This window comes from Phocoena phocoena, chromosome 10 (genome assembly GCF_963924675.1).
Source record: "Phocoena phocoena chromosome 10, mPhoPho1.1, whole genome shotgun sequence".
Taxonomy (NCBI): domain Eukaryota; kingdom Metazoa; phylum Chordata; class Mammalia; order Artiodactyla; family Phocoenidae; genus Phocoena; species Phocoena phocoena.
Genome location: NC_089228.1, coordinates 99,679,795 through 99,751,883, shown reverse-complemented (window position 1 = coordinate 99,751,883; position 72,089 = coordinate 99,679,795). Strand labels below are relative to the sequence as shown.

The 72,089-nt window shown below is 41.2% G+C and overlaps 1 protein-coding gene across 1 annotated transcript; it reads right to left on the bottom strand.

The window, feature by feature from the left end:
• Positions 1–27,167: 27,167 nt before the first annotated feature.
• On the bottom strand, positions 27,168–64,949 carry BLOC1S5 (biogenesis of lysosomal organelles complex 1 subunit 5). The gene is made up of 5 exons (XM_065886017.1): positions 64,814–64,949; positions 60,345–60,427; positions 43,668–43,797; positions 37,437–37,495; positions 27,168–27,362 (listed from the first exon to the last, which is right to left on the bottom strand). Exons 1-5 carry the CDS (start codon positions 64,947–64,949, stop codon positions 27,168–27,170), a joined length of 603 nt encoding a protein of 200 aa, XP_065742089.1.
• Positions 64,950–72,089: the final 7,140 nt, after the last annotated feature.

Genomic DNA, 72,089 nt, shown 5'->3' with positions numbered 1-72,089 from the left:
GGAACAGGCAGAGGTCCCTAAGGAAAAAATGGGCCCAAATGCTCATTTCTCTGTAATTTTCTTTTCCCTGATGTTGGCACTATAATTATTCACTAACTTGTTTGCACTCCATATATTCAACCAACTAAAAACATATGTTTTTGTTCTCTGAGGGGGGCTGGTCTGAATTGACTAGTTTGCCCTTAACCGAAGCAAATCTCTGTCATAAAATGTTTTATCACCGCCACATGTTACATACCTACCCATCCATGGTACTATTGTGAGAGTATAGCAGTGTACATGATACATTCCACGTAAATGAAGTGTGCAATTATTTCTAATTCATTACGGAATATATTTGCAGCATCACTTGTTAGAGAGCGTGTCATCACTGTGGGATTTGACAGGATGGAAGGGAGCAGACAGGGTACCTTAATCCCACAGACTTTACAGTATGGAGGGATCATTCTTTCTCCCCATATTACAGAGGTAGTAAATGACCCCAGGCAAGGTGAGTAATTCATCCAAGACCATACAACCAGCTAGTGCACAAGTAGATTTTTTAGATCCGTTATCACACTTCCTAGAGCTCTGAGTTCTTCCTTCCATAACAAGCTGGTTTGCTGTTTGAAAGCATCTACTTCTGAGTTGGAATTTCAAGTATGTTGATATTAGGAAGGAAATGAGGTTAGAGCACTTGACCTGATAGGACATTCCAATCATTAGGTACAACTTGAAAAAAAAAAAAAAAAGGCTTAAAGGCAGAAATAGGTTGATCAGGTGAAGAAACTGATGGATTTGTTTTGATGAGAACAATGAAGAAAGCAGACAGGCTGCCCAGCTCTTAAAAAACATGCAGACGGTGAACGCTGTTAAGGAAGCATCTTAGAAGAGAAACGTGAGGCTCTTGTTTTGCCATCTGCAAAAGGAACTACCCTGTGCTTTAGTTTACAAAGCAATTTTTTTTTCTTCTTCTGGCCTAGCGGCCGAGCATCGAGCAGCATGTGTGATCTCAGTATGTGGGATCTTAGTTCCCCGACCAGGGATGGAACCCGCACCCCCTGCGGTGGAAGCGCAGAGTCTTAACCACTGGACCACCAGGGAAGCCCCTACAAAGCAGTTTCATGCAACTGACCATAATAATGGTGAAACTGAGCAGGAATCACCGGCGGGAGGCAGTGGGTCACATGATGTCCATCAGTCAGTGCCATGGTAAAAAGCAGGTCAAGATGAAAAGGAATGGCCAGGAAGGGAGGAGGGAGGAGGGGCCATCTTACAAAACACATTCAAAGAGAAACAAAAGTTTTGTGGAAAATGGAACTTTTTTTCTGGACTCATAGATTTTATAAATGTAGGTTACCATTTAACTGTACGGTACTCAAAGTAGTCACAGAGGAGCTTGCAGTGGTTTTGTATCAGTTGCTGCAAAAGTCCAAAACATTATTAGTTACATTGTGTGTTTCCATAACATCTCTGCTAGTAAAGATACCTGCTAGGGTGCTGGGGACTTTAATGAGAGACTCCTGGGAAGTTATGTTACTAGCATCCCTTTTGAGCCATATTCATTTGTTCATTCACATACTATGTCACTCATTGGAGAAGCAGTTATTAAAATTTATGTTAGGAATGAAGGAAACAGATAAAAGACATGGTTCCTGCTGCCAAGAAGTTGCCTGCCTTACTGATGGAATTTCCCAGTACCCCATGTTGCTCTTGGCTATGCAAACATTAGAGTCTTAGATTTCTACTCAAGGTTATTCCACTTAGAAAACGAGGCCTCACTACTGTTCGCTGAGGTTGTCATTCAGGTATAAGGTGGGATCACAGGTCCTGTTACAGCACCTGAGTCACAACGGCAGCCTCTGCACGGTGACAAGACTGCACCCCTTTCCCTAAAACTGTGTGAAAACAGAGAAACAGTATCTTAACATTGCTTTTAAATCTTCATGGCAAAAAAAAGAGAGCCAGTGCTCTGCCCAGGAAGGAAGAAAATAGCTGTATCACTTCTGTATATTTGCTAGGATGCTAATGTCAAAATGGGCTCAGACGTTAAGGGACACTGAAGCTGGGGTGGCATCGTTGTTTCCAAGTCAATGAAAAGCAGATCAGATCAGACACCCAGTTCCTTGGTTACACTAGCCACACTCTGAGTGCTCAGTCCTCACATGGGGCTGGTGGCTGCCATATTGGACAGCTCAGATACATAACACTTCCTTCACCACAGAAAGTTCTATTGGACAATGTTGGAAATGGACTGAGTCTCCTAAAACGGTGGGAAGTTGGGATTGCACATGGTGCCAGTGGGTTTGGCTAGCAAAAAAGGAATTCTAATTAAATATAATGAGAGATCTTCTTTTAAAAATTCAGCTGGAACTTTCTAGCATGTAATTAAGCCAAAGAATAATGACCGAAACAAGTTTGTCCTGGCTTTGGGTGTTTGGATACCGACTGCTTTGAATCTTGTCTGTAGGACATACAAGACGCCGTGCCCCTGTGTTCGGCCACCAGGTGGGCCCGGGATCACTAATTGTGTAGACACCATCCAGCTACTGGCTGACAGCAAAGGCCCTGCGATGCAAAGCCCTGAAAAAGGCAAGCGGGGAATTCCCTGGCGGTCCAGGGGTTAGGAATCCGCGCTTCCACTGCAGGGGACCCAGGTTCGAGCCCTGGCTGGGGAATTAAGATCCCGCAAGGCATGCGGCACAGCCAAAAAAGAAAGAAAGAAAGGAAAAGGGAAACGCATTCATCCTGCACACTGAACAAATGCTCTGTCTGCCTGCAACTGTATTCCACAATGGGGGAGAAATGCCTTTAACAAGAGGGTCCTCTTATTCATGTGATTGGACACCTGAAGGTTTGCCCTTGACGTGATCGCATGGGAGGGACAGAATGGAGCCTTCGGCAGTGGGTTTTGTTAAGTGCAACTATCTTGCTCACCTTGACATGATATTCTATTTTACACCCCATTTACCTGCTCAAATCCAGGTCAACCTGATACACATTACTCTCAATCTTAAAACATAAGACAGAGGTACATGGGTGTAGTATTTCTCGAGTCATGTGGGTAAACGAGACCTGTAACAATGTCAAATAGGTAACCGGGGCTTAATGAGATTGGTCAGCACTAGTTTATGTCTTCTGTCTACCCTCTGGTGGAGGGATTCATTACTAGTTGGAGCCAAAGAAGGAAAGAGAAAGAGAAAAAAGCATGAATTATTTCCTGAATATCTATTCAGTCCCTCCCTCAATCATCTGGGGTTTGTTGTTTATACGAGATTGCCAGCTCCACAGGAGGGGAGCTGAAATCCATTCCTTCCCTTTGAGCCTGTGCTTTCCTGGAAAAAGAAGGAGCAGGACAGCAGCAGGAGGGCTCTGCCGAAACTCTTCATTCTGAGCTGAAGGGCCCATCACTCTGGGTGCAAAAAAAGAAAAAAGAGAATGATGAGCTTTGCTGCCCTGGCAGGTCTGGAATCCTTCCTTTGGCTGTGGATGATATCTAATGATTCAGAGGAAGTACTGTCCATTCTTCAAAGCAGACCTAGCCAATTGTGTAATGTTTATTCTGAGGCACTGGAAGAAGCCAAAAAAGAAGGGAGGTTGGGGAGAAATTCCTTCCTTTGCAATGATCAGCTTACACCCTGCACCACCAGGTCTGATTACCCTTATCTTTTCTTGCGTAACGACAATGTTATGACTGCACAGAAGTGACCAGACTTCCAAAAAAAAAAAAAAACTCCAGCCACAATATTTGACTCTATGCCTCTGGCGGTAAATCCCTTACACTGGCCACACGCTGCGTGAGAAGCTATTTCCTTTGATTTACTCGTTTACCAGTTCTCACCTCCATCAGGTGTCCCCTGTTCTTACATTAGCGAACGAGGCAAAAAGAAAAGTCTGTTCGACTCACAGACATGGAGAACAGACATGTGGTTACCAAGGGGGAGGGATGGATTGGGAGTTTGGGATTAACAGATGCAAACTAGTATACACAGGATGGATAAACAACCAGGTCTTACTGTATAGCGCAGGGCACTATAGTCAGTATCCTGGGATAAACCATAATGGAAAAGAGTGTATACACATGTATAAATGAATCACTTTGCTGTATAGCAGAAATTAATGCAACACTGTAAATCAATTCTACTTCAATAAAATTTTTAAAAAAGAAACGTCTGGGGCTTCCCTGGTGGCGCAGTGGTTGAGAGTCCGCCTGCCGATGCAGGGGGCGCGGGTTCATGCCCCGGTCCGGGAAGATCCCACATGCCGTGGAGCGGCTGGGCCCCTGAGCCATGGCCGCTGAGCCTGCGCGTCCGGAGCCTGTGCTCCGCAACGGGAGAGGCCACAGCAGTGAGAGGCCCGCGTACCACAAAAAAAAAAAAAAAAAAAAGAAAAGTCTGTTGGTGTTGCATCATCCCTTTCATTGAGGCAGATTTCATCTAATGTAAATACCCTTTCATCTCTTTTTCTCATATTGCATACTGATTTTAAAAATTTGTTCTTTTTAAAAACTAGCTTTTTAGGGGCTTCCCTGGTGGCACGGTGGTTGAGAATCTGCCTGCCAATGCAGGGGACACGGGTTCGAGCCCTGGTCTGGGAAGACCCCACATGCCACGGAGCAACTAGGTCCGTGAGCCACAACTACTGACCCTGTGCGTCTGGAGCTTGTGCTCCGCAAGAAGAGGGGCCACGACAGTGAGAGGCCCGTGCACCGCGATGAAGAGTGGCCCCTGCTTGCTACAACTAGAGAAGGCCCTCGCACAGAAACGAAGACCCAACACAGCCAAAAAATTAATTAATTAATTAAATAATTTAAAAACAAAAAAACTAGTTTTTTAAAAAATACCAGGACCCAGTTAAAATTATTCAGGCACCACAATATATAGAAAAAGTAAGTATCTCTCCCACTGCAGACCCTTGTCTCCCCAGGCCTCACCTCCAAGCCAGTCATTATTACCAGCTGCTGTGTAAACTCCAGAAACAGCCAAACCCATGTGTGTGTGCATTTCCTCCTTTTAAAATGCATTTTCACATAACAATATATTTTGGAGGTCATTCCATTTTATCATCAGTAGTGCTGCTTCATCCTTTTTCATGGCTGCATCGTATTCTAGTTTGAATACATAATTTATATAACCAGTCTCATACCGATGGATATGTATGTTTCCAGTTGTTTACTCATATATGAAAACCTCCAACAAAGACCTTTGTATACATGTCTTCAAATACAAGTACGTGCACTTTAAATGCTGATAGATATTTCCAGATTGCCCTCCAAAGAAATTACATCAACTTATACCATCACGACTGTATATAAGAACCCTTGCTCCCCACTTCCTTGCCAAAACCATCTAATAATATTTACAATCTTCCATCAAATGACAGCTCTACCTGAAAAACCACACGAGATATAGGGACCTCCAAATAAACACTGGGTCCTGACACTGAGCCTTCTACCCCATCTCTTTTTTTATATCAATTTATATATAAATTGATTTTTTTTATTTTTGGGTCTTCATTGCTGCACACGGGCTTTCTTTAGTTGCAGCAAGCAGGGGCTACTCTTCATTGCAGTGCGTGGGCTTCTCATTGTGGTAGCTTCTCTTGTTGTGGAGCACGGGCTCTAGGCACGCGGGCTTCAGTAGTTGTGGCTCGCGGGCTCAGCAGTTATGGCGCACGGGCTTAGTTACTCTGGAGCCTGTGGGATCTTCCTGGACCAGGGCTTGAACCCGTGTCCCCTGCCTTGGCAGGTGGATTCTTAACCACTGTGCCACCAGGGAAGCCCTACCCTGTCTCTTGTGAAACCAACGTCCCCTGTATAAGCCCTAATACCTAACAGAGCAAAACAAACAAGATAAAAAAACAGAACGGGATATATGATCAAACAGACTAGCGCCGCCTAGAGGCTCCTTATTTTCAGTACTGCCAAGTTTGCAAACTACTTTGTACTGGTAATTGTGCGTGTGCTTTTTGAGGGTGGGGTAGGGAGAGGAATCCATAGTTTTCATCAGATTCTCAAAGTGGTCTGTGACTGCTGCCAAAAAAGCTAAGAATCACTGACTTAGACAATAAAAAAGAAAGAGAAAATTAAATGTGTATAAAAATTCAAGTGCCTGATTTTATGGCTTAATGTAGATAACTAAATAACACTGTAAACGTACACTCTTAAGACATAAAATAATGCAATCACGCTAGAGCACTGATTGTCAAATTCTGGACTCAAAAAATTTCTAAAACAAAGTTTGTCAACCAATATGGTTTTGCCAAAGTTCTATTACATCAAGTAGAGATGTTAACGACAACAACAGCAAATTACTATGTTCTGTCATCATTTTATAAGGCTATTTTAACACCCAAAAGTAGGAAAGATGTAACCCTAGAGTAAAAGGCAGTCCTTTAAATTGAATAAGTTTAACTCTTTCAAGCTCCCTGCTCTGCCCCACATTTTCTCACTTCACCATCAGCCCTCAAGTCTGAATGACACAGACAGGAAAGTGCTGTCATGCATCATCAGTCTGTGGGCCGGCCCTCAGAAACTCCTGCTATCAGGGACCTGTTTTTTCTTTTTTTTAACATCTTTATTGGCGTATAATTGCCTTACAATGGTGTGTTAGTTTATAAGAAAGTGAATCAGTTATACGTATACATATGTTCCCGTATCTCTTCCCTCTTGCGTCTCCCTCCCTCCCACCCTCCCTATCAGTTATATGCATACGTATATCCCCATATCCCCCCACCATGCGTCTCCCTCCCTCCCACCCCCCCATCCCACCCCTCTAGCTGGTCACAAAGCACCGAGCCGATCTCCCTGTGCTGTGCGGCTGCTTCCCAACAGCCATCTATTTCACGTTTGGTAGTGTGTATGTGTCCACGCCGCTGTCTCACTTTGAGGCACCTGCTCTTACATTCAGGAACGCGGGGCTCCTTCACTGTCTTGTTTTTGGTCTGCGCAGCTGAACGATGTAGAGGAAAAAGCACCAGATCTTGAGTCTTGGATTTGCCATTAATTAACTTCAGTTAAGTCACTTAGTGCCTCTTTGAACTTCAGTTCTTACGTCGGATGAGAATACTAACCCCTTTCCTGCCTACCTCCCAGAACTGACCGGTTCAGATAAATAAACATGTGAGCAAGGTTTTTTGTGAACTATGATTTACGATACAACATGCAAAGTTTATTCAGCTAAAGAGGAGTGAGGTCAGGACTCAACCCCATGACTCTCTGGGGATCCCATATTCTTTTTTTTTTTTTTTTTTGCGGTACACGGGCCTCTCACTGTTGTGGCCTCTCCCGTTGCAGAGCACAGGCTCTGGACGTGCTCAGAGGCCACGGCTCATAGGCCCAGCCGCTCCACGGCATGTGGGATCTTCCCGGACCGGGGCACGAACCCGTGTCCCCTGCATCGGCAGGCGGACTCTCAACCACTGCGCCACCAGGGAAGCCCGGGATCCCATATTCTTAACCATTAGGATATACTCTTTCCTAACATGATATAATTATTACTGCTATTACTACAATTCTTATACGTTTTCATTCCACCCACTGGCTGAACATACAATAGTTATTAATTTGCAAGACTTGGGCTCCTTTGATATGTTAGCAATACCTGTGCCTACAGATGCCAGCTTTTAGTCTAATTAACAAAGGATTTGCTCAGGAAACATTCAGTTTGATTTCTTTTTATCTTCAGATATTAACCTTTGTAGATAACCATAAGACCTATTAGGTAGAACCACTCGGCTATACTAAGAAAAGGCTGAGCATTATTGTACTCAGACTGAACTTATCTGGTGAAAAATGTAAAAAATGGGATGTAAAATTAGAAATGTCAGGTCTTTTGAGCAGTGTAGTCACTTTACTAAATCTTCCATAAATTATAGGTAGGCATTAAAACAGTAATGTGAGGCTTAAAACAAAACAAACAAAACAGTCCGTGAGCTTGCTGAAGGCAGAAGATTGTCCTCTAAGGGACTCTCTGGCATACTATATTTTTCTCATTCATTCAATTTTGTGATTATCTAGAATAAAACACTGTTGACTTTTTCTCTTAAGAAAAAATCATCTCTAGTTAAAGCTGACTGTAGCGTTGGTAGGTCAGAGAGGTCAGGTAGGTGAAGAAGGTCAGGGAGGTCATCAGGGAGGTCAGGTCCACAGCAGGGAAGCCAGGGCCAGGGCACTGGCAGCGGGATGGGGTCTCCCAGCAGGGAGGGCGGCACTGAGGGGCCCCCATTTGTGCTGCCAGCTGTGCGAGGTGGTGACACCCGGGCCAGCATCCTCCCACGTGGCCCTTCTTCCTGTTCTTTATTCCCCCAGCACGGGGCCATGTGACCTCACGCCTTCCTTGGTGGCGTCACGAGCGGAGTCCCAGAACTGCCCCCCTTGCCACCCACACTGCTGAGCGCCACACCCTCAGCCCCATCCACCAGCTCGCTGGCCTTCGGGGTCTCTGTGGCCTCCAGCCTCAACCCTCTGCCCAGCTTCTGAGGTCCTACAGAATCAGCGTCCACCCGATTTATCCCATCGCTGTGCCATTACTTCACCAACCCGACCTTACGTCAGGCATGAAGAGGACTTCACCTTTCTTTAGCAGACACATTGCTTGTACTTCTTCTTCTCTCTGGAACTTTCTACCTGCTCCCTCTGCAGGGTCATATAATACAGGGTATATAGGCTTTGGAGTCAGACAAGAGTAGGTATGAATCTCACTCACATTCTTTCTATATATATTTTTAAAACATTTATTGAGCAGGTACAGTATGTCAGAAACCGCCAAGTTCTTCGTCTCATTAGTTTTTTCATCACACTGAATCTATGAGGCAGCTGTTGTTATTGTCCCCAGTTTACAGGTGAAAAAAATCTGCAGTTCAGACATTAAGCATAGCCAGTCGGTAGATGGGATGGGATACAAATTCAAAAATTCCTGGAATTCAGAGCCAATAACCTTAACCGCTACTCATTAGCAACCCTCTAGTTATATGAGCTTAAGCAAGCTATGTAACCCCTCTAATCCTTAATATTCTCATGTATAAACAGGGATATAAATGTCTACTCAGCAGGATTAATGAGATCACGTATACGACGCTACTATCAAAGAGCCTGGCGTCCAAAAGAGGCTCCTAAATGTTTCTCTCTCTCTTCTTTTCTGTCCAATGACATTCCCCTCATCTTTTACATCCTGCCTCTTCCATGAAGGGTCCTCGAAAGATGGAATGAACTGCGTCAGCCCACCGTGGTCTCTTCCTCCTGTACAACCCAAGAGGTCTAAAATTTAGTTTCAAATTGTTTTCCAACCATTTCACGTAAGTTAGTTTTTTCACCTGAAGTCTTTCATAAGTAGCAGCCACATATACTTCAGTTACATCCCCTGTTCTCTGCAAAGTACATCGCAAGAACGAGATAAATGTGGACTGGATTAGCGATGCAGCCCCTGGATACAGTCTAAGACAGATTTTGCTTTAGAAAAATGTCATTCTATATTTCAAAGTGCTTATAAAAACGGTATCATGGTAAATGCAGATTCATAATCTATTGTTTATCCAGCACGGGTAAAAATGAATTGAAAATGAGGAACAAACTGGAACTTAACTGATACATCTTACTGGACTGCTATATTACCAAGGAAATCGTGTTGATACTAGAAAACATTAATAGCATCCATCCTTAGATATATACCGCAGCCATTAGGATTTAAGTGTTCCATCCATGTGTTGATTATTCACAGCTGGTGATTTCCCTCTGCGGTCGTTAGAAAGACGATGAAGGTAACTGGGATTTATAGAACTGGCTAACCATTGTGTTAAGCCAGTCCTGGGAGCGAGCCAAGATAAGAAGCCAGAAATGACTCCACTGATACAAACTAGAGCCAAACAGCCAAGGCAACTGACTTAAGGCTCCAGACACGGTCTATTCTCCGTAAGCTCCTGAACTATGCCTAAGACCACTGAAATCTGGCCCAGCGGACGCCACAGAAGGAAGAGGGTGCCAAGACCTCGCCTGGCCCTTTTCCACCCGCAGGGCCTACCTTAACCACGTCCCAGAACTACACGTGGCTGCTTCCCGTCCATCACCACGTGAGGGCCCAAGTCCTCCTGTCAGACTTAGCTTCATCCTGGACCCTTCGCTAGACCTTGAGTTTTACCTGTTACCTTTTTACCAAAACAATCTGACCCATTTCCACCTACAGTTTCTCAATTTGAGTCTCTTGACTCGAACAGAGCTGGTGGGAGTCAAAAGGAGACAAGTCCACAGTGTGGACATGTGGACTTCAGGAGCCGGATGGAGGGTGCTAACTACACTGTCAAGTAAGGGCCGGGCTAAAGGGAAAGACGTCTTAAAGGAAGAAAGTCTCAGGTTAGCTATTTCCACTATTTCTGAAGAACTGGCCAATTTCTGATACAATCAGAAAGAAACAATTTTAAATGCCAATTTCATACTACGTTTTAAAAAGTTATCTAATTCCTTAGAGAAATATGTCAAACACTTTGACTTGATGTATCTGAATGAAAAGACACTAAATCATTACCTAAGCTTCCAGGCAGGGAGAAGATTTATGAAACCCAAACAAGCGGCCTGAAGACAGTCTACGTTTCTGTGACAAACCTCCGGAGCTTCTATAACCTCCGTGGGTAGTTACAGTGTCTCAGGTTTCTCTTCATTCTGCTGACTGTCCCTCCCAGTGACACCTGCACACAATATATTATGCCTTTTATTTAGTAGGGAGGGTATGTCAACACAAAGTCAAATATTCAGATGAAATTCAAAGCAGGCAATCTCCTGGAAGTTTTCAAAGAGTTTTACAACTGGCATCCTACATTGGCAGCCGAATGACTGTGCCCAATTTCGTCTCAGGACGTGAAGAACACCTATGTGTGCATCCCTGATGACATAATTTGTTGCAAAGTTTTCCTTCACATGAAAATTCCAGAAGACAGTGTCTAAACCTTTCATCTTAATCACTCCTTTCTGCCATACGCACATCATTAGGCTACCTGGGCGATGCCTGGATGGTTAAGGGTCACAGAGAAGGCGGCTCTTATTATGAATATTGACCAACCCATATTGAAGATAAAGGAGCCGCAGGGTTTAAAAAGCTCTCACACTACTATAAAACATGTAGCCTCATTCTTGCTAGAAAGTATACATTTCTTGTCCAGAAAGTCTGAAACAGAAGTCTCAAATTCTCTTTAGGAGTAAAAGGAAACGATGTCATAAAATTAGTTCCAGAAACTGCAGGTAATCTCTAGGATGGTTCCCATAAATGGACAAAAAGGAACCCATGGCCATCCTCTTACAAGTACGGGGGTCCCAAAGCAAAGACAGACAACTCACCCAGCCAGAGCCCCGCTCAGTAACGCCAAGTGGGTAGTAATTCATTTCTGCTGGTCACTGGGTTCCAGTGAAGGAAACTGAAATGTCATACCTTCATTCACAACACTGTCTCATGGAATTATTTTTTCCGGATTCCTTGGGAAGTTAAAGTATTTGAGAAGAATATCAGGAACTGTTGTTTCAGCCTGTTTTGTGAGTAGATAATCGCCTTCCAACTCCATTATTGCAGGAAATGATGTGTGTGGCATTGTTCCTAGTGGGGAGAGCACTGTGTTTCAGCCAGACCCGTACATGCTTATTAAACAAAACAAGAGCATGCAGCCTAAGTCACTTCGCTGAACTCAGACTTTTTGAATCTGGTCTCTAGATAAGAGACTGGCCCCAGACAACCTACCCACATCCCAATAACATTCTCTTGAAAGGGGGTAAGCAAAACTTGTTTTGAGAAATGAGAAATTTCACCAATACTACTAAATAACTCCAATGAATTAAGTGCTATCGAAAGGCTTGATTTTTCTCTCATTTGGGTCTGAATCAAAGACCAGCCTGGGAGCTAGAAGTAAAACACATTTCATCCTGAGAAGTACCTATGAGTCCATGGAATATATTAGCTGGTTTTCCTGACATGTGACATCATTTGTGGTACCAGCTGTATGGGTGTGCCATCTAAGGGTTTAGAAAACTAGTATTTCTTTGGCTTTAATATGTATTTTAGGATCATAGAAAGCAGTCTGATGTAGCTAAGTGCTCCAAGAAGAGAGAGCTGCTATGGACTTCTCTTCAAGAAGCTTAAGCTACTTATGATCATGACCTATCAACCTTTCTATGGGTGGATTACAAAGAGTAAATTCCTAAATGGACATCTAGAATAGATGGTGATGATAATACAACTGTTATAGAAGCAAATGTTAAGTACAGCACTTACACGCCAGGCTCTGTTTAAAATATGACATAAGTTAACGAAGCTAATCCTCAGAACAAACTAGGTAGGTTTTGGTACTTTTACTACCCATATTTTACAGGTGTGCATAGTGAGGCACAGAGAGGTGAGGTGACTTGCCCACGGTCACCTAGTTAATAAGTAGTAGAGGTGGAATCTGAACTCGTAGTGAACACTCTTACCCCTCGAGTGTCCCACCTCTGGGAACCTCTGGTGGTTCTCAAGACACTTCTGTCTGATTCAGTTATGATACAATGATCTTACCTCCTCTTCATAGAGATTATTATTTGGATGGTTTGGTAATGAAATGAGAAGCACCAAACATTTTCTGGTTAGAGTCTAAATATTTTTCATAGAAACACCATAGTTCTATTATAATTCAACTTTAGTTTCCAGTAGTTTCTGTAGAGAGATTTTATTTTTCCCTGGAACAGTATGGCTGCAGTGCTATATATGATACTTCAATAAAGAGGAAACTATTTCCATGCAATGTCTAATGCCTAGCATTGTCATTCAAAAGCTTAAGGATCTTTAAATGATTTTTTAAAATCCATTACTAAATGTAGAATTCAGTTTAAGAAATACCTCAGTTCTTTCATAGTATACCTTAAAAAAATCAGGTGTAAAGAAATACAGGTTCAAAGACTATAGCATATCTATCCATCCATCTATCCATCCATCCATCCATTCAATGAATAAGTCCCACATGCCAGGTACTGGGAATATAGAATGGATAAGGCAGACAAGGTTCCTGCCTTCATGGGCTTATGTTCTAGTCAGCGAAACATTAAATACCAATGGGAGGGTGCTATTTAAGGCTTGAGTGGTCAGGGAAGGCCTCTTGGAGGAGGGAGCGTTTGAACAGAGAGCTAAGGAAAGAGAGGGAGGGAATCTCGGTGGGATCTGAGGGAAGAGCACGTCAGGCAAAGGCTCCCAGGTGGAAATGAGCTCAGGTGTGTTTGAAGATCAGCAAGAAAGCCAGCGTGGCCAGATGGAACTAAGCGAGGTGTACGGGGAGGGAGATGAAACGTGACAGCAACAGGACCTCACAGGCCATGCAAAGGGGCTTGGATTTTATTGAGCGGGAGAGGGTGTCATTAGAGGGTTTAAGTCAGTGAGTGACAAGATCTGCTCCGTGCTTTCTAAAGGATCCATGGCTGCTGCGTGGAAAATGGATTGGGTAGGGCTGGCGGAAGCAAGAGGATGAGCAAGGAGAACCAGCAGTGCACGGAGAACACCGCGGTGGCTGAGACCAGAATTGCAGGCGTGGAGGTGGTAAGAATTGGTGGTTAGACCGGGGATAACGAAGGCAGAGCCAAGTTGCTAACTGATGAATTGGATGTGGGGCGTGGGGTGAGAACTGATGCCTGGATTTTGACCCAAGCAACTGGATAAACAGTGGTGCTGTACACAGAGCTGGGAAGCCCGGGGGAGCAGGTCTGAGACGAAGGGGCAGCAAGGTCTCTTCAGACACCGAAGTCTGACGTACATTCTAGAGACCTAAGTGGAGGTGCTAATCGGGCAGCTGAATATATGAGGGCGAAAGTCAGGGCTGGAGATATAAACTGGGTGTCGAGAAAAGCATGGGACGGGCTGCAGGGAAGAGAACAGGCTGGAAATCTGTGAGGCACAGCAACAATCAGAGCCTGGAAGAGGAGGCCCACAGAGGGGAGAAGGCAAAGCAGGACTGTGTGGCCGTCAGGGACCCAGGTGAAGAAAGCATCTCTAGAAGGAGGGAGGGATCAACTGTGTCAATTGCTGATACAGTAACATGAACCGAGGACCAAGCATTGGGTTTGGCTTGATGGAGGCTCCTGGTGACCTTGATAAGAGGGGCTTCAGTGGAGGAGTGGTACTGAAGGAGGGGCTGGGATGGGCTCAGGGGAGAATACAAGGTAAGGTAAGTTCTTTCCAGGCATTCTGCTATAAATGTGAGCAGATGGGCGGAGCAGCAGTTAAAGGGTAAATGTGGAGCCTGGCGGATGGGGGGCGTCCTGGGTTTAGGAGGCAGTTCTAACACGCTTGTAATATGTTAAATGAATGATTTTGCATAATCTTTTATTTTTTCATCTTCTAAAAAATGGAAATAAAACTAGTTTAATTGATTATAACTAATGTTTGAAACATGCATTTTTCTTCTGTACACAATTAATCAAAGTTTTGTTTTGTTTTGTGTTTAAGATACGATGGGGACCTAGACTTGGCTCAGCCAGTCCGCTAGCCACAGCAACTATGCATATTGCCTCTTACTTTTCACTTGCTGTAGCCTTGAGTTTTCCTTTTCCGAACACTTAAAAAGGAACTTGTCCTTTTCCTTACTAGAATTGAATCTAGGTGGGCAATGGAAACCAGACCTCACAGGTGCGTCACCCACCTCCCCCTTGGGGCTCTCTCCCCTCTCCCTGCTGTCACCACCAAGCATCTTTGAGACTGGGGGTCAGCTCCTTCCTTAGTTCCCTCCACACAGCGGAGATCATGTTGGAACATTTAAAAAAAAAGGGTTTCACTCAAGACTGGGGGGTCACAAAATGTTAAGAGTCACAAAATATAACCAGATAATCTGGTTTATAAAGCATAACTCACTCATCTTTGGCCCAGGCCCTCCTACAGGCCCTGACCACCTCCATACGAGGCAGAGGTCATCTGTAACCCCTACCCACTAAGGCGGCTATGAAGTGTGCCTAGACTTCCGAAATTCCACATGAGCAGTAGGGGGAGGGGACAGGAGGGGGGAGAGGTTTCCACACCTGCCTGGTCCTAAGAATCACCACTTTTTCGGGTGATTAACTTTAGGAATGTCCACACATTCCAGGATTCAAGTGTTGTCTTACTCTGTGTCCCTAACGAAATACCTCCATGAGGTGGTAAGAGAATAAACCCAGAATCGATACAAGAGATACACACAAACACGTGTATCCGATACGGACGAGAGGAAGGCATTTTGTCATCCTCTCCGGCGTGTAGACACCAGTGGGACCCGGCACCTCCAACAGCACTGACTCACTTCATGGTAACCCATGTCTGGGATGGTGGGATCAGTTCAGGCAAGAAAGAAGAAAAGAAATGAAAATAAACCCTGGGGGCTGCTCCCCCCAGCCCCCTATCACTTCTCCAGCCCCAGTGGAAGCCTATGGGTAGCAAACTCACAGCCAACTGGTCGGCTCACAGGACGTCCCACCTTAAGAGGGCCAGGGACAAAACGTTATGGGAGCTCACTGAATCTGCAAATGGAGGTTCCTTTTACCCGGTGGTGCGTTTCAAGAACTATCACTGTCACCTAAGTATGTTAAAAATGTGTGCGTGTGTTGGTGGTGAAGAGGGATGCTTCTCTTCTCTCATCTACTACTTATTCTCAACAAATCATTTAAAAAACTTGAAAATCTCTTTAGCACCAGATAAGAAACGGTGATACTTCATTGGGAAGTGGGATGGAGAACTTTCTGTTTCAAGGCAGTAAGTGTAACAACAGCAAGGAAAGCAGACTGGAGAGAGGCCGGAACTGGGGATGAGGGAGGATTCGGCCTCCACCAAAGAAGCCTCCCTTCAGGAATGGGTTCTTCCACCCCCGTTCCTACCTGGCAATACTGCTTCCAGAGCTACAGTCCAGCTCCCACAAGTTGAAACTCTAAATACATCTCTCAAAAAAAAAAAAAAATCCCTTCAATATAGTGGCTGATTACTAGCTTACATCACTGGTCCTGCTGCTGGTACTATAATACTTTGAGACACAACAGTCTTTGTGGCTAGAAAAGGCTGATCACTATGTACATCATTGTTTCTATCTGAAGATTCATTCCCAAACAGATATATATTTGGTAATTGGGAGTCACTGTTTTTTCCAAAAGATGTCAACTTTCTACTTTCACAGTATATAGTTTATCTTAAAAGCTTTCCTGAGAGAAATAGCAAATATTATAAGCTAGGTGACAGACCAGAAACCTGATGGTGTAGACTAAAAATAACAGAACATGTTCATCTAGTCTTTATCTTCATATTCATCCACCGTGAAACACAGATGTAACAAAAATAGCAAGGGTAATTCAAACCTCACTTAATCAAACTCATTACTAACCTTATACTATGGAGAGAACTTTTTTTTAACACACAGCACATGTTCTAAGCATGGGATAGAGAACAGCACAAAACACATTCTTTGTCCTTGAATAACTTAATCTTCTGGGAAAGGAAATGGGAAATCCTTAAATAGGCCTAGCTGCCTAATAAAAGCCCATAGTATTTTCTCACTAATGTATAAAAGTAAAATATTTATCTAAAAGATAAAGCTATCTTAACATCTTTTTGATCTTCCTAACAGTGATGCTGTTCTCAAAAGCAAAAAAATTGTCACTTGGGCTAACAATTATGATTATATATAAAAAGGCAACAGGGCTGGTTATCTAAATTTTGTTGTCGTAAGAAATATAAACAGTGCATAGACATACCTATATATGGATGTTAAAAATTCTCACAATCTTAAATTCCAAACTGAGATCTTCATCGCTATCCCTGCCCTGTCTAGACTAGGAATTGCTATTTTCAGTCACATTCTCAAAAGCCCACGCGCAGGGTAGCAATTTCCTCTATCAGTCACACATCTGAGTCTATAGCGCAACCTTATTGTGTCACACGGTCTCATTAACCTACAGGCTATGCACAAATTAACAAAGTTGGAAGTGATGTGAAAATTGTCTAAGTGACGTTAAGTCTGTAAATTTAGCGATGGAAGCATAACTGAAACTTAGGTCTTTTGACTCTCAAACAAGTGCACTTTCCAATTTCCAGTCTTCTCTGATATTTTCAACACCAAAGAAGTCTAGTAATTATTGTATGAACTTGCCAGTGTTTTCATGTGCGTTTTTGATAAACAAGGGCAGAAACTGAGCTTTATGCATTTTTTTAAAAATCCCTACAATTTATCTAGGAATACAAAGTGGCTGGACCACAGGTGCTTCATAAATGCTTACTGAACTAAACTGAACCGGATGTTCTGCCATTCTTCTCACTCTCCAAATCCTACTGAATTCGAGTTTTATCTTTATTACTAATGATTCTCTGATTATAACTTACAAAGATAGTTCCTACTAGGAACTCGCTTAATCATGAACTGTTTTCTTGGTAGAGCATCTTCTTTGATATGATACTGTGTAATACTATTGTCCTGGTTTTTCTATTTCGTTATTACATGTGCAAAACTGATCATAAATTCCATTAAGATGGAGTGCTATTATTGACTATAATTCTCTTGGAATACAATCCAGACACAGCACAATGCTTCGATGAATAAATGCGTATTAAATTCTACTTTGGCTTCCATAGTTGGTGGGAAAAAGATACCCTGACAACCAGCTCTTTAATTCCTACTACTATTTTCCACCAATTACCGTATTTTTGTCTCTAAAAATTAATTTAGAAGTTATGAAACTATAATTTGGAGGAAAGGACCAAGGTTTTTTTCCAAATCCATTTAAAAACATTATGGGGAATGCTGTTTCTTGACTTGATTTTGGCTACACAAGATGTAACCTAATGAATTGTGTACTATTCTACACTTCAGTATAAAGTCCAAAGCCTCACCAGGGTTTTTTATTTTTTTTTGCGGTACGCAAGCATGTGGGATCTTCCCGGACCGGGGCACGAACCCGTGTCCCCTGCATCGGCAGGCGGACTCTCAATCACTGCGCCACCAGGGAAGCCCCTCACCAGGGGTTTTTACTGTATTTTTACTGCTAATAATACCTTCACATCAATAATATAATTTATAAATCTGTATGTATGAAACATGAAGAAAGTTAGGAAAAAAATAACAATTCTCAAAAGTACTCCTAACCCTCCAGGGATACTATATATATGCTTTCTTAAATTTTGCCATTTTTGCTCAGGATATATCTCACTTTCATTATTTCTTACACATTTTTGTTCACAGATGGTATGCACCCATGTACACAAAACTGCTTAGTGGGGAAAAAAAAAAAATCTGTTATCACAGTGACACCTGCTGGTTTTTAGCTACAAATTTTAGATCCCGAGTAAAAAACAAACTCTTTAGCATCAACATTTTTCTTAGTAGAATTAAATATTGTTTCCATCTTAATAAATTATTTGATATATAATTAATTTTAAAATAAATTTATTCAATATACAATGGACCACATAAGGTTCGTGTGATCACAACCTTACTGTAATTTTATGAACTATTTTTCTAAAAAAGATACATCTCCAAAGCTGCTTGAGCATTTCAGAGTACATGAAATTAAAAAAGAAAAAAAAAATTTAACTTATGGCTTTCTATTCAGATTCTCTACAAATTCTGTTTTAAGGGACTCACTACAGAAGCCTTAAAAATATTTACAAAATTGTTTCTCTGAAGAACTGTAATTTAAAAAATATGGACGATTTCATAAAAGTCAAGAATTTGATCTAGAATTCTTTTCTTGTGATGAGAACTTTAAGATCCGCTCTTAGTACTTTTCAAATATCCAATATTGTTAACTACAGTAACCATGCTGCACATTACATCCCCAGAACTTATCATTGAAATCTTGTATCCTTTGACCCCCCCAACCCATTTTACCCACCCCCACCGCTGGCAATCACCAATCTGTTGTTTCTATGAGGTTTTTGTTTGTTTTAGGTTCTAAATAGAAGTGACATCATTTAGTATTTCTCTTTCTCTAGCATAATGCCTTCAAGGTCCATCCATGTTGTTGCAAATGGCAGGGTTTCCTTCTTTCTCGTGGCTGAGTAATATTCCATTGTATGTGTATATATACACACATCACATCTTCTTTATCCATTCATCCACTGATGGACACTTAGGTTGTTTCCATGTCTTGGCTATTGTAAATAATGCTGCAATGAACATGGGGGTACAGATGATCTCTTCCAGATAGTGATTGTTTCTTTTGGATATATACTCAGAAGTGAAACTGCTCGATCATATACCAGTTATAGTTTTAATTTTTTTGAGGAACCTCCATGATGTTTTCCATAGTGGCTACACCAATACAATCCCACCAACAGTGTATGAGGGTTCCTTTTTCTCTACATCGTCACCAGTACTTGCTATCTCTTTTCTTATTGATGACAGTTATCCCAACAGGGGTGAGGTGATATCTCATCATGGTTTTGATTTGCATTTCCCTGATGATTAGTGATGTTGAGCATGTTTCATGTACCTGTTGGCCATTTGTTTACCTCCCTTGGAAAAGTGTCTATTCAGTTACACAAGTTCTTTATATTTTTTGGATATTAACCCCTTATTACATATATAATTTGCAAATATTTCCTTCCACTCTGTAGGTTACCTTTTCATTTTGTTGATGTTTCCTTTGCTGTGCAGAAGCTTTTTATTTGCTATAGTCCCACTTGTTTATTTTTGCTTTTGTTGCCTTTGCTTTTGGTTTCATAACCAAAAAATCACTAAGACGAATGTCAAGGAGCTCACCCCCTATGTTTTCTTCTACTAGTTTTATGGTGTAAGATGGAGGTGTCATTTCAACCTTTCCATGTGGCTGTCCACTTTTCCCAGCACCATTTATTATAGAAACTGTCCTTTCCCCACTGTATATTCTTGGCTCCTCTGTCATAAATTAACTGACCATATACATGTGAGTTTATTTCTGGGCTCTGTTCCATTGGTCTATGTGTTTTTATGCCAATACCATACTGTTTTGATTACTGTAGCTTAGTAATATAGTTTGAAATCAGGAAGCACCTCCAGCTTTGTTCTTCTTTCTCAAGATTGCTTTGGCTATTTGGGCTCTTTTGTGGTTCCAAACTTCAGGATTGTTTATTTCTGTGAAAAATGCCATTGAAATTTTGATAGGGATTTCACTAAATCTGTAGATTGCTTTGGGTAGTATGAACATGTTAACAATATTAATCCTTCCAATCCATGAGCATGAAATATCTTCCATTTATTTAATATCTTTCATCAATATCTTGTAGTTTTTGGTGTACAAATCTTTCACCTCTCTTTCTAAGTATTTTATTCTTTTTGATGCAATTGTAAACGACATTGTTTTCTTAATTTCTCTTTTCAATCGTTCATTGTTAGTGAATAGAAACACAGCAGGTCCTTTTATATTGATTTTGAATCCTGCAAGTTTACTGAATTTATTAGTTGTAAGTTTCTTCGGTGGAGTCTATGATAAACAATATCATAGAAGTAAAACTATTTGCAGATGACACTGACTTCTCTTATAGTCAAAAGTTTCACTCATAAATAATACCTCTACGGAGACTGGAAGTGTTCAGATTGAAAGCCTATGTGTGACAGAAACAAAAAAGAGAATTCACAATGTATATTGGAGGCACTTGTGATTCCTCCAGATTTTCATGAAACCTTGGGTTCAATACCACAAATCTACTTCTATCTACATACTCCTAATAGGGACCTGGGATGTTTTCACAAACTATATACAACAATGTCCTAAAAAGAAAAAAAAAAGAAATCCAAAATGAAATATACAGATAAAAAGTTATACAGATTCAAAATGAGACTGCTATACTCTTATTTGCTTTTATTAGCTCATGAATAGTAAAAAGAATCCAACAGAAGTAATGGAAACAATCAAATTAGTTCACAGATAATAATAAGAAAACACAAAATAGAAAATATTGAATATTAGGCACAATGATTGAAAGAAAAGGTATCATCCTTTATACCAGAATATGGACAAGGTCTTTTGGGAGGGAAATTTGAATATAATAAAATCAACATATACCTAACATACCTTTCTGAACAGAGAAATCTCCACTAGCTACTGAACACCAAAAATGCTAGAAAAAAATTTTAACTGTATTTATTTTTACTTTATTATTTTTTTCTTATTGGAGTATAATTGCTTTACAATGTTGTGTTAGCTAACTGTATTTTTTATTCATGGCCAAGTTCATCGCAAATTAATGAAAACAACTGAAGGCAGATTGGGAAAAAGTGAAATTCTACAGGATAATTTGGCTCTGGAACTGATAACTGTCCTAGATCCCCATCCCTGTGGCCTAGAAGAACCCCCGTTTTAAGGACCCGTGCCTGCATGGGGGCAGGAATCACGGCCTGGGACTGTGTTAGTCTGCTTGGGCCACTGTAACAAAACACCACAGATGGGGTAGCTTACACAAAAGAAATTTATCTTCTCACAGTTCAGGAGGTAAGAAGTGCTGGAAAATTCCATCCTGTTGAAGCCTCTCTTCCTGGTTTGCTGATGGCCACCTTTTCTGCTGCAACCATATGATCTTTTCTCTGTGCGCACGTGGAGAAAGGGTGCTCTACTGTCTCTTCCTCTTCTTATAAGGACACCCGTGCTATCAGATCAGGGCCCCACCCTTCTGATCCCACTCAACCTTAATTACCTCCTCATAGGCCTTGTCTCCAAATACAGTCACACTGGTTAGGACTTTAACGTATGAATTTTGGGGGACACAATTCAGCTCACAACAGGGACTGAGCTGGACTGCAATACAATTGGTGAATCCCCAAAGGGCACCACTCTCAGTGAGTGAACTAGGAAAACACCTAAAGTTTCTCTTCTTTATTCCAAGTAGAGCTGTGAAGGATGAAAAAAATCTCTAGGAATGTCTTATCACAGCCTGACACTGGCATACATTTGAGGAAGAAATTCACACTGCCTGTGAGCAAGTGTCTGTGAGCACACACACACTGAGTGACAGGGTGGGAGTGGAGGGAAACTCAAGGTGAAAACTGACTTTGAAGTGGTCCAGGGTTAGAGGGCCATAAGAAACAAAATGGAGGTGCTAGGAAAAAAACCCAAAAACCACAAAACATACCCAAAATTCCCGAAAATGAAGTTCAGAGGAATGTAAACTCACAATGAAAATTCACTGATCACATCAGAAAACAAGTCACCATAAACCTGTTTCAGACAAAACAACAAACTATAAATTCAGATTCACAAAAAAGGAGAAAAATAGAGAAATCATCATATGCAGAATGCAAAATAAGTACATTTAATATGTTCAAAGAAAAGAAAAAGAGGGAATAATGGAACTACCCCAAATGACCAAGGAAGTTTGAAAAAGAACCAAACAACACTTTTGGAAATGAAAAAAATATACCCATAATTAAAAACTTGATAGGTTAAATAGGTTAAAGACAGTGAGAAGACAGATTTAAACAAATCATCCAGAATTCAACACATAGAGACAATGAGACAGAAAATACAAAATGGAGATAAAGCAATATGGAGAACAGAGTGAGATGGGAACACTTAAGTCTAACTTGATCTCCTAAAGGAGAGAATCCAAAGAATGTAAAGGTACAATATTCAAAGAGGTAAAAGTTGAGAATTTCTCATAATTCATGAAAGGCACTAATTCTCAGATTCAAGAAGCTCAGTGAATCTGAAAAGATCAATGAAAAGAAATCCACAGTAGACATGCTGTAGTATAATGACATTTGATTGTAGAATGCGAAAGATAAAGAACTTAAACATAACCTGAAGGAGAAGACAGATTATCTACAAAGGAATACTGATCAGACTGACAAGTGTCATTTCAGTAGCAACACTGGAAGCAAGATGACAGTGGAACAGTATCTTTAAATACTGAGAGAAAATAACTGTCTATCTAGAATTGTACACCCAGATAACTTTCAAGGATAATAAGCAAATACTGACTGTAAAAAATAACTGTTTTTGGAGTTAAACTGAGATAAAACTAAAATTCTAGACACTTATTAGTTAAGGGGAAGCAATCACTTTGTTCAGAAGTCTAATGTTCAAATAAGAGTAAAGACGTAAACTTTAGATTCTGTTAACTATCCAAACTAAATTTCATGGTAAGCACTAAAAAGATAAAAATTGAGTTTTACCTTTCAAACTAGTAGAGGAAAATTGTAAAACAAAACAAAACAAAACTCAGTGTGGAAAAAGAAAAGAAAAAAAAACCAAAGGCAGTGAGGAAACAAAATGGTGGGACAAAAAGCACAGTAAGATGGTACAGCAAATCCCCTACATGTGAACAAGTTCCATTCTGAGAGCGCACTTGTAAGTCCAATTTGTTTGTAAGTCTGACAAAGTTAGCCTAGGTACCCAATTAACACAATCAGCTACACAGTACTGTACTGTAATAGGTTTACAATACTTTTCTCACAAATAATACATAAAAAACAAACACAAAAAATAAAGAAAACATTTTTAATCTCACAGTCCAGTACCTTGAAAAGTACGGTAGTACAACAGCTGGGATACTGGGGCTGGCATCGAGTGAACAGGCAAGAAGAGTTACTGACTGGAGGAGGGAGAGGAGGTGGGAGATGGTAGAGCTGAAGGATCGTCAGCAATAGGAGACGGAGGGCAAGCTGCCATTTCACTCATGCCTGACACTGATGGCACAGGTTCTGGTTCCTTGCTGGATTCAATTCTACCTACCCTCCCGTAAAAACGATCCAGTGATGTCCGGGTAGGAGCTCTTTTTTTTTGCTGTCACAGATGACACGGTAGCACTGGATCGCATTCTGAATGGCTGCTGCAACCCTCGTGTACCGTTCAACATTTGGGTCCTGTGCTCAAAAACTAACAGTGCCTCCTCAAATAAAGACAATCCCCTTGTCACTTCCTGTATTGTGAATCTCTTCTGTTCTTCAGTTACTTCTTCTTCCTCTTGTCTCTCTTCGTCCTTTCTCTGGGCCTCCAATTCTGTCAGGTCTTTATTAGTAAGCTCCTCGTGTTGCACAGCAAGGTGTTCAATGTATGAAAGACACGTGAACTAGCTTACGTGACTGGACAGGCGAAGGCACGTTTGCATCTTTGAAAATTCGCAACTTGAAGGTTCATATGTAGTGGACTTACTGTATAAATAAATCCTAATATATTAGTAATTTCAACAAATGTAAAATGGATTAAAGTCTCCAGTTAAAAGATAATTAGATAGAAAGAAAAAAAAATCTAGTTACAGTTTTTAAGGGGCACATGAAAACATGATATAAAGGTCCAACAGAAGAATAAAGAAATATATACCCTACAAATTATTAACCAGCTGGTGTGGCCTGTATAAATCTCTCTTTTAGAAACAGATTTTAAAGCAATATAAACTGATACAAGAACATTACTAGAAATAGAGGCTGTGACTACAAATTTAAGATTCAATTCTAAACTTGGAAGATAATTCTAAACTTGTAGGTACCTAATAACAAAGCTTCAAAATATATGAAATAAAAGCTGAAAGAATTACAGGGAGAAATCAGAAAATCCACTAGAGCAGGAAATTTTAACACATATCAGAATCTGGAAGATCAAGTAGAAGAAAAAAAGAACAGTAAAACAGAGACAATTTAACCAACACAATTAACAAGTTTGGTCTAATGAACACCCAACAGTTGGAAAATACTTTTAAGCACTAACATAACATTTACAAAAACTTAGCATATTTTAGGTAAGATGGCAAATCTCAACAAATTTTAACATCTCAAGTCTTATATGAATCTATCTTTGGACCACAATCCAATAAAAACAGAAATCAATAATAAGAACAGAACTTAAAAATCTACATGTTAGGGCTTCCCTGGTGGCGCAGTGGTTGGGAGACCGCCTGCCGATGCAGGGATCACGGGTTCATGCCCCGGTCTGGGAGGGTCCCGCGTGCCGTGGAGCGGCTGGGCCCGTGGGCCGTGGCCGCTGGGCCTGCGCTCCGCGACAGGAGAGGCCGCGGCGGTGAGACGCCTGCGTACCGCAAAAAAAAAAAAAAAAAAAAACTACGTTAGGAAATGGGGAAAAAAATCCACATATATAAGTCAAAAAAGAAATCATGATGAAAAATAAAAAATACTTAGAATTTAAAAACAAATATTTCTATAGCACTTTAAGTTGACAAACATTATTTCGTTTGATCATTAGAAACTAATCCTGTGAGGCACACAGAATCCATATTCTCTCTGCTTGACAGCACAGCGCAGAAATGCTGTACGTTATGTAACGACTAAAGCTACTTTTTATATATAAATAAAACACATATCAAAAGTGATTTAAAAACTGGGAAATGTAAGTGAAAGTGTTCACTACTAAAAATAGTAAAGGGAAAGAAAAGCAACCCTCTCTTTTAGAAGCTATACTGAACAGCTAAGAAAGTCACAAAGAAAGAATTTAGTATCAATGTTTCAAGCTCAAAAAGTCCATTAAATCATTTTGGTTTAAGAAGTCTCTTAGATCCTTCTATAGTATATACAAACTCATATGGTAAAGTATTTATTATTCATAGGAGATGAACAAACACTGTCAGAAATCTTTGCACAAGTTGAGGAACCATTCCTGCTCACACAAAGTCCTGATCTCCTGGTTCCAGCATCTGTTCAATGGTGCATTGGCAATTAATGGCTCTCCCAAAACTGCCTATGGTACAAAAGGAATTTTCATTTAAGGTTCCCCTCCCTTTTCATGTGTGGGATATTCTGGGAAGTATGTTTTCTTTTTCCATCCACTGAAAGAGAATTAAGAAAATTCCAACATGCCTGAATGTCAGCAAGTGCTCTTTTTCGTCCAGGTACCAGAGGATGATGGATGAACCTGTCAAGCCTACAGTAGCGGACAGAGGGAGTTGGCAGAAGTTCAGTGTTACTGAAAGAAATCTCAAATACTTATTTCATCTCCTCTATTAACTTTAATCACATTTTCAACATGCAGCCAAGAATGAAGCTTTGACAGCAAGCCATAACTTTACACAAGCAAGCATTGTCACTTTTCTGCAGTAGCAACACTGAGATAACACAAGAGTTGAGTATTTTCTTTCTTGTGCCTTTCTTTACTGAAGAGCAATAAAAAAAAAAAAAAAAAAGACCTGAAAGATTTATCCATACCTCAAATTCATTTGCCATAAATCTCTTGAAATTATTGCATTTAATTCTGCTTGGTTTATGGCAAATAAAAAATCAACTTAGTTCCTCAATTAGATTGGTAAATGCAGATTTTTAAAGATCACAGTGATGACAGAACTGGTACATGTTTCATCTTAATACACCTGCTTATGAGAACAGACATTAAACACTAAAAAGGATTTACATTTAACATGGATCATTTGCCATGTGGGCAAATACTTCTGGTTTACTCAGAGCCAGAATCTTTACATGGTTCCAGAGGGACGCCTTGGCAGATTTTGCTGATTACTCATTAAACAGCTGAAACATGTATAGACATTATTTATCTGACAAAGCGTACCCACAGCAAAACACACGTAAAAACGAGGTAAATCTATGGGCAAGATACGGTTCTTGGAAAGGTTAAAAGTCAACTCTATTTTTGGTAAGCTTTTCCTTGTGAGCACATTTTAAAAGCTGAAAATATGAAGTGCTGGAAGGCCACAAACTTAACAAGCATGTCTTGTCATCCAGTGAAACACGGCATTACGCTGCCATGCAAAATCTGCAACTTCTCCCAACAGAGGCCAATTCAGAAACCAAAGCGGCTCTCTTTGAAGAGCAGAGACAAAGTTTTGACTCTCTTCAATGTGGTCTCTGCTCCCAGGACAGTTGTTTCTCAGTACATTACTCATGGAATAACATTGTACACACTCTTCCAAGAGCCAGGGAGGCTCTGACAGGCAGCCACCATATCGGCCTTCGGAGCCGCAATAATAAAGTAACATTAGCCCTGCATAAGAATGAACTAAATTACTTTTCTAAGAAGTCTGCATTTACAGTTCTCCGAGATAATCAATGGAAACTAAGACCAATCCTCATTAACAAAGAGCATGTTTATACCATTTTCCTCCTACTTCTCCCCATTTAGAGATACAGGCAGATACAGGAAATTAAAACTGGGAAGATGTGGCATTCTTCTTCTAGGAAACAGCTAAGACTCCGGTAGCAGTTTCTTTCTTCCGCAGAAGAGTGACACTGAATACGCTGCTCAACTTGAGGCAGAGGCTGAGCGGTTTCTGAGGGGAAGGCAGTATTTTCTCATCAGTCTGTCACTGTTACGGCTCAAGTTCTCCAAAGGCTGGGTATTTTGCCAGGCCCCTCTCCATCTCGGCGTATTGTTCCTTCAGCCTCTCCATGGCTGTTCTGTGCTCTTCGTCCACTTCAGCCTGTTTGCTGTGTTGTTCTTTCATGAAATCCTCCCACTGCATTATATGCTGTTTCTCACTAGCTATTAAATGGTCATTATGCATCTGAGAAAAGAAAATTTGAAAGTCATGGGACGTTTTGCAGACAATTAATTTTCTATGCAGAGAGACAAAAATAACTGCCTCTTGATATTTGCTCACTACAGTGTAACAATCGGCTTCTAAGTCACAGTGACAAAACTGCTTTATAGTTTTAATGTCCAACAAGAACATGACATATTAGAAACATCTAAGGCTTCTCTTACGATGCCCGAACATGGGCATTCACATTTCTGAAATTTCAAAAATGTCTAGTATTTTAAATGACAGAATCAAACATAATCCAGGTAAATTTTCATACCTCTATTTCTCCACAAATTCCATTTAATCGCATATAATTTAAAAATTAAGTTTAAAGAATACATGCCAAAAGAATTGTTATTTTAAGAAATTAAAATGCATGTCTCACATAAAATATTTTTGGCCACATTAAAAGAATCACAGATTATTAATCACTGGAAGAGAACTCAAGACCTCTCTCTTGGTTCAGTTCCAAAACTTAAAGCAAATAAACGGCAAAAGCATCTGTGTCAAATATCTAAGTTCATCTTGAGATGTCCCTTAATATTTCTGTATGAGGACAAATGTTTTCTTTTGAGTAACACAACAGTAAAGATGAAACAATATATAAATTAAAAGGCATAAATTTAATATACTTTAAGTTATTATCTTTGAATAGGTATTGGGTTGGCCAAAAAGTTCGCTCGGATTTTCCCGTAACATCTTACAGAAAAACCTGAACGAACCTTTTGGTTAACCCACAAAGAGCTAAATACAAAAAGACAGTATTTAAAAAACTTTCTATCTCTGCCTCAGTATTCTACATATGTGTCTAGAAGTTTTGCCACAGACTAAGTCCTGTTTAAAAAACAAGCACTGTGACAGACGCAAACCATCAAAACCTACAAAGCACCAAAAGGCTTACTAATCCCAGAGCTCTAATGAAAACAGGAGGACACCTGGTTACTCAGAATACTGGTAACTCAGATGCTGAGAGAGCTATCAGGAAAAAGATGGAAGCCGTATTTTCCCGCCACCCATAATGCCGCCCATTATCTTCTCTCTCATCTGGGCCATGATGAGAAGCAAGGTGGAGAAGCCATGGTGCTCTAAGTATCTATGAAAGATGCATTTCTGCTAGTTGTTTTGTATATCTTATCTACTTCTGAGGTTACAGGATTCTCATTTTACAGATGAAGAAATTAAGGCTTAAGAATACTAAATTTACTTCTCCATGGTCACTGAGCTACTACATTGTAGACTCAAACTTAGGACTTGCTGACACCCAAACCTATGGCTTTTCTATCACAAAATGCAAATCAGATCTTTCCAGAGAAGTTTTACATAGATGGTTAAAGGTCTTCTGCAAGACAAAAAAAAAAAAAAAACTACTGCAAGAGTTTTTTCTGCCAATCTGATCTAAAGTTCCTCAGCACCAAGGCGAGAGGTTAGAAGTGAATCTGAAGTTTCAGTTATAGTGAAACATTCCCCTAAAATATGTCCCGCAGACCCATGTGATCTGAGCAGGCAGTACAGTGGTGGGGAGAAAGGGTTAGGATGGGGTTTGCTGATCCAGTAAGTTTGGGAAACAGGTTAAACAAAATTCAAAACATTTTTTCTTAACCTTTCAGCCTCATGGATGGTAATTCTTCAAAAGATGAATAAAACATGAAGAGTTCATTAAATTCTTTTCATGGAACTTTTACAGAACTATTTATTTTAAGAGAAAAGTCATAGAAAAGAAAAATGCAAATAAATTTCATCAAAATGATGCCTTGCTTTGGCTGAAAATTAATTTCTAATAAGTACAGAGGATACTAACCCTGCATGCTCAGAAGTTGTTTAACAGATTAGTCTTCTCTTTTTAATTGAACCACTGTCATTAGCTTGGCTGACCCTGTGATCTGTGCCATGAGGCAACAGCCCAGGTTCGACTTCCCACCAGGCAGCATGTTGCCATACATACAGCTCAAGAGAGAAAAATGAAGATTTGGGAAGTGGATAAACCTGGCTTCAAATTCTGGTTCACCTGTTACCAGTTGCACGACTCTGGCCACGTTAAATTTTAATTTTAAAATGCGGAAAAGAATATTTACATTCATAAATAAATCTGTATCATGTCAAGTTCCTAGCTCAGTGTCTACAGTGCTTAATAGAAGGTAAGCATTATTATACAGATATGAGCAACGCATCTAGAAGGCAGATCAAACCACTTTTTAATCTTCTTCGATTCAAGGTTTTAAATCTTTAATTTTAATAATCTGATTTTAGCAACAGATTTTTGTAATTCAAACAATACAAGGCAACTCGAATAAAAGAAATAGTTCTCGCCTCCCAAACCCATACTCAACTCAATCTTCCCGTGATTCCACCATTTACCATTTGGCTGTAAGACAAGACTTTAATTAAGACATTGCCAAAGACCAGTTTCTCTATTTTGTGGCTTCAGAATATTATTACCAAAGACATATACATCCAAGTAGCTTTTTCATATGACACATATCACTGCTTGGCCTCCTAGTCCAGGTGAAAAGAAGGTGAAGACTGACAATTCCTTAACCGAGTTGAAAATCTAGTCTTGCTTTCGTATCAAGAAGTTCTGCAAACTTGTGGTTGCCAAGGGGGAAGGGGGTTAGGGGAAGGAATGATTGGGAGTGTGGGATTAGCAGATGCAAACGTGTGTGTGTGTGTGTGTGTGCGTGTGTGTCTGTGTGTGTGTGTGTGTTGGATAAACACCAAGGTCCTGTGTAGCACAGGGAACTATATTCAATATCCTGTGATAAACCATAATGGAAAAGAATATGAAAAAGAATGTATATATGTATAACTGAATCACTTTGCTTAGGCAGAAATTAAACACAACACTGTAAATCAACTATACCTCAAGAAAATTTTTAAAAAAAGGTCTGGAAGCCACTCTACTTTATCTATCCTTTCTCAGTCTCCCACCTTTAATAACAGTAACCGCTTTGAAATCTTGCATTCTCCACAATTAGTAAGGAAAAAGAGGGAGGGGTAGCTTGTATATTCCTGTACTGACAGCACTGTAATCTTTACCTATAAACAAAAGTCAGCTACCAGAAAATAACATCTACCTGAAACTTAGTTGAAAACTTTATGGTAAGAACTTTAAGCGGTCAAAAAAAAAAAAAAAAAAGTACACGTGTGCACGCACACGCACACACAAGCCCAAAATAACATAACACAAAGCCCATTTAAAAATACTGCAGTATTCATGAAAAACTCTTCTGATTCTGAATTTATTTGCCCTACCTTACACACAATTCTAACCAGGTTAGTTAACTGTTTACCAAAGCTATACCATATTAAAAGTCAAATTAAAGAAAATGCTGATAAATGAGACAGAAAGAAATGATAGGCATCAGCCTTAAAAAAAGACAGATACAGAAACTTAGAAACAGACAGTATCTGAGGGCATCTGAAATAGAGAAACACTTTTTTCTCTCGAATTCCCTGAGGACATCACCATTTTCACCATAGCATAAAACTTTACATTCTCAGTAATTCCTAATTCATAAAGAAAATTAACCTGTAACATTTAATAAACTTTTTATAAAAACCAGAAAAGTGTGGAATATATTTTTAAAGATTTCCATCCAAAATAGTTAAAGTGATAAAAGTACTATGCTTCAAGATGATAAAAACCTCAGCTTTGTGGTTGACCTGGCTATATGGAATGATTCGTGTTCTAAGACTTCTAGACACGTGAGGTTTCATTGTATATAACAGCAGAAAAATCCCGAGTTAGCTATATCTCACATATCATCACCCAGGAGCAAGTTAAAAACTATTTAAGCCAACAGGAGTGAAGGCTACCTCAGCATATCTATTCAAAATGTCAGGAAATACAGTCTGGGCAGCGGTAACCTCACCAGAACAGAACAACAAGGAGCTGAACTGCTCCTTGATCTGAAGCAGCAAAGGCGCCACCTCGAGAACCGAGCCCGTCCTAAGGGCAGCGCGCCTCCAGTTCACGCAGAGCAAGTTATAAACGCCAAAGATTTAGCCTAACATGCCAATGAGTCTGTTTACAACTAAAAAGAACTCTCAGAAATAAGGAACAGTCTTTTATAAACAGTGAGCTAACCGCAGACCGTCATCGCCTGTGCACAGTAATTCGGCTTTCACGTTCAATATAGGGGGCTCTACGTCAGATTTAGTCTGAAAGAAGGATTCCTCTACAGTTGAAACGCGTTTGAAAAATAACGATCATATCTAACTATCGTTATGTGCGACAGATTCACACAAGACTAACAGAAGGAACACAACATAGTAATGGAACTACTTACCATTTAAAGCTTAAAATTACCTGTAATAGGTAATTACGGTTAGCAGTTAAATTTCTAGCAGCTACCAAAAGAGTACATACTAAATTATACGTTTAAAACTTGATATTCATGGTGGTAGCAGTAATTAGGGTCTTTGGTGAGCAATTTGCAAAAATCTATCAAAATAGAAAGTATAAATACTTAAGGCTCAGTAATTCCTCATATTAGCATTTTCCCTTAATTTTTATTAAAGAAGTATCACAGATCTTAGAAACAAATTCAAACACAAGAATATAAAGGGACAGTTCCCCCCCCAACATACACATACAAATCCTTTCCCTTGTTTCCTTTTTCTTAGTATTATTACTAGTTTGATGGGTACATTTACGCTTTTTCCTTTGTTCATACAAACCTATTTACTTAATTTCAACAAAATGTAGTCATACGACACATGATGGTCTGCAGCTTTCTTTTTTCAATAACGATACAATATGTACTAATGGCATCCCAACAGCACGAGGGTGGGAGAGCTCTGCCCTGGGTGCAAGCAACAAGGGGGTGCACTGTCTGAACAGAATTTAAACCAATGACACACACAACTGAAAGACTGGTTTTTATTACCACCAGGTGCTGGCAATATACTGAGTAATGTCAGTGATAAAATACTCTTAACCCCCAAATCCTTCTTTGGTCTGAGTTCTAAACAATTATTGAGGTTACTGTTGAAGTTTAGTAATACATTAGTTTCAAATTAACACATTTTCATTGTTTATCCTTTAATAAACCTTGAAGTTAATTTAAAGGACTTCCAGTTACAGAGTCAGTCCTGAACAAAGTGAGTCAGCTACACACGTTCATTTCCAAAAGTAAATTCCTAACAGTTCAGAATCGTGTCAGCTTTCTTTAGATGCTCAGCCCCTCTAATCCCTGAATTACTAAATGTCCTTGCATTTAAAAAATGATCCAGGACTTCCCCAGTGGCACAGTGATTAAGAGTCCGCCTGCCAATGCAGACGACACTGGTTCAATCCCTGGTCTGGGAAGATCCCACGTGCCAAGGAGCAACTAAGCCCGCGAGCCACAACTACTGAGCCCATGTGCCGCAACTACTGAAGCCAGCGCACCTAGAGCTTGGCTCCACAACAAGAGAAGCGACCACAATGAGAAGCCCATGCACTGCAATGAAGAGTAGCCCCCGCTCACTGCAACTAGAGAAAGCCCACGCGCGGCAATGAAGACATGACACAGTCAAAAAATAAATAAAATTTAAAAATAAAATAAAAAATGATCCAGCAAGCAACTGCAGAAATAAAGCCTGAATTAGTTCAAATCTATCATTCTACATTACTTTTTTTTTTTTTTTTACTTAAATTTGTATGTTTCACTCTGTAGTTAAAATTTTTATATTGTGGACACATTGGGAGCCACTAAAATGGTTTCCAAAGAAATAAAGATAGTATTACAATTTCTAGAATTCACTGTGAAATGTGACTTTTATGAATCTCTTCCAGACTTATTCTTATGTTTAATACTTTCCCAAATGACATATCTGTGTATTTTATCACAATAAAAATAATTCAAATCAAGTTTCAGAGGGTTCTTCCTAAATGAAATCAATTGCATACTCAAAGGAGTGGATACATTTGTTTTCCCAAGATAAAAAAGAAAATGCCAACTTTAAAAAAAAATAAAGAGAAAGTTTATTAATGAGCTATAGCTGTGTACCAAAAATAATTAGCTGTAATGGTTTTTGTCTCTTTCTACAACAGAAAGAAATAGTAGTAATAACCCAGCTTACTTATGTCCCATTGGAGATACATTTGAAGAAAAGTCAATCCTGAAGGCAAACTGTGTCTAGGACCAGGTCTATAAATCAACTCATGGATACATAATAAAAACACATTTTTGCACGCATTAGTCTAAGTCGGTAATTCTCAGTGGGGGGTGATTTTGAGGCTCCTGTCCCCCAGGTTTTTGGTTATCACAACACAGGTTGGGGGTGGTGATACTGGCATCTAGTAGGTAGAGGCCAAGGATGCTGCTAAACATCCTACAACATGCAGGAAAGACTCCACAACGAAGATTTATCTGCTCCAAAACGCCAACAGCGCAGAGGTTGAAAAACCCTGATCTAAGGGAAAACTCTGAATAAAGCAACTAATGTCTAAAAGGTTCTTTGGAACATCTGTCAGCAATACATGTGCCTTTAATTTTACATATGCCTTACACAGATAAATGAAAAAGTATTTACTTCAATAAGAAGTACCAGAATAACAACTGCCAGTAATTATTTAAAATATTTAGAATATTATGTACAGTCATCCCGTGGTATCCATGGGGTTTTTGTTCCAGGACCGCCCCCCCCCCGCACTATGGATATCAAAATCCACGGATGCTCAAGTCTCTTATAACTTGGTGTAGTATTTGCATATAACCTGTAAATCCTCCCATATACTTTAAATCATCTCTAGATTACTTATAATACCTAATACATATAAATGCTATATAAATACAGTGTAACTGCTTTGGAAACAGCTGCCAGCATGTGGCAAATTCAAGTTTTGCTTTTTGGAACTTCCTGGAATTTAAAAAATATACATTTTAAATATTTTGGTTGAATCCACGGATGCAGAACCAGCGGATGCAGAGGGCCGATTGTACTGACCCATTACCCTACATTTTCAAACTCTATCAAGAAAAAATGTATAAACCATGTTATCTCACTGCTCTCATAAAAAAAAAAAATCATACAGAGGGAAAACGAAATTTAATAAACATTTGTGGACAAGATGAATCAAAGGATTCATGTTTTCTTATTATCTCTAGTCTGGATGAACAGAACTTCCATAGTTGATGCCCGTGCATGAACCTAAGTTCAAACCAGTGACAGATACTAACCAGCTCATCATCCGCCTTCGACAGCTTATTTAAGTCAGTGAATCTTATAAGCCAATTGTATTTTCATTTCACTACTCTTACTGCTAGTGCCCAATATGCAGCTTGTATTAGTTACCAGTTTTTAAGACATATGTCAAATAACTGGGGAATGTGCATTTATTGTTCTTCTGAATGTACTTTTAGATATCAATTGTGGGAAATATGATTCGGATGAATGACGTTTATCATAACTTACTTCCCACAGAATTCCACAAATTGTCTTGACATAAAAGAATGATTAATGGCAATAGTCTATTTTATTCCATTACTACTCCCATCTTTCTTTGTTCTGAGAGCCATTCAAATATACAAAATGTAGCCAATAGAATAACCGAGGCAACAATTAACATTAGATTGTAAAATGCAGCTAGAGGTTAATTTTGCTTTATACTTTTTTGCTAGATGAGAAATTAAACTTTACCTCTCTGTCATATATATGTAGTCTGAAACCTCTGCCACACGAAGTTTTAGCAAAATCAGATATGGCACTTCAAAAAAAAAGGAAGACCTTAAGGATCCATATTTCAAATGTTCCGCTAACTAGATAAGCACTAATGAAAGAAATAAAGACTACATTTCAATATATTCTAAAATACTGATTCTAAAATACTGATATTTAATCAGTGTATTCCATTAAAAAAAAAGTTCAATAACATTCTCTGAGATAGTACCTGGAAGAAATATATTTAAGACCAAAATACCCCAAGGGCTTTATTATTTCTTGAGGCCATTATTTTTTTTTAAACCAAGGGACAGTATCTTTCAATTTAGAAAATCAAGTGCTTCACCAACCCTACAGACCACAGCAGGACCCTTATCCAGAGTGACTGCCTGCATCTTAAACAAACGATCGAGGTGGTGGGGGAAAAAAAGCCACCTGACATTTGGAAAGTAAAGCTATTTCACATAAATTATATAACACAACATATCAGGTAAGTAGAGCAAGTATTTGCTTTGAAGCTCAAGGACTTGTCCAAGGGCACACAGTTAGCTAATAAAGGCAAGTACCAGAAATAGAAGACACCAGGTATTTTTTACCCAATCTGGTAATTTTCCTACCTACATACAGTTAATACACCAAACATGAAAAAAGTTCAAAGTGACAAGAGGAACCATCTATCCCAATTATAATTTAATGTTAGGTTAGTTCTGCTTAAGAATGACAGGGATTGCCATTTTATCAGAATCATAACTGCCCTGAGAACGTCTTAGAAATAAAGACCAATATCACGTGAGTGCATATTCACGTAAAAAACACCCCTTTTTCATTTTTATTTTGAAAGCCAAGAGAACTGCATAAGTTACAGCCAGTAACAGCCAGCACAGCCAGTGTTCTATCAGAAAAAGTTTTTCTGATTCTCAAACACAGGAATGTTCCTGGTGCTTCCACAACAAATTGCCTAACGTTGAATGCTTGATTCTCTACATTCTTCTCTGGAAACAACCATCTGGACAGTCTACCTACCAGCTCTGTGAGACCACCGACTTCTCCCATCTTTTGCCTTTGCTTCCACTATATCCTTTATCCTACAGTATCTTTCTTCCCATCTTCTATCACTCGAATTCCTACTCACTGATCAAGGTTGGGCTCGGATGTCACTATCTTCCCAGTAAATTACACTTTTTGCCAAGATCGTGCAAAGTTCTTTGTAACTATCACAGCCCTTACTTTATCCTACGTTACATTCGCGTTAGTGGTTTGGGACTCCTAGACTTTTAGCTCCTACATGTATGAGCTGCCTTAAACTTAAAATCTTTCACCCTCAGTGGCACCTAGCCAAGTAGAGACTAAAAAAAAAATCTGCTGTCCAGCTGGGCATGGCGCACTGAAGCCCCCACGGCTGTCCCCACCGTGCTCTCCGGACACTGTGCAAGCACTGCACCCCGACACCAACTTCCCTGCCCACGGCTCTGCCCTGCCATGTTATCAGTGGTCTCGCAACAGCCCTGTTTCCCAACCTGGCCCGCTGGGATCCTGTTCCTCTCGGGCAGCCTTCCCACCTGGCTTAACTGTCTTTTCAGTAAGGCCTGATTCATCAGATTGTTGAGTTTTAAAATTTATATCAACATTAAGAGTTGAGCAAAGGGTGGAGAAATTTAAACTCGGGCAAGATCCGTGTTTCTTTTTTACAGTGCCAGATTGGTACCATTATTATGGATAAACCACACATTAAGGACAAATGGAGATAGTAACACTTGCTGATATAAACACACAAAAAGGCATTATTTTCAGAGTGACTCAACATTTCTTAACAAGTGTACCCCCACTAGTTTAGAACAATAAAGTTATAAAAATACTTCATGAAAACTGTAAGTTAAAACACCAAATTATTACAGGAACTTAAATTCTTGTGCTGTTTTTCCACATCTGAATTTAGTTAAGATATAATTCAAATAAGCAAAGCACTACCCAGCAAGTGATTCACACACTCTTATGACTATTCATTAAAGAACCCATCCACAGGCATGAATGCCTCCTTTTCTAGAAGAAATATACATAATATACTCAAGGCCTCAGGCCTGAAGATTTATATTTCCAACCTGGTGGCTATTTTTTGTTCCATGTAACAGTCCTATTTTTTCTCCTCTAAGAGACAAATACCACTTTCAGGGAAAAGCTGAAAAGGAGAAAAAGAGGTCTGCAATTTGAATTATAAAAATACAGATCGTGCAATTATGTGACCATACCTCCTCAACACACCTTCAATGAATTAGCCATTTTTTAATCTTTTAAAATCACTGCATAAGAGAAAACAAATTCAGAGAATTCTTTAAAATCAAAAGCAACTGCTAATAATATGATAATAAAAGCCCTGGAGTTATAGCCTCCATTACCCAAATGGTCCACTTTTACCTTGTTTCGCTCCCGTTCCCTCTGTTGGAGCCTACAGACCGAGTCTGTAGCTGCTTGCACTGAAATAAAACAGAGAGTGGGTTTTCAATCAGCAGCCCTTGTCCAAGGAGAAACTAACCTGGATTAAAACAAAAACAAAAAACAACACTTGGACTGTTTTAGATCTCAAGAAACTATGCAAAAAAAAGCTGGTATTATTTTGGTCATGGTAGGGTGGCTAAAAGGGGGGAAAAAGTATTCAGGATGTCATAATGAGAACCACTATCATTTGTGAGCTTTGAGCTGCAAGCCAAGGGCATTCAGTACTAATTCCAATGACAAGTTGTCATCAATGACCTCAGAATTCTCTAAAAAGATATAAAACACCTGATAAATGTTATCATTCCATTCTGATGGGTGTAGACTTTACAGAGTCTCTCTGATTCATTAACTTCCCCTGCCCCTTCCTCACTGGTACCCCTGCTCTCTTGCAGGCAGGACTTGATACCCAGAATGCTTCGACGACTTTCTACTATTCTTCTCACCTCTTCTAATTCATCCAGGCTGCCACTGCCAGATTCAGGTTTCTCTGGACTGCTTTCTTTTGAGTCATTTCCCTTTTGTAATGACTTAAAATTGCTAGTAATAGTTATTGTAGTTATTTGCTGAGTATTACTATGTGCCAAGAAGTGTGCTAAGTACTTTCCATGTATTACTCCTCTTCATTCCACTTTCCTACTAAGTGAGGATCACTATCCCATTTTACAGATTCTTGTCATCTGTAAAAATCTGAGGCACAAACACAGTGAAACATCACTCAAGGAGGTAATATGGCTAACAGGCGCAGGAAGCAGGACTTAAAATCAGACCCCTGACCCTAAGACTCGGCTCTTACCTTCAGGGCTCTACCTCTCCTATAATCTCAACAATGAAACTGGTTTTAATCCATCAGTTGTTCAAGCCTCTTCCTTTACCCGATCCGTTTTATTTCTGTACACAAACGTTTTCACTTACTTCGCTGGTTGGTGTGTGGGCTAAGAGTCAGCCTTCCTCAGTCAAACCTTGAGGTGAGCTTGAGTTACGCGTGTGACTGCCCTTGGGCTCGTGTGCTCGCTCCTGCATGCGGCCGTCTGTCAGGTATTTACTGAGCGTTTGCTATGTGCCAGGTGCTACCGCTGCTGCTCCTAATCTCTCAGAACCTTAGTTCCTCATTTGTAAAATGAACATAACAACCAATAAGAGGGCTTCAGAATGGACATGAGAAAAGGATGAGATAGTATGCTTAAAAATAACTGAAAGATTAACCATAAAAGCCACTCAGAGCAGTTCTTCACACACGGTAAGCAGTTAAGAAATGTTACTGTGGCTATTATTGTGTGCACTGTCCTCTCCCTACTGAAAGTGCTTTCCTTATTCCTTTCCTCTAATTAAAATGTTTACATGTTTCAAAAGCCCAGTTCAAGGTTTAGTGCCTTCATAAAGCCCTCCAGTTGAATCCTTTCCCTATAAGGATTTTCTCTTATTTGAAATTCTTTAACCAGGTATGTGTATATCCCACCACTTTATCTTGCATTTGCTTTAAAGAATTTTACCCAGTTGTTTCACAATTACGCCTTTCTACCCCACTCAACCCAGCCCCAAGTTCAAAGTTCCACACAGGGCAGGGGCTGTGACTTCTCTTTCAGAAAAATGTTAGGCCCCTCCCTGAGAGAGTATGACAAAGGGGAGGGTTCAGCTTTTAAAAAGTCATGTTTTTATCAGTAACCATTCATTTTAGTCACATCAAAGATAACACTTTAGTACTAAAAATTAAGGTTCCCAATCATTGTTTGTTCTAATAGAAAAGTTGAAAACACAACAAAATAGGAGTTGATTAGCTCTGCCTTCTTTCTGTGGTATATTAATATTACATCATCTCTCCCGAGTGGTGGTTCTATCATTTCCTGTATTTTTTTTTTTTCTTGGCTCTGAACATAACTCTTAAAAAACCCATTTTGTGGTCTTTGGGTGCTTCATCATTTTCAGATCATTCTGGGCTTCATCTAAAAGAAGAGTTACAGGACTATGATATTTATATGTTGTCATTTGTTATATACTTTAAAAATTTAATTAGAACACATCGGACAAAGGCACACTTTAGTTCCTTCTCAGGATTATCTTTGTACTTAGAATATCCATTTTTAGAAATTTCAGTCCCTGAAATTTTTCATTCTTTATCCACATGATAAAAAAGGTTTGCTTTCTGAATTTAATGAAATCTGCTCTTCTAAAATCTAAGAAAATCACGTAACTACCCTTTCTTCCCCTTTCTTCACAAGTAGAGACTCCAAGAGGAAAAGGGCCATGTATCTAACCCTATCGCTTCTACACCACATATTGGTCATTCCTGACTCAGTAGGAAGCCACTTCCCCAGCTGTCTCAGTGTCCCAGGAGGTTATACTGACTTTAAGGAGTTAGGAATTCATCAAATTATTTTCTCTAAACCAAAAGATTACTTGAGGAGATTAGCACCACACACAGTAATTGTGACATGCAACAGCTAGCAGTGTCCCTGTGTCCTCACATAAAAGAGAAACAAATTCATTGTGTCACAGTGTGTATGTGTAAACCACAAATACACACCTAAGAAAGTAGCTCTGGTTTGGTATTAGGAGCAGATGTTGGCTGAATTCTCATTCATTCATTTCAATGAACAAATAGTGTGTACAGACGGAAAAGATGTCCCAGAACCAAGCCGTAGGGCACCCCAACGTCAAAAGTCAAGGAGAGAAGTGAAAACTAACAAAGCAGACTGAGAAGGAGGAGCCTGTGCTGTAGGAGAAAATCCAGGAGAAAAGGCGGACTCTCGTCATGACCTCTTCTGCAGGACCGTCATTCTGAAGTTCAAAGAGCTTGAGCTCTGGCAGCAGAGGCACTAAGTCTGCATGGCGGTTCCTCCAACTATTAGGGAGAACCATGGATGTTAAAACACTTTCAGTTTCCTCAACTATAAATGTGTTGGGAAGAGGGTGATAAATATTTACTTTACACAGTTAAGATGGTCAATGAGGAAAATACAGGTAAAAAATCTAACTAGTCAAGTGCTATTAAAAATTAGTATTTTAAGTCATAATGAGTTCTTAAAGTTTTCTAGCTACAGAGGGAGAGTGAAGCAAAATCAGACAAACTTAGCCCCCTAAGTACCTTATAAAATAAATTAACAGTTTTTTAAAAAGGTAAAAAAAAATCCATCATTTACTGAACAACGAGGAATTATATAATTATATTTAAACTTTGAAAAGTGGTGGCCAAGGACTTCCCTGGTGGCGCAGTGGTTAAGAATCCACCTGCCAATGCAGGGGACACGAGTTCCAGCCCTGATCTGGGAAGATCCCACATGCTGCGGAGCAACTAAGCCCGTGAGCCACAACTACTGAGCCTGTGCTCTAGAGCCCGCGAGCCACAACTACTGAGTCTGCGAGCCACAACTACTGAAGCCCCGCGCACCTAGAGCCCGTGCTCCACAACAAGAAGCCACCGAAATGAGAAGCCCGTGCACCACAACGAAGAGTAGCCCCCGCTCGCCGCACCTAGAGAAAGCCCGCACGCAGCAATGATGACCCAACGCAGCCAAAAATAAATAAATAAATAAATAGATTTATTTTAAAAAAGTGGTGGCCAAGAATAGGAACACAGAGTCTATAAAGAACTGAGTCTCCTGACCTCACCATAACCACTCCAACCCCAAAAAAATGAGAAAAAGAAAATGGACTGGGACTTCCCTGGTGGTCTAGAGGTAAAGAATCCACCTTCCAGGGCTTCCCTGGTGGTGCAGTGGTTGAGAGTCCGCCTGCCGATGCAGGGGACGCGGGTTTGTGCCCCGGTCCGGGAAGATCCCACATGCTGTGGAGCGGCTGGGCCCATGAGCCATGGCCGCTGAGCCTACGCGTCCGGAGCCTGTGCTTCGCAACGGGAGAGGCCACAACAGTGAGAGGCCCGCGTACCGCAAAAAAAAAAAAAAAAAAAAGATGTTGGGAATGATATTCACCAAAGTTAAAAAGCAATGGTTATCTTGAGGCAATTAAAGTGATTTCTTGCTTCTTTTTCTTTCTTATTTTCTTCTTTATTTCTACTTTCTTATTACTTAGGCATGTATCCTTTTGTTTAAATAATAAAAAATAAAGTCACTGCTCTTAAAATTTAGTTAATTTGAATGAGGAATAACCTAAAGGCTTTCTGTCCTTCTTAGCCTCTAAAATCAAAGGCTGGGTCCTCAACGCTAAGCAAGATCTTGAGACAACAAACGTGGTGAAGTTTACGCGTCTATGAAATAAATAATAAGTAGAACATAGACACTAGGATGAGAAAAACGTACTTTACGGGTTACTCTTATGTACCCTCCTAGAGCTCTCACTTACTTTTTGTGTTTTTTAAGGAACCACAGGTGAGTTTTGGTTCTGAAGCCTCTGCTCATCCAATGCTAAGACACTCAGCTAGGATTCTGTAACCGTCTCCATCCAAACAAGCCGAGACGTCTCCCCCTTAATGCTCCACAGTTGCTCAGTTTTGTGCACAACGATGGACCAATAGCTTAAGATCCACACCACCGAGTTCTAAGATTCTCAGCCAACCACACGCCCAGCTCAGCCCTCAAACATGCAGAGAAGAGATAAATGAGACAGATCTACTAACAGGCACAAAACAAAACTCAACTGTCACTAACCTTGTAAAGTATTAGTTAGATCAGAGTATACTGCCTAGATAAACTCACTTTTATAAGCAAGCCAGCGCCATGGCTCAAAATGTAAAGTTTTTAAACATGAAATCCTGCAGGAACAACAGCTGGGCCCAGGCCAATTTTTAAAACTACACTGGCTCTAAAAGCAGATAATCATCTCCATTATCCCCGTTAGGCTCATGATAACAGCTACAAGGAAATACTTAGGCTGGAGCCTACTGAGGAAGCCATTCCTGCTTCTAGCAACAAAATTAACTCCAAAGCCACCGCATGTCTCTAATGCTAACAATGAGGTAGTCCTCAGAGGTTAAAACTTTCATTATTACTTCACATTCTGTGTGCTTTAATTCTTTCTTTTAGCAGAATACATTTACAGTCTGGATTCCCTGTTACCTGTAAAACTTTTCTATTTCATTGTGAAGACTATACTTTTGGCATGAGGCCTCACGTCAGAAATAGCTTTGGCCCAAGAACAAAACAACCATTCAGTTTTCTTTTTCTTACTAAGTTTTATCCAATATTTTTTTATATACTCAAAGTGTGTACAAGGAAAGTTATAAGTACATCTCAAAAGTAAACATAAGCATTTCTATCAATAATAATTTGAGTTTTACTTTTACTGTAATGACTAGAAAGCTTGTCAAGGTTAAGGAAGTGATGGTTGAACGAACAAGGGTGTGTTTGCAGTTACCATGCAAAGCCTGAAGTCAATTCTAGACTCTTTGCTCTTCTACTCAAAGAAACCAAATGTGATTGTGGGAGTTCTGTCCTCTCCAAGCTCCTGAGCATCAGAGGACCCAGGCTAACCTGGACTTGCACACATACTCTTACGTAACTCAGTCATTAACCAAGCCCCCCTGCTACCTTCCCTCACGGGACATTACATTACCCTCCAGTTTTGCTATTTTCTCCCCAGAAAGATACTGTTTCATGTTGCCCTCCATCGTTATCTACCAGCATCATTTGTCCTTGGACAAACTGAACAGTGTCAATATGGATCTGAGAAGCGCTGAGTTTCTGATACACCTCTAATTTTAAACTCAGTTACTAATAAAACTCCTTTTATTTTATAGTTTAATATGTTTAATAAATATCCTTTTAAGCAAACCTCTCTCCACGTTAAAATATTTTGCTTAATGAAAAAAGTGATAAAACATAAACGTTTTTGACAGGTTTTTTTTTTTTTTAAGTTAAAAACTCTAGTATCCTGTTTGAAAAAGAAGCTTCATTTCATATCCTAATTACTGGTCATCAAACTTATGAATAAGTTTTTTTTTTTTTTAAGGGAAAAAATGTTTCGATTGTCTTACATCCTAGAAGGATTATCTTGTGCACCCATCTTGCTTTGGAGATTAATGCTCTTAGCATCAAGGGCAACACACACTAACTGCTAGATAAGCACTTTATCTGTGACTTCCCTCTCCTGGCTCCCGCTTAAGAATTCTCTCTCCATCTCTCAGCAAATACTCATGGACATCCATTTTGGTAGAGCATGCATCTGAAATAAAGCAATATAAAAAAATCTCTGGCTTACATCTCTGGAGAACTTGGTTTAAGTTGTCTTGCATTGTTTCCCTACACGTGGGAAGAGTATGTTCATTTGTTTCATGGATCATATTCTTCAAATTTTCAAGAACTCGCATTTCTCGAAGACCACGTTTTTCCTATTAAAAGAAAGTAAACAGCTAGTACATATTGTGTCTTAAATCTTAGTAATTACTTTCTGGGATTTCCACCCAGGTTTTGGTTATGTTATTACCTACTACTGAAATTTACCCAGCCTTCTTCTAATTATTTGGCAATAAATGAGGTCACAACCTGGAGGCATCTTTTTAAATTATGAAATGCTTCAAAAGTTGCAATGTAATATTTTTATACCTATGTTTAAAAATGGGCACGAGGGGGGCTTCCCTGGTGGCGCAGTGGTTGAGAGTCCGCCTGCCGATGCAGGGGACATGGGTTCGTGCCCCGGTCCAGGAGGATCCCACATGCCATGGAGCGGCTGGGCCCGTAAGCCATGGCCGCTGAGCCTGCGCGTCCGGAGCCTGTGCTCTGCAACGGGAGAGGCCACAACAGGCCCGCATACCGCAAAAAAAAAAAAAAAATTGGGCATGAGAAATACTAAAAGAACAAGAAGAGACCTAGACTCCATGTATTTCAACTGTGGCAAAGAAAGAAATGATCTGGTTTTAAATTTGATTTTGTTGTTCTTACCATCATAAAGCTTCTATTATTATGCTCTGTATTTTTCATCTGATTCCAGATTTCTCAACTAAAAACGTGTTGTAAAAGTAATAGTATGTGGGAACTTCCCTGTACAGAAAAGAGTTAACACTGAATGCCTGAGACCTCCTCCTTACAAAGGCCTGCCTGCAAGGTTGGCCTTCGGCTGGGGGCTGGGAACTTGACCAGAAAACAGCTCCCATGGAGGTGTAAGACACCTCTTTCCTTCTGGGAGTCTGGAATTTTGATACGCGCTAGGCAGTGTGTGCCTACTTGTCCAGTCCCCAATAAGAACCATGGACCCCCAGGTTCAGACGAGCTTCCCTGGGAGACACTATTTCATGCGTGTTGTCACAACTCACTGCTGGGGGCATCCCTGGAAGTTTCTGCCTGGCCTCCTATAGAGTCTCCCCATGTACCTGTTCCCTTTGCTGATTTTGCTCTGCATCCTTTTGCCATAACAGAGTTCAGCCACCAGTACAACCACTTGCTGAGTCCTGTGAGTGACCAATGAACCTAGGGGTGGTCTTGGGGACCCCCAGCCCATCCCCCCTTCAGAAAGCTGAGCTTGAACCACCCTTCCACTTGGGTGGGCTAGACTTAGTGACCTGCTTCCAAAGAATAGAGCAGGGAATGAGAAAAATATTAACTTTACAGTGGAGTCAATGAAGGTGACCTCATCAGTGATGTCATGGTGACAGCACGCACCTCCCAATGTAATGTGACAAGAAAGGCACTTTAACCTCTCTGGTACTCTTTCCCAAAGCCCAGAAACCCAGTATAATCTTAGGAAGAACAGCAGACAAACCCAGATTGGGGGACATTCTACAGGATACTGCCCAGGACTCAAGACTGTCAAGATCAAGAAAAACAAGGAAAGACTGAGAAACTGTCACAGACCAAAGAGGACTAGACAGACATGACAATTAAATGCAGTGTGGTGCCCTGGATTACATCCCGGAACAGGAAGAGGACGGCAATGGAAAAACCGGTGAAATCCAAATAAAGTCTGGTGCTTCATTAGCAGTAATGTATCAATGTCAGTTTCTTAGTTTTTACCAATGTAGTATGGTAATTAATGTAAAACATTAACAACGGGAGGGGACTTCCCTGGTGGCGCAGTGGTTAAGAATCCACCTGCCAATGCAGGGGACATGTTCGAGCCCTGGTCCAGGAAGATCCCACATGCCGTGGAGCAACTAAGCCCATGCGCCACAAGCCTGCGCTCTAGAGACCGCGAGCCACAACTACTGAAACCCGTGCACCTAGAGCCCGTACTCAACAGCAAGAGAAGCCACTACAATGAAAAGTCCTCACATCACAATGAAGAGTAGCCCCCGCTCACTGCAACTAGAGAAAGCCCACACGCAGCAACGAAGACCCAACGCAACCTAAACAAACAAACAAACAAACAAACAAAACAAAACAAAACAAGGGGGGGTGAGACGTATAGGAGACCTCTGTACTACCTTAGTAACTTTACTGTAAACCTTAAAATAATACAAGACGAAAAGTTTACTTTAAAAAGGGTGGTAAACTTGATTGTAAGAAAATAATGTTAGTTACTGGGGGTTTTGTTTTGAACCATTCTTATGGAGCAGCTGTGGTCAGATTTTTACTCGAATTTTTCCATAATAAAAAATTTTTAACTTATACAAAAGTTGAGAGAGAATGAAAGAATGAATCCTCATGTACTCATCACCAAGCTTCAACTTGTGGCTGACTTTGTTCCCCCTGTAACACTCCGTACAGCCCCCTACCCACAATCCTAGATTCTTTTAAAGCAATATTTCAACATCTACCTTTAAAAAACAAGGATTCCTCTTTAAAAATAAAAAATAAAAAAAATAATGAAACCACAGCACCCTTCCCCTCTCCCATTTCCTCCTCCCCTTGCCCCAACCCGCCCACTCACTCTCTTTCTCAACAATAATTCTTCAATACTAAATATCAACAAAGTACTCACATTACCTCAAATATCCCAAAGTTTCCTTCTATACCCCAGTTCGTTTAGACCAAAACCTAAATAATATTCATACACTGCAACTGGTTAATATGCTTCCTAAATCCTTTATTAATCTATAGATTTCCCTTCCATTTTTTGTCCACCTTGCAACTTACTGAAAAAAAGCGAGTCATCTGTTCTGCACAGTTTCCCACAATCTGTTTTTTAACTGAATGAATCCTAATGGTGTGATTTAAGATATCCTTTTGTCTCTTCTCTCTCCTGTAAATTAGTAGTTAGAACTAGAGGGCTGATCAGATTCACGGTTTGTTTTGTTAAATTGTTTGCAAGCATATTTCAGAGGCAGAGATTGGTTCAAGATGGCAGAGCAGAAGGACGTGTGCTCGCTCCCTCCTGTGAGAGCACCGGAATCACAACTAACAGCTGAACAGTCATCAACAGGAAGACACCGGAACTCACCAAAAAAGATACCCCACATGCAAAGACAAAGGAGAAGCCGCAATGAGATGGTAGGAGGGGCGCAATCACAATAAAATCAAATCCCATGACCACTCGGTGGGTGACTCACAAACTGGAGAACACTTATACCACAGAAGTCCACCCAAAGGAGTGAAGGTTCTGAGCCCCACGTCAGGCTTCCCAACCTGGGAGTCCGGCAACAGAAGGAGAAATTCCCAGAGAATCAGACTTTGAAGGCTAGTGGGATTTGATTGCAGTAGTTCGACAGGACTGGGGGAAACAGAGACTCCACTCTTGGAGGGCACACACAGCAGTGTGCGCATCAGGATCCAGAAGTAGTGACCCCATAGGAAACTGAACCAAACCTACCTGCTAGTGTTGGAAGGTCTCCTGCAGAGGAGGGGGTGGCTGTGGCTCACTGTGGGGACAAGCAAACCGGCGGCAGAAGTTCTCGGAAGTACTCCCCTTGGCGTGACCCCTCCCAGAATCTGCCATTAGCACCACCAAAGACCCTGGGTAGGCTCCAGTGCTGGGTCGCCTCAGGCCAAACGACCAACAGAGAGGGAACCCAGCCCCACCCATCAGCAGACAAGCGGATTAAAGTTTTACTGAGCTCTGCCCACCAGAGCAATGCCCAGCTCTACCCACCACCAGTCCCTCCCATGAGGAAGCTCGCACAAACCTCTTAGATAGCCTCATCCACCAGAGGGCAGACAGCAGAAGCAAGGAGAACTATAATTCTGCACCTTGTGGAACAAAAACCACATTCACAGAAAGATAGACCAAATGAAAAGACAGAGGACTTTGTACCACATGAAGGAACAAGATAAACCCCAGAAAAACAACTAAATGAAGTGGAGATAGGCAACCTTCCAGAAAAAGAATTCAGAATAATGACAGTGAAGATGATCCAGGACCCTGGAAAAAGAATGGAGGCAAAGATAGAGAAGACGCAAGAAATGTTTAACAAAGACCTAGAAAAATTAAACAAACAACTAGAAGAATTAAAAAACAAACAAACAGAGATGAACAATACAGTAACTGAAATGAAAAACACACTAGATGGAATCAATAGCAGAATAACTGAGGCAGAAGAACGGATAAGTGACCTGGAAGACAGAATGCTGGAATTCACTGCTGCGGAACAAAATAAAGAGAATGAAAAGAAATGAAGACAGCCTAAGAGACCTCTGGGACAATATTAAATGCACCAACATTGGCATTATATGGGCCCCAGAAGGAGAGGAGAGAGCGAAAGGACCCGAGAAAATATATGAAGAGGTAACAGTCGAAACCTTCCCTAACACGAGAAAGGAAATAGCCACCCAAGTCCAGGAAACTCAGAGTCCCAGGCAATATAAACCCAAGGGGAAACACGCCAAGACACACAGTAATCAAACAGACAAAAATTAAAGACAAAGAAAAATTATTAAAAGCAACAAGGGAAAAACAACAAATAACATACAAGGGAACTCCCATATTGTTAACAGCTGACTTCTCAGCAGAAACTCTACAAGCCAGAAGGGAGTGGCACAATATATTTAAAGTGATGAAAGGGAAGAACCTACAACCAAGATTACTCTACCTGTCAAGGGTCTAATTCAGATTCAACGGAGAAATCAGAAGTTCTACAGACAAGCAAAAGCTAAGAGAATTCAGCACCACGTAACCAGCTCTACAACAACTGCTAAAGGAACTTCTCTAAGTGGGAGACACAAGAGAAGAAAATGACCCACAAAAAACAAACCCAAAACAAATAAGAAAATAGTAATAGGAACATACATATCGATAATGACCTTAAATATGAATGGATTAAGTGCTCCAACCAAAAGACACAGGCTTGCTGAATGGATAGAAAAACAAGACCCACATATATGATGTCTACAATAGACCCACTTCAGACCTAGGGACACATACAGACTGAAAGTGAGGGGATGGAAAAGATATTCCATGCAAATGGAAATCAAAAGAAAGCTGGAGTAGCAATACTCGTATCAGATAAAATAGACTTTAAAATAAAGAACGTTACAAGAGACAAGGAAGGACACTATATAATGATCAAGCGATCAATCCAAGAAGAAGATAGGACAATTATAAATATATATGCACCCAACATAGGAGCACCTCAATACATCAGGTAAATGCTAACAGCTATAAAAGAGGAAATAAACAGTAACACAATAATAGAGGGACTTTAACACCTCACTTACACCAATGGACAGGTCATCCAGACAGAAAATTAATAAGGAAACCAAGCTTTAAATGACACACTAGACCAGATAAGAGTTAATTGATATTTATAGGACATTCAATCCAAAAACAACACATTGCACTTTCTTCTCAAATACACACAGAACATTCCCCAGGATAGATCACATCTTGGGTCACAAATCAAGCCTCAGTAAATTTAGGAGAACTGATATCATATCAAGCATCTTTTCTGACCACAATGCTATGAGATCAGAAATGAATTACAGGGAAAAAAACGTAAAAAACACAAACACATGGAGGGTAAGCAATACATTACTAAATAACCAAGAGATCACGGAAGAAATCACAGAGGAAATCAAAAAATACCCAGAGACAAATGACAGTGAAAACACAACGATCCAAAACCTATGGGATGCAGCAAAAGCAGTTCTAAGAGGGAAGTTTATAGCTATACAAGCCTACCTCAAGAAACAAGAAAAATCTCAAGTAAACAATCTAACCTTACACCTAAAGGAACTAGAGAAAGAAGAATAAACAAAACCCAAAGTTAGCAGAAGGAAAGAAATCATAAAGATCAGAGCAGAAATAAATGAAAGAGAAACAAAGAAAACAATAGCAAAGATCAAGAAAACTAAAAGCTGGTTCTTTGAGAAGATAAACAAAATTGATAAGCCATTAGCCAGACTCCTCAAGAAAAAGAGGGAGAGGGCTCAAATCAGTAAAATTAGAAATGAAAAAAGAAAAGTTACAACAGACACCGCAGAAATACAAAGCATCATAAGAGACTACTACAAGCAACTCTATGCCAATAAAATGGACAACCTGGAAAAAATGGACAAATTCTTAGAAAGGTATAACCTTCCAAGACTGAACCAGGAAGAAATAGAAAATATGAAGAGACCAATCACAAGTAATGAAATTGAAACTGTGATTAAAAATCTTCCAACAAACAAAAGTCCAGGACCAGGTGGCTTCACAGGTGAATTCTATCAAACATTTAGAGAAGAGCTAATAACACCCATCCTTCTCAAACTCTTCCAAAAAATTGCAGAGGAAGGAACACTCCCAAACTCGTTCTATGAGGCCACCATCACCCTGATACCCAAACCAGACATTACAAAAAAAAAGAAAATTGAAGACCAATGTCACTGATGACTATAGAATCAAAAATCCTTAACAAAATACTAGCAAACAGAATCCAACAACACATTAAAAGGATCATACACCACGATCAAGAGGGATTTATCCCAGGGATGCAAGGATTCTTCAACATATGTAAATCAATTTGATACACCATATTAACAAACTGAAGAATAAAAACCATATGATCATCTCAATAGATGCAGAAAAAGCTTTGGACAAAATTCAACACCCATTTATGATAAAAACTCTCCAGAAAGTGGGCACAGAGGGAACCTACATCAACATAATAAAGGCCATATACGACAAAACCACAGCAAATGGAGAAAAACTAAAAGCATTTCCTCTAAGATCATGAACAAGACAAGATGTCCACTCTCACCATTACTATCCAACATAGTTTTGGAAGTCCTACCCACGGCAATCAGAGAAGAAAAAGAAATAAAAGGAATACAAATTGGAAAAGAAGAAAAGTAAAACTGTCACTGTTTGCAGATGACATGATACTATACACAGAGAATCCTAAAGATGCTACCAGAAAAATACTAGAGCTAATCAATGAATTTGGTAAAGCTGCAGGATACAAAATTAATGCACAGAAATCTCTTGCATTCCTATACACTAATGATGAAAAATCTGAAAGCGAAATTAAGGAAACACTCCCATTTACCACTGCAACAAAAAGAATAAAATACCTAGGAATAAACCTACCTAAGGAGACAAAAGACCTGTATGCAGAAAACTATAAAACACTGATGAAAGAAATTAAAGATGATACCAACAGATGGAGAGATATACCATGTTCTTGGATTGGAAGAATCAATATTGTGAAAATGACTATACTACCCAAAGCAATCTACAGATTCAATGCAACCCCTATCAAATTACTAATGGCACTTTTTACAGAACTAGAACAAAAAAATCTTAAAATTTGTATGGAGACACAAGACTCCAAATAGCCAAAGGAGTCTTGAGGGAAAAAAACAGAGCTGGAGGAATCAGACTACCTGACTTCAGACTATACTACAAAGCTACAGTAATAAAGACAGTATGGTACTGGCACAAAAACAGAAACATAGATCAATGGAACAAGATACAAAGCGCAGAGATAAACCCATGCACCTATGGTCAACTAATCTATGACAAAGGAGGCAAGGATATACACTGGAGAAAAGACAGTCTCTTCAATAAGTGGTGCTGGGAAAACTGGACAGCTACAGGTAAAAGAATGAAATTGAAACACTCCCTAACACCATACACAAAAATAAACTCAAAATGGATTAGGGACCTAAATGTAAGACTGGACACTATAAAACTCTTAGAGGAAAACATATGAAGAACACTCTTTGACATAAATCACAGCAAGATCTTTTTTGACCCACTTCCTAGAATAATGGAAATAAAAACAAAAATAAACAAATGGGACCTATTGAAACTTCAAAGCTTTTGCACAGCAAAGGAAACTAAAAACAAGACGAAAAGACAACCCTCAGAATGGGAGAAAATATTTGCAAACGAATCAACAGACAAAGGATTACTCTCCAAAATATAAAACCGGCTCATGCAGCTGTATACTAAAAAAACAAACAACCCAATGCAAAAATGGGCAGAAGACCTAAACAGACATTTCTCCAAAAAAGACATACAGATGGCCCAGAAGCACATGAAAAGCTGCTCAACATCACTAGTTATTAGAGAAATGCAAATCAAAATTACAATGAGGTATCACCTCACACCAGTTAGAATGGGCATCATCAGAAAATCTACAAACAGCAAATGCTGGAGAGGGTGTGGAGAAAAGGGAACCCTCTTGCACTGTTCGTGGGAACATAAATTGATACAGCCACTATGGAGTATGGAGGTTCCTTAAAAAACTAAAAATAGAACTACCATACGACCCAGCAATCCCACTACTGGGCATATACCCTGAGAAAACCATAATTCAAAAAGACACATGCACCCCAATGTTCACTGCAGCACTATTTACAATAGCCAGGTCATGGACGCAACCTAAATGCCCAGTGACAGACGAATGGATAAAGAAGATGTGGTACATATATACAGTGGAATATTACTCAGCCATAAAAAGGAATGAAACTGAGTCATTTGTAGAGACCTGGATGGACCTATAGTCTGTCATACAGAGTGAAGTCAGAAAGAGAAAAAACAAATATCATTTATTAACGCTTATATGTGGAATCTAGAAAAATGGTACAGATGGACCAGTTTGCAAGGGAGAAACTGAGACACAGATGTAGAGAACAAACGTATGGACATCAAGGGGGGAAAGTGGGGAGGGGGTGTGTATGTGGTGGTGTGATGAATTGGGAGATTGGGATTGACGTATGTACACTAATATGTATAAAATAGATAGCTAGTAAGAACCTGCTGTATAAGAAAAGTAAAATAAAATTAAAAAAAAAAAGGAATATTTCAGAGGTGGGCTGTGCACTTTCAACAGGATGTTGGTAACATTCCGTATTCATTTATCAGCAGGAATACTTCCGTAAAGAGAAACTTCCCCTCGACAACTATTTGGTTACTCTGAGATATGCTCATATGAAAGGCAGAATAAAACATTTGATTATTTCTCTTTATTCACCGGTTTCAAAAATAATGGTTTGGTTTCCTAAACTTGCTAAAGGTTTCTTTTTTGTATGTTTCCACGCATTCCTATGACTCATAGGAATATCTGAAGTTTTTAACCCATTGCAGTATTTGTCCTCCCTGATGCTGAAATCATCCTATTTCCAGGGAGAGCCTATTTACCTTGGCTCTGGAATGCTTCAGTCCAAACCCCAGTGCTCCTTAGTAGCTTCTTTGCTTTCTAGTTCGACCTGATGCTCCAGGCTCTTCTTGTCCATTTCCTGACCCAGACTTGGAATCAGCAGGTCTCTAAACACCACTGGTATTAGGAGACTGAGCACTAAGGGTCAGTCATCATTTCTAGCCCTTTGAGTGGACAAGGCTAGGAAATAGGTATTTTTGTGAAAAGAAAATAAACATCTTAAATTCACATTCATAATCAAACTTAAATTCAGGGGACTTCCTTGGTGGCTCAGTGGTTAAGAATCCGCCTGCCAATGCAGGGGACACGGGTTCGAGCCCTGGTCTGGGAAGATCCCACATGCCGCGGAGAACTAAGCCCGTGCACCACAACTACTGAGCCTGCGCTCTAGAGCCCACGAGCCACAACTACTGAGACTGCGCACCTAGAGCCCGCGCACCGCAACGAACAGAAGCCCCTTCTCACCACAACAAGAGAAAGCCCGCGCACCACAACAAAGACCCAACACAGCCAAAAATAAATAAATAAATGTATTTTTAAAAAACCCTTAAATTCGGGACTACAGGATTTTTAATTACCCTCCTGTCTTTATGTTTCTTTTTCAATTCTCAAAATACCAACAGAGTTACTCATTTGCTTTATCACCAAGTCAATGAAATAACAATACCAGTGCCAGAATTAACAAAATTACTGAAAATAATTTCAGGTTGTTTTTTTTTTTTTAACTTTCTGTTCTGAAGGGTATTCCACTAGAAATGTACACAGTCAAATTACTGCGTTTTAAAGTTACCTGGAAGAATTTCTCTGCGTGGCAATGCCACCTTCTAGGAAAATAGGTTTGCTTTTTTACATGTTACTTGATTTTTAGGGATTGCTCCTTAAAATTTAATTCTCTTTTAAATTATGTAAAATATTTACACGGCTCCCAAACTACATCTAAAAATATATACATTCAAAAAAGTCTAGCTTCTATCACTATCTTTTGTATCCTATTCCCTCTATCACTCTCTTTAGATAATTATTTTTATCCTGCCATTGTCTTAACTATAAGGATATACATCCACATGTATACATAGATATATGTATGTATACACAGATGCGTATATAAACATATATGTGTGTGTATATACACATTATGTATAAATATATTTCCACTCCTTCTTAAACAGAAACATGATATACAGACTTTTCTTATTTCACTTTGAGTCACGCTGATTAACACACACACACCCACAATGTATATAATCTTTCTCTATGTGGTCACGCGGTCTATTTGTTCTCTCTTTTGGGTATCTATTTCAGTATTTTAAAAAGTTGGCGTTTTTGTTCTCATGGTTATGTTTACACTAATACTTCTTACAATACCCCGGTCTCCACTCTGGCTACTGTCTGTTGGTTCCCTACTCTAAGCAATATTAGTATTAGGTGGTCACCTCTTCTGTCTCTAGCCTTTCCCTCTCCCTCAGAATCTAATCTGCAACAGCATCCTTTCCCTCCCAGTTAATACTGATAAGGCAACAACTGAGGACAGTCTCCTTTTCATATGCCCTTCCCTCTCCTTCCGTTTTCTGATAGGCTGTATCTACACGGGCAGAAGACAGAGCCACCGCTGAGCTTGCGTGTCCGGAGCCTGTGCTCCGCAACGGGAGAGGCCACAACAGTGAGAGGCCCGCGTACCGCAAAAAAAAAAAAAAAAAAAAAAGGAAGACTATAAACCAACGTCTGTTTATTTGTTATATGAATATTATTTCTGGGGTGAAAATTCTCAGAGCAAAGTACAGCACCAATGAAGCTTGGTTTCTGATGTATAACACCCCATAAAATTACATATACAGTTAAGTTTTCTCAAGTTGAAATTAATAACAAGCGCTCAGGTAATGTGCTTCAAGACAGTGCCTGGCACTAAATGCTTCAAAATGTTAGCAACTGTTCATAATGTTAGTACAGTCACTGTAATATTTACGTTAAAGATGTAACGACAGTATTAGAGAGGAAATGAGGGGCCGATGTAATATTTAAAATTTTCTTTCCATCATAAAATGGTCAGTTCCACAATTTTTTTTTCTCACAAGTTTTAAAACCGTTATCATACATACGTGAATCTATTACATGCACATGGGATCGACTTCTTCCTGATATTTAATATTTAATACTCTGACAGCTACTCTTACAACCTAACAAAAATGAGATCAGATGTCAAATGAAATTCTTGCCTGTCCTGCCTTTTAAGAGACTTTATCTTTTTTTTTTTCTTCCGGTATGCGGGCCTCTCACTGTTGTGGCCTCTCCCGTTGCGGAGCATAGGCTCCGGACGCGCAGGCTCAGCGGCCACGGCTAACGGGCCCAGCCGCTCCGCGGCATGTGGGATCCTCCCGGACCGGAGCACGAACCCGTGTCCCCTGCATCGGCAGGTGGACTCTCAACCACTGCGCCACCAGGGAAGCCCGGGACTTTATCTTTTTATCAGTACAACTCACATTCAGACGCAGCAGTAAGAACCCTCACACCTCCTATAACTACTGTACTTATTTTAACAAATTTTTTTGCCTCAATTTTAATCAACATTTCCTCCATTTTTTCCCTATTTCTCTAACACCTATTTTTCTTTCTCAGTTCAAGTATCAGCCCCGCTTCTGAAGATTTCCCTCCCAGCTCAGCTGGGAGTTATCTCCTCTTCTGAGATTTCAATCACTTTGTGCTTATTTTATCATAAGAATTTCACCATTACAATTTGTTCTCCGCAGACTGTAAATTCCTGAAGGTAGAGACTGTTTCGTATCTATTTTTGCGTATCCGGTGTGACAGACAGCTCTGGATCCATCCCCCTCCTCTCCTCCTCTCAACACCCAAATACCACGTGGCGGTAAACCTGCGCGTAACAGACACAGCTAGCCGTCGCCCCCCTGCCATCCATTCTGCTGCATGAAGTGCACGCGCCATGGCTGGGCTCCCACAGCTACCCTGTGACCGTGAGCCTGGGGTGAGGGCACCACGGTAGTGAGGAAGGAGGAAAAGCTGGAGGAAGAGCTGACGTCCTAGGGCTGCCACACCTGCCCCAGGCTCTGGCTGCCGTGAGAGGAAAGTAGGCACTTAGGAAAGCCACTCTCCTCAGGTGTCTGTCACTAGTGACCAAACACCTTCCTTATGATACACCAAGGTATTCAGGAACCAGTCAATAAAGCAGTCAGAGACTGAAGTCTGCTGAAGATGAGTTCGTGCAGGACTGCACAGCCCCTAAGCATTTCATAAACGCTGACCTGCGCGGCCTCCCCTCTGTCCCACACGAGAGGGGCCCCAGCGTCTCTGCAGCTGCAAAGATAACTGCAGAAGATCATGCCTTTACTCGCTGACACAACCAGACAAGCTCACTGGAGGGGCCCTGCCGGGATCTCTGTTCATAGTATTTACTGGAATCGGGGGGAATAAAAGAGCTGTGTGCGGTTGGGAGCAGGACAATCAACTGTCCTGAAATACTAACAATCACAAAAAGAGAGCTTAAAATATTATAATAGAAGGTCGATAATTTAAGTAATGCTGCCACCGTGTGGCACTTACTCCCTTCTTTTAGAAAGAAAATTTTATAAAGAAAAGGATTATCGTTGCCGTGTGCGTTAACTTTTAAAAATATATAAACTATAAACGAGTTTCCTTTTAAATGCTAGCCAGTTTTTCTTCAAGTGAACCACATTTAAGTGACCTAGAGAAGACAAAACTTAAGGACCTACTGTGTGGCACATGGAACCATATACAATATCATGTAATAACCTGTAATGGAAAAGAATCTAAAAAAGAATATACATATATATGTATGAGTATGCGTGTATATATATATATATATATATGTATAACTGAATCATTCTGCTGTACACCTGAAACATTGTAAATCAACTGTACTTCAATTTTTAAAAAAAAAGATGAAACTTGTAGGAAGCCCTGACAGCTCTGCCTCCCCGTTCCTCCGGTCCAGCCGTGTGATGCTGGGGAAAGACCACTTTTATTAAATAGAGGATGTTTTTATTTGGGCCAAGATAGAAAAGAACGGTAAGTAATGCACATATCTATTCAAATCTAAATCTCTAAAATGCTCTCAGCTTTTCTCTCATAATTTGAGGGGAAAGGTTAGTATGTAACAGACAGAAAAGGTAGCCGAGCCTGACATACAGGAAAGCTTCCAGGAGACACTAAAAAAGACGGACTGGGGAGGTGACTGCATGAAAGGACAGCATCAAGTACTTTTCAAGAAGAGGAGTCATGTGACCAATTAGCTGGCGAGAGCGCAAATGCAGCTGATGAAATATTTTTGAGCCCTTCAGAGACCATTCTTCAGTGACTACATGAGCCTGCCCTGCTGCATAAAGGCTGGGCCCGTCTGTCTTACTCAGGGATACAGCACTGGTTCCTGACATGGGGTCTCACACAAAATAAGTGCTGAAGACATTTTGTTTCACTTTCTATAATAAGCTTACATCTGTCATTCCCAGTGTGAAAATTTTATTCTTTAGTAAACATTTTCCTGAGATGTCTATGCCATTTGCTTAGCAAATCGCTGTTTTCCCTAAAGATATTAAAAACTGAACCAAAACTCAAAGTATTGCAAATTCTGAATACAATTTTAATTTGATTTTACTTGCTCCCATCTTTCTCTTAATAATAAGTTACCAACACCTGCCTAACATCGACATACCACGGAATTTAAAAAATGATACATTACTTAATCCTCACAAAAACTCTGCAGTATGTATTATTGTTCCCGTTTTAAAAAAGAGGAAACTAGGCCTTAATAAAGCAAATAATCACAGCTAGGAAGAGGGATACCAGGATTTGAGCCCAGATACGTCACACGTCCAGCTCCAAGGCCCATGTTCTTTTACGCTTCAGCACAGCCCTGTCTCCAAAGAGACCCTGGAGGGCTGAACAACGCGGAACCCAGGTAACTGCTCTCCTCTCAAGCACACGCCCCTCTTCTCTCGGCCCCAGTTAACAGAGGTGTTGGCTTCAAAAGGGAGTGAGCTCTTCAATATAACATATTCCGCAGCATAAATGAAATAACACTTCTTTCATCATCCATTCAAGACTCAGTCTTGCTTGTACAGCCCTTTCACAGGAACCACCTACATTATCTAATGAGCACTCAGCCACTAATCAGCTGTGTGACCTTCCACACATTTCTTTCCATCTCTGGGCTCAGTGAAGGGGGGTGGTGGGTGGGTGGGGTTAGATTAGAGAAGCCATCTTAATTCCAAAATTCTATGCTTCTTTTAATATAAAGTAGGCCTTTAGAGATACATTTACAAACTTTTTAAAAATAAAAGCTATTTCAAATTAACCAGATTGGCAAAAAAAAAAAAAAAAAAAAAAAGATGACTTATGAAAGGATGTTGGAAAAGCCAGGTCTTAGGCCAAGCTCTGTTAATTGTGCTTTTGAATCATATTAAGTACCTACCCTACAATGCACAAGACATTCTTTCAGGCACTTTGAACACAACAGAGCATAAGAAAGGTTAAGTGTCTATATTCTAGGAAGGACAACGGGCAATAACTAAGCAAAAAGTAAGGAAAATACAGGTAGTAATAAGAGCTCATGGAAGGCAGAATTCAAGATGGTCCCTGAGAGCACCACCCCTAGGATATACACACCTCTCAGTTATTCAGTGAAACCCTAATTGAGGTGCTGCTGTATAGATATTCTGCAGGTTTACTTAAAGCCCCAGATCAGCTGACTTTAAGAAAAGGAGATTATCCCTAGAGGGCCTGACTCCATCAGGTGAGTCCTTAACAGGGATGGGACTCTTCTCGGTAAGAGAGGTTTAAAGCATGAAAGGCAGACTTCACTTATGTCTTTGAAGAAGGAAGGGGCCGTGTGGCAGGGAATATGGGTGGCCTCTAGATGCTGAGAGCGGCCTCGGCCGACAGCAAGCAAGGAAATGGGAACTTCGTCTACCTGGGCAAGGAACTGAGTCCTGCCAAAATCCTGTAAGTCAGAAAGAGGACCCTGAACACCAAATAAGAATGGAGCCTGGACAGCTCCTTGATTTTAACCTTGTCAGACCGCGAGCACGGTACCCACCGTGCTGTGCCCAGACTCTATTCCCACTAGGTTTATCCTCACTATTCAATTGTTAATAATCTTTACATAGCATGATGAGGGAACAGTCTATGGTTAATTTTCTGTCTGGGGGATAATTATTCTTACTCTACAACAGCAGTAGTAATGATGACAAAGATAACTAACAGTTATTCCTAGGTACCAGAAAATATTCTAAGATACACACACCTTTAATCTTCACAGTAACTCCATGAAGCAGATATTACTCAGATTTTGAGTCTCTTGAACCCAGAAATGGTGTCTAATGCTGCAGCTCTGTTTCTCTTTTGAGTGCTCTGTACCACAGGCTTTCTGTACTTTTAAAGGGTTTATGGAAAGGTTCTCTCCTTTTAGCAGGTTTAGACTTCCTGCTTGGTTGGAGTCTCATTTGAAAATAAAACCCCAGGAATTCTCTGACGGTCCAATGGTTAGGACTTGGTGCTCTCACTGCCAGGGGGTTCAATCACGGGTCGGGGAACTAAGATCCTGCAAGCCGCGAGGCCCAAAAAAATAAAAGAAAAAGAAAACCCCAACTTCCACAAAATCACAAAACTGCTTGTGTAACATCATTTACCATCTACCCAACAGTAGCTTGGGGTGTTACTATTCAACGCACAGTGAACCAATTATACACGTGCAAAATCACAGTCAAGCGAAACAGAATGGCAGGCTAGTGCATCAGGACTGTTGGGACATAGCACACAAGGTGGGGTGGGAGACGGTAAAGGTAGAAAGGTAGGAGCCGGGTCATAGAAGGATGCCGGGCTTTCTCCTGTAGACAGAAAATGATATCAAAGGTTTTTAAAAGTTAATGTCGGAGCGCTCTGGCAGCAGGGTGAAGACTGGATTTGACTGGGTTGATAAAGCAGGCATACCAATCAGAATGGACAGAGGTTTGTTAGGTAGCATTTGGAAGGCTTGATCATTGAATGTAACCTAAAGGGGAGGGAATAGCCAAGGGCGATTCTCATGTTTTAACTTGAGTGCTTTAGGTAGATGCTGTGGCCCCAAATGAGAAAAAAATATATAGAAAATGGGTCTGCAAAACTGACCCATTCATCTGTAAAATCATTTTTTTCATTATATCTCATTTTATACCTGAAAACCTGAGCTCAACAGACAGTAAACACCCCAGAGCAGGCACCAGAACTGGAGCCCAAGGCACCTGCTGCCTACTCTCGTGCTCCCTCCATTCATGTCAATGCCTCTGAATGCTTTGTATATTTTATGAACACATGAACAGAAATCATAGATTTTAAAACTAGGGAATTTCCCTTCCATATATTAACACACTAACAATTAGGGCACTCTTTTTACAAAATAGGTTTCAAATACTCACTTCAAATTCTTTCACAAAATAACGGGTTTCACCTTGGATAACTGGTCTGTGATCTAACAGCCTTGAATGAATTTCTCCGAGATCTGTAAAGACAAAATGAAATTCACAGTCAATCCACGCTAAGTGGCACAATCTCTAGCTTGTTTTACTCTTCCTGTTCCCATAAACGTATGAAGGTTAAAATCCAGTTCGGACTATGGATTATCCAGTCAGTAAATTGGTAAAGTACTTTTGAGAGCAATTTGGCAATATCTAATAAAGTTGAAGACGTATACCTAGCAATTTCATGCCCAAGTATGTGCCCTAGAAAAACTCTTAAACAAAGGAAAGAGAAATGCATGTTTACTACAGCATGAATATAATGTCAAAAAAAAGGGGGGACGACCTAACATACTCATAGGATGGATATTACAAATCAGTGAGTGGAAATGAATACAGCAGGGTTACATTTATTAACAAGGATAAATCCCATAAATAAAACGTTAAGCAAAAAAGCAACTTTCAGAAGGATAAAGCCATTTATATAAACTTTCAAAATATGCAAAATCACTTCCTGTTGGGACATACACAGAAACCATAAAGCTATAAAGAAATGCACGAGAACGATAAACACCAAATTCAAGACAGCGGTTACCTTAGAGGAGGGAGGGCCGTGCAATGAGAGCAAAGGGCACGATGGGGCTCTTCATGTGTGTTTATTAATATGGGTGGTGAGTGTTCATTGTAAGTCACTATAAGTCATAATTAAGGGAAAAAAAGTTCTGAATTTTAACTGTTTTTGGTGAGTCATCCCGGGGTATATTCTGCTCTCATACCACATACCATATTGTCCTGAAATTTCCTCTCTACTCCAGTGAGTATCTCAGAGACCAAATTGTTTGTATCATCCACAGAGGGTTAACATACATTTTTCTATATGACTGAGAAGCCATTACACTGATCTTGGGATATCTGCATCTGTGGCCTGATGTAATGGGAATTTACTTAGTCTTTGGAGAATTCAATTCTGTTCAGAAGTGGATAATCACCACTTCTGAAACCCTGACTGCGCTCCAGAACTTAAGATGTGGAGATGAGGGGAAAAAAGATTCTGAAACACACACGACCACAGAAATTAAGCTGGTTTTGTAATAACATTATAACAACAAAACAAACACGTTATAATAATTCAGAGTTGCAGGTATCCCAAGGATTACAAACAAATTCTCTCAGTTTAATAATGTAAAGTAAGCCACATATTTCCACATAAACTCAATCCTAGCCCTGCTACAGGCAAAGCACTCTTTTGTTGTTTAACAAGACAAAAGATATAATCCTTTGTTCTCCAAAGTGCATACTCTAACGTGGGAGTTAGACAATCTCTTCACACAAGACAGAAATAAGCACTTCAACAGACTATGAGACAAGAGAAAACACAGTAAACTGCAGATCTCTCATTATCTAATGAAGTTCTGGCCCTGAATCTGCAGACCTTTAATGTAGTATGTGGATCTCTTTGCCCATCATAAGGAACAATTTACTGCAGAGTCAATTTTTCTGGTAACACCCACATCGTCACCATTGTCACCTCACTGCTTCTCAAATCCATCCCTTCTGTTCCACCCTTGCTTGTCTTGGACTGTTTGAACAATGAGTCACACCCCTCTTCAACCCACTCCATGTACAGTCAATTCTGCTTATCTGCAGGACAGCAGGCCCTTTGTATTCTCTGATTCTGCAGTTACAAATTCACTTTATAAAGTAGGCAAGTTCACAAATGGGCATCCTGCAAGATGAGGATCCACTGTACCTGCCTGAGTGCTCTATTTAAAACACAGATCTAACCACATGACTCTTGTACTTATTGTTGTTCCATAACAATATGGAACATTCAACAAGAAGTCCAATCTCCTTAAAAGGCAAGAATTCTTCTTCGGTCTGATTCCCACGTGTAGTTTCCCAAACATGCCATGCTGACTCAGGCCTCCACACCTTTGCTCATGCTCTTCCAAACTAAGTCCAAACTATCCCTGCCCTCTTTTCTCAGCTACTAACCCTTTATTCTTCAAGACTCAGGTCAGACACTCCATGCCCCACGAAGCTCCCCGTCTCCTAACAGCCAACCACAGCCCAGAAAACCTCAAAGACCTGGGGCCTAAGTATTGAAATCATTTATTTATATATTTCCCTTTCCCTAGACCCTGGCAATAAAACTCGACACGTATATTTTCACAATCGATAGTCTTCAAGTGAGATGAACTAAAAACAGATTTTCATACTGAAAATAGTAAATGGTTCCACAAAAAAAACCCAAGGAGGTTCTAGACATATTTTCAATTATAACTCAATTTTGAATTAACCTGAAAAACTTCCTTTGACTTACCTTCTTTTAAAGAAAGTACTACATCTGAAACTAATATATTGTAAATCAACCATATTTCAATTAGAACAAAAGTACTACATCAAAATCACAAACTTCTGTGCATCAAAGGACAAAATCAACAGAGTGAAAAGGCAACCCATGGAATCGGAGAAAATATATGCAAATCATGGCTGTAAAGTGGCTAATATCCAGAATAGAAAAAGATCTCCTATAATTCAACAACAACAAAACGCACTACCTGATTAAAAAATGGGCAAAGGACCTGAACAGACATTCCTCCAAATAAGATCTACAAACGTCTAGTAGGCACATAAAAAGATGTTCAACATCATTAACCTTAGGGAAATGCAAATCAAAACTACAAGTTACTGGGACTTCCCTGGTGGTCCAGTGGGTAAGACACCGAGCTCCCAGGGCAGGGGGCCCGGGTTCGATGCCTGGTCAGGGAACTAGATCCCATGTGCCGCAACTAAGACCTAGCACAGCCAAAATAAATATTAAAAAACAAAACTACAAGATACCACCTCACACCCATTAGAAAGGCCACTACCAAAGAAACAGAAAATAACAAGTAATGTTTAGGTTGTGGAGAAACAGGAACACTTGTGAACTGTTGGTGAGAATGTAAAACGGTTCAGCCACTATGGAAAACAGCAGAGTGGCTGCTCACAAAGTTACAAACAGATTTATCATTTGATGCAGCAATTCAGCTGTGGGTATGTATCCAACACAACTGAAAGCAAGAACTTGATATTTGTACATCCATGCTCACAGGGCCAAAAATGGGAAGTAATCCAAGAGTCCATCCATGGGTGAATGTACACCCAAAATGTGGGGGTTGTGTGTGTGTGTGTATACAATGAAATATTTGAATCATATTCAGCTTTAAAAAGGAAGGAAATTCTGACACACGCACTATTTTACTTATATGAAGTACCTAAAGTAGCCACATTCAGAAACAGAAAGCAAAATGGTGGCTGCCAGGGGCTGGGGCGGGGGGAAAGGGGAGACTGGGGAGTCCGTGTTCAATGGGTACACAGCTTCAGTTTTGGAAGATGAAATAGTTATGGAGCTGGATGGTGGTGACGGTTTCACAACAACGTGAAACGTACCAATGCCACTGAATTGTACGCTAAAATATATTTAAGGGAAACTTTATATTCCATGTATTTTACCGTAATTAAAAAAAATTTAAGTAATAGTTCACTAAGATTGCACATGTAAACAATTATAATTAAGGCCTAACACCCATGCACTACGCCCACACTAACTAGATTTGAGACACCCTGAATTCTACACAAACCTGACAGATACGGTTAAAATGCAACAGGCATGAACACGAGGATGCCATTCCCTGGGCAGCGCTGAGGGGCGCCGGAATCCTACAAGGGCTTCAACACTACAAGACAGTAGGGCTGCCGGCTGAAGCGAGGGGTTAAGAGAGAACGGAGATGAGGCGGTGCGGTATTTAACTGGCAAAGATCTTCCTGCACGAAACAGCTGTTGAGAGCTTGGAGAATCAAACCAATTCAGGTTCTGTGAGAATCCGGGCTGTAGCTAGGTTGTAACCTTCGCCCAGCTCAAAGCAGACGGGACGAGTGGACATCGGTACACGTGTTGGGGGTCTTTCATGTTTTAAGATGCCTTCATGTTCTCTCGTTTCCACCCTGCACGACCCAGGAGCAGACAGGGTCAGAGCGAACGACCTAGGCACACACCTCCTAAGCGGCCTGCCTGGGTGCGCGGGCTCTTCCCGACTCCCAAGCTCAGGGCATCACACGTGGGTCGCGAGCCCGCGTCCACGGCAGCTCCACGCAGGGTCCCGGGCTGGGGGAGGGGAGAGGGCAGCCCGACGGCTCTCGGCTGCGGCTTCTACGAGGAAGCAGGAGGGGCTAGGGCGGTTTGCTGTTACTGGGAGGCACCTGGCGCGGGGAAACAGGCGCCAATGCGCAGACCCCTCCCCCACCCACCCACCTACCGCCCCACCGCAAACGCCAGGCCGCCCGGGAGCCGGGGGTCGACGTGGGGCTCGGCCCCGGGTCAGAGGACGCCGCCGGAGGTGGGGCTGCGCTGGGACCACCGGGCCGAGAACCCTAGTACTCCGTACCCTTGATAATGAGGTGGGCTGGCGAGCCCGCGGTCCCCAGCGAGTCCTTTTTCTTGCCGCCGCCGCCGCCGCCGCCGCCGCCGCCGCCCGAGGCGGCCTCACAAACCACGGGGGTCTCCGTCCCTCCGCCGCTCATCCCGGCCAGCTCCGCCCACCCGCGGCCGCGCTGCGCCTGCGCAAACCTACACAGTCAGCTTTCCCCGCGCGGGGTTTAGGCGTCATCAAAGGGCATCGGGGAAGCTGAGTCTACCCAGCGGCCGGTTCGTATAAAGCCACTATGGTGTGGCCAGGGATGTGAGCTTGAAGAAGCCGGTGCCGCCATGCTGGGTTAGGGCAGATGCTGCCGGAATAGGAAGGTGTCTGAAAGTTAGAGCTAAATTTATTCCTCCCTAAACCTGCTGGAATTTATCGTGGTTTAGAGAGGTTGGCGGAGAGGGGATCTAGTCATAGATGAATATGAATAATAGTGGTGTAAATACATTATTTATATTATTACCTGCCACCAGTATTTAATGGAGGTTGTTGACGTGCGTGCTTTGCCACATTTGCTCATCATGGCAACTGCGGGAAACAGTTTTGTCATTTCTTTCTAACAAAAGAAGAAACAGGATTAGAGATTAAGTAATTTTCCCAAAGCACTTCTCAGACTCATTCATGCCCATGTAAAGAGCAAAAACGTCTGTTCTTGGCATTTGTATTTACAAAATCTCAACCAGTTGTTATAGGGGCTAAGATAAAATAAATGCATCTCATTATGGAAGGGACCATAATTTGCTAGGCTGCTTTGATTCATAGCCCTGAAGAGACAAATCTGGTGCTGACAGATTTGCATCTAGTGCTACTGTTTGGTAAACTCCTTAGAATTGATCTTGTATTCTCAACAAGCTGTCATTCCCTTCCTGGCACAGGCCTTCCCCCATAGCCTCTCCTTTAGCTCCTCTCTGAAGTACCTAGATAATAGTAATTGATGCAATTTTCCTGAGGTGTTTCGAAGATGTGAACCCACCCCCACCAAATGGAAGATGTTAACTACTTGATGACTATGAGCATGTAGCCCCAGGCCTCCCGGAGCCTAAGGACTGATAAGGTTAACCCCTGTGACACCACCGTGTTCCTTCATCATCAGCCAATCAGAGTATTGTGCATGCTCTGATCGCGTATCCTGCAGACCCCTCCCCCCACCTTGCACTTGGCCTTTAAAAATGCTTTGCCGAAACCCTTCAGAGTGCAGGAGGCTTTTTAGGACATGAGCCACCTTGTCTCCTTGCATGGCCTTGCAATAAACCTTTCTCTGCTCCAAACGCCGACGTTTCGTCGGGCACATGAACTTGCGTTAATATTTGTGCCTGTTCAAACGACAGACGGTGCAACTTTTCACTGACTCCTTCATCTCCTGTGTGTTCACCCAGCGGTTCTTTCTAAGAATCATCTCTTAATCACTCCCTTCTCCCTCCTCTCTTCCTGCACTGTCCTTACCCTCAAGGGTCTCAAGTCACCAACATTTACAGTCTAGGGCCTTGTATATGATAGGATGGAGTTAAGTGCAGCACATGTGTGGGACGCCTGGGGGCAGGAGGTGGCCAGGAACGACTTCCCAGAGGAGGTGTATTTTGTCTTCAGAACTAAAATGTTGTGTAAGTCATGCGGGGTGCGGTGAAGATGGAACTTGGGGTTTTCCAGCACAGGAATAACAAAGAGGCATAAAATAGATGAATTCATAAATAGAATGTGAACTTGGTTAATTGCATGTTATTGGGTCCGGCTTCTAACCTTTTATTTCCCTCGCTTTGGCATTAACCTCTAGAAAACGTAGTTATTTTTAAAGCCCCTGATTATCCTCCCCACTTCTAGGCACTTTTCGTATTCAAGTTTTCTTCTGCAGCTGCCAGACTAAATCTTCTCTAAGCTTGGCTTCTTAGTTTCTTTGAACTACTGAAAAACCTGGGAAGACTTGATACTGAGCAGGACACTGTGGGGCTCCTGGGCACAAAATTCTGTGTCCCTCATTACTCGATTACAGAAAATAGGCTTCATTCAGCCTCCATGACCTTCCCAGAGTTCCAACTAGCAGGTTCAAACAGTTGCTAATTAGGGAAGGGCGGGGATGCGGAGACAAGGGAGGAACAGTGAAAAGAAACAGTACTGTCAGAAGTTCCTTAATGGACCAGTGGATAAGACTCAGTGCTTTCACTTCAGTGGCCTGGGGTTCAATCCCAGGTTCCCCTGGTCTGGGAACTAAGATCCTGCAAGCCACGCAGTGTGGCCAAAAAAAAAAATAGTGCAGCCTTGGGGCAGGGATACATAACAATATCTTTTCAGACACTGAAACCCCTACCAGGTGGGAGAAATTAACCATAATAAGCACGGTGACCCCAGACCGGTTAGAACCAGAAGGTTGACGATGCTGACTCCCACTTACTTCCCCACCAACCAATCAGAAGAATGTCCACGAGCTGATCACGCCCTCTTTGAATCATTACTCTAAAACTTCTCACTATCCCCTCTAGATTGGGATACACAGTTCTGAGAGCAGGAGTCTACTGTGGCCTCCTTTGCGTGGCGCCTCCTTTGCGTAGCAAAGCAATTCTCTTCTACTTCACCCAAAACTCTGTCTCCAAGATTTAATTTGGTGTCGGGGTACAGAAGCCAGATTTGGCTTCAGGCTCCCTCTAGTACAGTGAGATTGATAGTTCTCCCACATTAACATGGCTGTTAAAGTTACAGATTCTGGGTTCTGCCTCCCCAGATTCTGTTTTCAGTAGCTCTGGGGTAGCTGCTACCTCCCCGTACCCAATTGCGAGTTGATTATGATATAAGAATTCTGTAAGGAACGGCACCAAAAACGGAGGAGCGCTTAAACAAGCTTTATTTGGGAACGCTCCAGGGCGAGGTTCACTGGTCCGAGAGAAAGGGGCCAGAGAAGTCGCGCCCGGGTGCGGGCGCTAACAAAATGTATAGGGGTGGATGCAGGGGACGTCTTGCTGTGTGAAGCAGCCCTTTTTTGGTAATCTCCCGGGTGTTGTGGCAATGTCAGGTGTCGGTTGCATCAGCCTCAGAGCCGTTGGTTCCGCCCCTCGGGGAGCGGGAAGACCGGGGCCGAGTGGTGTGGCAATGTCTGGTGTCGGTTGCATCAGCCACTTTGGCGGGGGTTCCTTCTGGCTCCCTGGGCCCTTCCCCGGACCTGCCGGCCTTACAAATTCCAGGTGCAGTAGTTAAGACTTTGGAATCAGACAGAACTGGGTTCAAATTCTGACTGTGCCACTTGCCTGATGTTCCTTTTCTACAGAATAGCAATAAGATATCCATATTATAAAGTTGTGATGGTTAAAGAAGTTAATACCTGTAAAGTACTTAGAACAGTGCTTGGCACAGCAAATGCTCAATAAATACTATTTCAATAACCTCTATCTCCTGTTAAAGCCCTGTATAATCTCTTTCTCCCAATTCACCTTTATTTGCCACCACTATAATGTCTTGCACGTGTTTGGCGCTTTACAATTTATAAAATGTCATCACACATAACATACCATCTTCTCATTATTCTAGTTAGGATAAATATTAAAATACCCATTTTCAGATACAGAAGGTAAGGATCAGAGAATGGGGGAGAGTCTCTAAGATGGCTGCGATGTTTCCTCCCTTCCTGCCCATCAAGAGACGGAGTTTGTTTCCCCTCCCCTGGAGTCTGAACTGACCTTGTGACTTGCTTTGATGGGTAGAACATGGTGGGCCTTAAGTCACCTGGCAGCTTCTGCTTTTGCTCCTGTCAGGAAGTCTAGGCTGTCCTGCTGGGGAGAGGCCGTGTTGTGGAGAAGCACGGGAAGATGAGACATCCCCTGTAGAGAGAGGCTTTATAGGTGAGAACGGAGGCCCCCTAGCAGCCAAGTGTGAGGGAGGCCTTCTTGGGTCTTCCAGCCCAGCCATCAGCCAGCTGAATGCAGTCCCATGAACTGCAGTGGAGTGGATACCACCACATGAAGCCAGAAAACTGCTTAATCAACCCACAGTGTTATGGAAACAGGAGGGAAGGGGGCAGGGCACAACCTCTAAAAGAATGACATAGGGCTTCCCTGGTGGCGCAGTGGTTGAGAGCCCGCCTGCCGATGCAGGAGAGATGGGTTCCTGCCTCGGTCCGGGAAGATCCCACATGCTGCGGAGCGGCTGGGCCCGTGAGCCATGGCCGCTGAGCCTGCGCGTCCGAAGCCTGTGCTCCGCAACGGGAGAGGCCACAACAGTGAGAGGACCGCGTACCGCAAAAAGAAAAAAAAAAAAGAATGACATAGCCACTGAGGATATGACAAAAACTGGCTAGAAACCATAAGACGGCGGAAGATTCGACTTCCAGGGGACCTTGAGTCTCATTATACGCTCACTGTAATACATCAGGTAAATGACACACGCACCAGCGCCATGACAGTTCTGAGGCTGACTATAAAAGGCCAAAAAGTGGGCGGTGGCCCAAGTCCTGGAAATCCCCGCCCCTTCCCCCAAATAGTTGGAATAATCCTCCCACTCATTAGCCTATGAAATTACCCAGCCCTTAAAAACTAACCACCCCATATTTTGGGGCCTCTCGCCTTCTGAGATGCCCCACACTCTGTGTGAAATGTGTTTCTCCCAGGGCCACTCTAGCCGTTTGAGACAGCCCGCATTCTATGGAATGTGTATCTCCCTAAATAAATTCACTTCTTACCTATCACTTTGTCTCTCACTGAATTCTTTCTATGCTGAGACATAAAGAACCTGAGCTTCATTAAGTCCTGAGACCAGGTGTGTGATTTCAATTAAAAGACAGTGGGTTCCATGTCCCCATCTGAATTGTGCAGTTTCACTATGAGAAATAATAAATTTTTGTTGTTTTAATCCACTAAGGTAGGTGTGTGTGTGTAAATCATGCCCACCTCTTATAGAAAGGATTTCACATGGCTTACAATGATCTGTAAATGTACTCCCACAACGTGGTACCATAGTTATCAAATAGCAGAACGATGGTCAGAGCCCTGGTCTATGGACTTCAAGGCTGGTGCATTCTAAAACAGCAGAGCTCCATCAGCTGGGGGTGGGGTGGGGTGGCGATGTGGTCTCTCCACTGTGTCATGACTGTGCCAGACATTATTTCTGCCTCTTTCTTTTTTTTTTTTTGCGGTACGCGGGCCTCTCACCGTTGTGGCCTCTCCCGTTGCGGAGCACAGGCTCCGGACGCGCAGGCTCAGCGGCCAAGGCTCGCGGGTCCAGCCGCTCCGCGGCATGTGGGATCTTCCCGGACCGGGGCACGAACCCTTGTCCCCTGCATCGGCAGGCGGACTTTCAATCACTGCGCCACCAGGGAAGCCCTGCCTCTTTCTTTTTAGACACCCCCTTCCTGGAATGTTTTCCTTGCCCCTTCTGCCTGTTCAATGAATTGAATCTACTTTATTTTTGTTGTATAATAAAGAACTTGGCTGATCCGTATCCCTGGTTCCTGGAAGATAACCTCTAAATCCTTGGAATTTCCCAAGTGAGGGGAGTGGCTTTGTTATTCTTGGTGGGCCGGAGGTTATGCTAAAGCGCTCACTCACGTGGATCCCTGGATGGTTCCAGGATGGGGGCTGGCCATACATGAAAGACCACCACGTGATTAAAGGGTTGAGGCTTTGAGCCATGAAATATCAGCTTGACTTCTGGCGAGGAGAGCGGGCTGGGGATTGAGTTCAGTCATTCAGGCAATGATACATCAACCATGTCTTCACAGTGCAACCCCAGTAAAAACCTTCCGGACAGCCCGGGTGACCTTCCTGGTTGGTAGCCGTACTTTAATGTGCCGAGAGGGTGAGGCAAACTGAGGACCCAGAAGCTTAGCGTTTGGGACCCTCCCAGACCTCACCCTATGCATCTATTCATTTGGCTGGTCTTGATTTGTATCATTTACAATAAAATTGTAATCATAAGCACAGCACCTTCCTTAGTTCTGTGAGTCATTCTAGTGAATTACTGAACCTGAAAGGGTAAAGTGAGACCTCCTGACATTTGTAGACAGCTGGCCAGAAGCTCAGGTGGCCTGGGAACCGCCAGAGCTGTGGAGTCTTCTGGAGTCTGTGAGGTCTGGGCTAACTCTGGGAGTCAGTGTCAGAACTTGCTGCGACTGAACAAACACATGGCACTTAGGACAGGCCAGCTAATGTTGTAAGCGCTCTACACGTGCTGACCCAGTTAGGGCTCACGGCAGTCCTCTGAAGTTGGTAGCATTATTATTCTCCTCATTTGACAGGTGAAGAGGCTGAAGCATAGAGAGGCTAAATGCCCAGCTGGTTTGGGGCAGAAACAACCTGGTCCCTGCGTACGTGTTTAAGTGTAGGTGGTGGATAAAGAGAAAGTAGGGGAGGGTGATCTGGAGAGAAGGAAGAGGGAAGCCATTCTACCTCTAACTGGCCTTTTCGTTTCCTCATTCAAACACGTTTAACAAATATGGATTGAGCACTTTCCGTGTGCCAAGTGCAGTGCTAAGGGCTGGGATATAGCGCTGACCCAGCCTTTTCCTCCCCTCACGGAGGCGACATCTACCAGAGGGGACAATATTAAAACCCTACGCAATGACTTTCCTGCAATTCTGTTGCTTACAGCCTGTAGATACACGTTCCAGCTGTTTGATTGTTTTCTTCCTCCCAGTACTGCGCTGCGTTGTTCTCTGGGATGGTCAGGTCCAGAGTACACCTCTGTTTCTTCCTCCTCTTTTACACAAATCTTTCAACTGCAGCTCAGACAGCAAAGAGCAACTGAAAGAAAAGTTCCAGTGGCAGAGCCCTCCTGACAGATACCTTGGGCTGGGGTCCGGGCTGCTCTGTGTCCTTGCTCTTTGACCCGTGGAATCTCCCTGAAGGGCTTGTGTTATCTCTAGTTGTCTCTGGATTGATAAGACGTTTCCTGTATTATTTAAATAAAACTTTTATTGAGATAATTGTAGATTCTCATACAGTTGTAAGACATAATACAGAGATTCGTCATAGACTTTGCCTGATTTCCCTCCACTGGTAACACTGTAAATGTGGATCATAACCAAGATATTGACATTGATACAATTCATCCATCTTATTTAGATTCCCCTAGTTTTACCTGTACTCATTGTGTGTGTGTATTATGTCCTGTATAATTTTATCACATGTGTAGGTCTATGTACCTGTCAGCACAGTCAAGATACTGCACAGCTCCAGAGCCATAAAGATCCCCCTTGGCACCTTTTTGTAACCACACCTACCTTCCTCCCTGCCCTACGCCATCCCCTGGCAATGTATGATGTACC

Coding starts and splice junctions, on each gene's coding strand:
- BLOC1S5 (XM_065886017.1), bottom strand. CDS start 64,949: ATGAGCGGCGGAGGGACGGAGACCCCCGTGGTTTGTGAGGCCGCCTCG. Junction 37,496..43,667: donor AAACCAAGTTCTCCAGAGAT/GTAAGCCAGAGA, acceptor GTTTTATTTCAG/TGCAAGCAGCTACAGACTCG. Junction 27,363..37,436: donor GGGAACGGGAGCGAAACAAG/GTAAAAGTGGAC, acceptor TTCTTTTCTCAG/ATGCATAATGACCATTTAAT.